Source organism: Prosopis cineraria, unplaced genomic scaffold (genome assembly GCF_029017545.1).
Source record: "Prosopis cineraria cultivar Desert tree isolate PC_DT_omini unplaced genomic scaffold, ASM2901754v1 PC4, whole genome shotgun sequence".
NCBI lineage: Eukaryota > Viridiplantae > Streptophyta > Magnoliopsida > Fabales > Fabaceae > Prosopis > Prosopis cineraria.
The window spans coordinates 33,682,855-33,754,943 of NW_026555335.1; the positions used below are offsets into that span (position 1 = coordinate 33,682,855).

Consider the following 72,089-nt stretch of genomic DNA (forward strand, 5'->3'; position numbering starts at 1 on the left):
GTATTGCGGTGACATCAAAAGGTTTTGTTTACTCATTCGGCTCCAACAGTTCTGGACAACTTGGGCATGGCACCACTGGATGGGAATGGCGCCCTCAGCCTATCAGGTTGGAGCAGTTTTGCTCCTTAGTCCTCACAGCTTGTCCTTTAAAACTAAGGAAAACTAGAGACTGAACTGTTTGATTTGAAGTTAATAGAAATCCATTGTGTTGCAGAGCTTTGCAAGGCATTCGGATTATACAAGCAGCTGCTGGGGTTGGGAGGACAATGTTGATTAGCGATTCCGGGCAGGTATATGCCTTTGGGAAAGACTCCTTTGGGGATGCTGAGTATGGAGCACCAGGAGCTAATTCCATTGCAACTCCACAGTTGGTAGAGTCTCTGAAAGGCATATTTGTGGTTCAAGCTGCAATTGGAAACTTTTTTACAGCTGTATTGTCAAGAGAAGGCAGGGTTTATACATTTTGTTGGGGTAGCGATACCAAACTTGGCCACCACACTGATCCAAATGATCAGGAACCTCATCCTTTATTAGGAGCTCTTGAACACATACCAGTGGTGCAAATTGCTGCTGGATACTGCTATCTTCTTTGCCTAGCTTGTCAACCAAGTGGAATGTGAGCTCAAATTTTTTCTCCATGTGTTGGACTGTTTCAAATTTTAAGACAACTCGTTGGTTGTTTCAATGCCTCAGAAGAACTTGAATAAATTTGAGAAGCACATTAAATCAATTGAAAAACACAAATAGAAGTAAAACGTGCTGTTAAACAGTGTTGTTTTGTCACATCAGCACAAAAATGCCTGATTAGTGGCATGACCATTTGAGTGTTCACTGATTGTTTGATCCTCTCTTGAAAACATAACAGGTCAGTATACTCTGTTGGATGCGGCCTGGGTGGAAAGCTTGGACATGGTTCAAGAACTGATGAGAAACAGCCCCGTTTGATCGAACAGTTTCGGCTTTTAAACCTTCAGCCCATGGTAGTTGCTGCTGGTGCTTGGCATGCTGCTGTAGTGGGGCAGGATGGCCGAGTATGCACATGGGGGTGGGGCCGTTATGGGTGCTTGGGTCATGGAAATGAAGAATGTGAATTAGTACCTAAAGTAGTTGAATCATTGAGCAATGTCAAAGCTGTTCACGTTGCTACTGGAGATTACACAACCTTTGTGGTGACTGATAATGGTGATGTGTATTCATTTGGCTGTGGAGATTCTGCTAGTCTTGGGCATAACCCTGGAAATGATGGACAGGTCTGCTTTGCTTCTGCCTTTCTCCTTATTTCAGGAGTTTTATTTCTCCCTCCATGAACAAGTTTTGATTTTTTTTTCCCCCAGCGCAATGAACAAAAAATTAGGCAAAGTTTTCAGGTATTTGCAGGCAGGTTCTTCTTTGAAAAACATGACAAATGAAGAACTTCTATAATTTATATATATATATATATATATATGTATATTTTTCAAGATCATCCTTACATGACTCATGACTATCTTTTAATAAAGTATTGCAACTTATGTTTGTGTAAAGAAATGTAATAGCAAACACGTTGCCAATGTTACCAAAGTTATATCCCAAAGAACTTGTGATTTTCCAATGTGAAAGTAAATTCTTCCATTTGGAGCTAAATAAGATGTCAACATTGATGCCTATTTGCCATTCAATGCAGTTTGTGCATATAACAAGATCAGGCTCCATGCATTTACATGGATCTTGAGATGAGTTGCATTATTCACGGCTTAAAACCAGAGACACTCCTAAATGATTTATGCATTGGTATCGATAATTTAGACTCAGGATCATGAATTGTTGAAGTTACTAAACAATGTCATGTCTCTGTGCAGGCCAATGGGCACGCGAATGTTTTAACTCCGGAGATTGTAATGTTGCTGAAACAGGCGAATGAGAGGGTGGTACAGATCAGTCTGACAAATTCTGTGTACTGGAATGCACACACATTTGCACTTACTGAATCTGGGAAGTTGTTTGCATTTGGGGCTGGAGACAAAGGACAGCTAGGAACACAGCTTGGGGAGGACCAGACTGAAAGGGGGGAGCCAGAAAGGGTTGATATTGATCTAAGCTGACAAATTCTTTATATCCTATTTATTATCATCATCACCATGCATAGCATTTAGTGTTTAAATGTCTCTGTTTATTCTGTAAATAGAATCAAAGAAAGCTTCATATCAAGGTCTAAGCAGGGTAATCAAGTCTCAAGGGTTGCTGTTGCTATCATATATATGGTCTTTGGATAATTTATCGTTAGGCTTTTAATTAGTCCTTCATAGTTTGATGCATTGTGAATGGTCATTTACTGCTTAGTTGCTTTGAATTGTTTTCATAGATATTATTTTCCTTTTCTTTTGCTTCTTTACATCCATGTTCACTTTCTGGTTTGGACTTTTTAGTCATGTATTTGATGAAGAAAATAACAATTAAAAAAAAAAGAAAAGAAATTCAACAGGTATATAAGGGGTAGGCAAGCATCAAAATTGCACATTTGATGCTTTGTGATTTGTTTTAGTTGGGGTTCTCCCCCATCTTTCTGGGGTGTTTATAAAATATTATCTTAGTTTGCATCATTTTAATATCTTGTTTATAAACATCAACTTCGATTTCTATTTTGAAGTTTTCTTACCAATCTTCCTTCCCAGTTTTGGTCTTTAGCTGAATCTTGCAAGCACATCATGGCATGAACCATATTATCTAGAGATGGAACGTCTTTCTTTCTTCCTTCCCATTTTCTTTTCTTTTTTGTAAGCCATATCAATGGCTTACAAAAACTTAACTTATTAAATCACTTGTGATGGCTAAAAACTAACCAAAAAATTTGCAAGCGTACGGACTGAATCAATTAGTATAAAAGTGAATTGAATATGGTTCCATGAGGAGTTGAATTTAATAGTGATTAAGCAATGATGAGGAAAATAAAAATATGAGGAAAATGTAGGTACAAGTCATGAATTAAGTTGCAAAATGATGAGGCTTCTTTAAGATAAATTCCAATGGTCAAGAGTGATCTAAAACAACTAATTCCCTTCTTACTCAATTACTTTAGCTAAATGGACATCGTTAATTGAGATAATTTATTAGTTACATTAACTATCTTCCCTTATATTTTTGAAGATAATTTAAAATTCTAAAATATAATACTCCATTCATTTTAAACTATAAGATACTTTTGAAAATTTTTTTTGTTTTAAAGTATAAGACATTTTGAGTAAATTAAGTTTTCATTAAATGTGCCAATTTTAATTTTACTCTTTTCTCTCTCTATAATTAATTTTCATCCATTCTCTTTTTAATATATTAAATTATGGGTATTTTTAAAAATTTATATTTTTATTTTGGAAAGATAAAGTTGTTAGGTATATTTAATGAGATTTATTGGTATGTAAGATTTTATCTAAAATGTCTTATAATTTGAGATGGATGGAGTATGTTTTTTAAAAAATAAGGATTTATTAATGATGATTATTCCAATTAAACTTTCATCTAATTCTCAATTAAATTAATGCATCCTAGTGCATTGGCTAAAGAATTAATTAAGTTAATTGAGATTGGGTTATAATTACATTGGGTGAAGCATTCTGTCACACAAGCTGTGGGTTGGCATAAATTTCCTAAGGGAGGCTGGAACTACTCCCTCCCATCAATATTATAAGAAGTATTTTTTAAAATATCATGTTAAAAATATAAGTCATTTTGAATTTTTTAATGTATAATTAATAAATTTTTTTGAAAAATATCATTAATTAGGGGTGTAATTATTAAGATTTTTTAATTGAGATACTATATTATATAAGGGTAAATATGTAAAAAATTTATAATTTTAAAAATAATTACCTAATTCATTGAGACTATAATTTAGTTAAAAATATCTTATAATAAATGAAGGGAATACTTCGTTTGTTTTGTTTCTTTGGCTTATTTTCATATTATCAAAAATTTAACTACACCCTCCGTCACAATTTATAATGAATTTTTTAATAAAATTATACAAATCAATGAAGTTCACTTAAATATAGTTTTTAAGACATTTTCCCCCAATTTATAGGGAATTTTCTTGGTAAAATTACACAAATCAATGATGTTTATTAAATATAGTTTACAAGGGAATATTAGTTTGTTTTGTTTCTTTGGTTTATTTCCATTCTATCAAAAAAAAAAAAATAGATCCTTCATCTTAATTTATAAGACATTTCAATAAAACTACACAAATCAATGAAATTCATTAAATATAGTATACAATTTTAATTTTTTTTTTACAAACTTTCAAAAATACATTTTATTAATAAGAGAGTGAAAAAAATTATTTGAGGAGTGAAATGATAAGATTGGATGTTTCAATCTATGTTTCTTTGCATTATTTCACTCCTTAATTGAGAGTTAGATGAAAATCTAAACCTATGTTAATGATCATAGGTCCAAATTTTCTTTTCAAAGACAAACCCGAATCCCCCAAATGCAAAGAAACAGAGATTCAAACATCCAATGTCCAAATGATTAAGTTTAATTGATGAAAACACAACCTAACCCAACAATATATATTGTTCATAGAAGTTCTATATCCAAATTAATCTAGCCTCTGAACAAATAAAGAAATCTATGGAGACAAAGAAGAGAGGAGAAAGAATTGAATAATTGGTATGTATCTTCAAAATATTGATGATGCAAATTTCCTTCTCTGTTTTTTTTTTTAAATTTACATGGTGGATTATTGACGTGTTAGATGACCTTTTTAAGCTACATTTTTCCTATTTAATTTCCTTTATCAAGCTTCATCCGTGCAATACTCAGAGTCACCTAAAATTACAAAAACGTTAATGTAATGTTTAGTAGATAGAAAAATATTTTTTAGAAAGAAAATGAGAGATGTTACAATTCTTTTTTCTTTCTAAGTACAATTTTTTATTTCCTTTTTAAAAATAATTACAATTTTTTATTTCCTTTTTAAAAATAATTTTTCTTGTATCAAGCATGCACTAAATAAACAACTAGAAACACCCTAAAAACAACCAAACACATCTAAAAACTAATATTTACAACAAGGGAAATGATTAAATAAAATCTAATACTTAATGGAAAAAATTGAAACAGAAGAGGAAAACAAATTCCATAAATCCACTATACTTAAATAGCTCTTAAACCACAAATATATCATATCAATCGCCGATTATATCAATATCAATGTAAAATATGAAAATATATTGGAAGAGGCTTTATTTACCATGTAAGAATTGTATAATTTATAACTTGTGATCTTTCATCCCTTGCATCAAAACAATTTTGAGCATGTTTTGGATGGAAATTCTCTCCTTTTTTTCTCACTTCACTTCTCATATCAATCATTAAAAATCATATTTGAACAATTTATTAGATTTAATATTTTATAAATTTATTATTAAAGTGTGAAATTATGGGAAAAAACAAATAAAGAAATTAAAAATGCTAAACTTGATCCAAACAATTTAGCATTTCAACAAAGGAAACTAAAACTAAATTATTTTGTAAAATACTAAATTTGAAGTGTTGGAATTAATTTTATGATTGAGATGAGAAATGAAAATGAATAGAGACACCTTGCAAATGATCCCCAAGAGGAACCAGTAGGGATGGGGGCAAAAGGGATGGGGGCATATTAGTCCAATTCGCAAAATGTGCGATATAAAATGTACGTCTGGTTTTGGCTTTTTGGGATCCAATTAAAGCAACATTTGCTTAGTGATTAACCAAGATTTACAATGTGGAGAAATTCTTGGACGGACCTAATGCACTATATTATCCATATTTTATTCAATGAAAATATACCATTCAGGTAGTTATAAATATAAATTGATGATGAGAAAGAAAAAAAAAGTAAAATATTAAAGAGGTATTCTATTTACAAATTAAAATCACTAAAAAATGAGGTTTTATTTGATTGAACCAGTACAATTTTATTGGATTTCTCTCACAATGTGTTTTCTAGATTGGCTGAGCACTCCCATTATGGATAGAGTCTTTCCTTTTTAAGAGCATAAACTAATGGAAGACAATATGAAACTGTGTCAATCTCCCCATCAATGATGATTATCAGAATTATCAATATACTGTTGGTAGCAGCTTGGAACTAACAGGTGTTGATTTTAGCAAAAGTGATTATAACAGCTTAAACATAAAGTCTTGGATTCAAGTTCGTTTTAATGCATAAAACTTTTTTGAGAGAGCTACCCCCAATTAGATCTAGCAATGCTCAAACCTAACTTAATTAAATAAGCATATCAAAAAATAAAAATTAAAAAAAAAGCATGAATATTCATGTGGCATACATGTCTGCAAGATACTAAGAGAACTATGAAACCACAACTAGCCCTCACTTAAAGAAGGCCCAACAAGCTTTTCAGTTTCCTACGACTGTGCATATCATAATTAAATATATGATAAACTCACTACTCACCCGTCATGAACCAACCAAGGGTATTATATATAGTAGCTAGGCATATGGATCATGGTTTAATTTCCCTTCCCCATTGTAACCTTGAACTTGATTAGCCTAGATCACTTCTCGTAGTCAAGTTGGTTTTTTTTTTTTTTGGGTTTCTTATAGGGATCCTCCTATTGTGGAAGTAACCTTGTTTGAAATACTATCGGATATTAAATATAAGCATATTTTTCAACAAGATTTAAATATTGATTCATCAAGTTGTAAGAGACTAACACATTCTATTAGACTCAACTTTATTAGTTTGGAGGTGAATTGTAAAGTGAGTTGGCATATCACAAGCCACGACACCTATTGCGCAAGGCCCATATAGGTGTAAATGATCCAGTAGGTTGATAAATCACATACATTCACACCAAGGGATGATCATGCCACGTTCATTGGGCCATGGTCCAATACGAAGATAAATTAACATGATTTCAAGAGTACTTACATGATGGCATATGAGGAATTATATGTAACATATAATAAGAAGGGCATTTACATGATATAAAACAAGAATTACCACACTTGTTACCCTTCAAAACCAAGTTAGCTATCATGGTGAGCTATTTGAATATTTCCAAAAGAATGATGTTTTAATTTGGAGTAGACCCAAAGTGAGATTAATTCAAGACTCCAAGACCATAGATATTATCTTCTCTTCCATTTTTAAATGTAGACTTGTTCTATATTAGATTCAACATGGATTTATATCCTTTCCGTATTCTCTCTCTCTCTCCATTTCAATATCTCTCTACATATTTGGTCTCATCCATCCATTTAGTTATTCATTTGATTTAACAATATAATTAAGATGGTTAATTGTGACATTAAATTGAATGAATTATTCATTTAATTACTACCACAAAGAAGTATTATGGTCTTGTTTTTAAAAGCATTTAAGTGATGATAATAAATATATCATCATTAAATTAAATGAATAATCAAATGAGTAGATAAGATTGAGTATAAAAAGATGTATTGAGAAAGGGTATATAAAATATTCAAATTCAATTTAAGATGTGTCAATACACGCAACTCTATCCACTTTTTATTAACAAGTTCAATTTATGTTTTGGCAATTATGCCTTCTGTTATTTTACAAAGAGTCAAAAATATAATTTTGTAAAAAAAAAAAATGTTATGTCAAATAAGTCCCAACAAACTTCAGACTAATCACCGAATTGTATAGAACTCTTTTGCCATTTGCTTATTTTAATGGGTTTTATTTGTCATTCCCCTTTCTTTCTATTTAAACTTAATTAAAAATTCACTTAAATGCACTCAAGAGTATCCAGATCCAGAATGTTTCATGCAAGCGCAAGGCATGGGAGGATGGTATTCATGTTCATGAACTAATTTTGTGTTAATTAAGGGTAAGTTTGAAGCATTAATCCATCATAACTCAATTTTAAAGCTTCCCTTTGTCGGATAAAAATGAATAATTAAGAAGAAGACGATGTTAATTAAAATGTGAAGCAATAAAATTACTGGAATTGGCCGTCACGTGGTCCAATCATTAACCACAAATTTGCTTTAATTTCTATCTATTTGCAAGATTTATGGGCCACCGCACACACATCATCATCTAGTTATCTATCCTAGTTCTGTAATTCACACAAGCTTCAAGCTTGCGTAAAAAGCTAAGAAACTACACAACATGGAACTGTTCAAATCAAGAACCATGGTTATAAACTACACAACATGATAACTAACCAGCATTTGTTTAATTCTCAGGAGCACCAATATTAGAAAGCTTATATGATATAAAAATTGTATAATTTTAAAAGGTTAGAAAATGACAAAATTTATATAATGCTTAAAAAATTGAAAATTGAAAGAGCGGTTCATAGCTAAAGAACATGTCTTTGTTCTTGTAGCCTCCTTTTGGAATAGAAAAATATAAAGATGAGAGAAAATTAAGAGAAAAAACATAAGAAATAGACATTTTTCCTTCTTAGCATAAAATATTTTCTTTTTCAGTTTTTCCTCCCTCTCTTAGGAAAACTTGGGAGAAAATAAATGTGTAAAATGTCTTTTTTCATTTTACTTTTTACATAATTTTCGCTCTTTCATGTTTTCTTTTCATTCTAAACAAATCCTTGTCTCTATAAAGTTATTCACTCCAACCATAGAAATCTCACTTCTCGATCCCTTTGATCTTTTTTATAAGATGCTTTGTAAAAAAATATGAAACGTTGTTCCATAAAAAATGGTCCTAATTAATTATAAAATGCGTTGTAAAAAAATATGAAACGTTGCTCCATTTTTAGTATTCTTGAAACTTGAGAAAACATAATGACTTCGCACAAATAACAAAGTATCCCTCTCCTGTTTTTTTTTGGTTATATTTTTTATAATAATATTTAGGATTAATGAGTAAATAGGATTCTGAACTCTTGCTTAAAAATTTTTTTAGACCCTGAACTCTTAAAACATGCAAAATAAACCCTGATCGTTAACTTTTTTAATACTGTTACTGTCTACACAGATACTGTTCAGGGTTTATTTTTCTAAGAATTTAACTCTGACTGTTACAGTACCTGCGTGGACAGTAATAGTGTTTAAAAAGTTAACGGTCAGGATTTATTTTGCTATAAATTTAAAAGTTTAAGATTTATTTTATATATTTTAAGAGTTCAAGGTCCATGATGATTCTCGAGTAATAATTCAGGGTCCTATTTATTCATTAACCCTGGTATTTATATCCATTTAATTAATAAGGGTATAGCTGAAAAATTGGGATGCCTTTTAACAAATAAAGCAACATACTTACTCCATTTAATTAGTATTATAAGACATGCTTAACTAATTTACAATTTTTAATAAATTAGTTAATGACATTTAAAATTACAAAAGTCATTATTAACTAAATTACATTGTCTTAAAAAATTGTTAAAATCTTACTTTTCTAAAATTTTTCACATTTTTCCTATTGTGCCCTTCACTATAATAAATATAATATTTAACTTATTTAAAATATATTTATTAATTACTCAATAAAATAAAAGTGTAATTGAAAAAAAAATATAACCCCTAACCAATGTTATATATTTTGGACAAAACATCTTTTTTAAAAAAATGACTTATATTATGATATAAAGGGAGTGGGTTATCTTAATTAAAAAACATTTTTAAGTACATCCTTGTAAAACCCAAAATATATTATATTTTTAATGTAATATTTTAGAAAAAAGTGTACTAGTATAACATTAAACCACTAGAGTAACAACTTTTCCTAATCTACACAAAAATATATCTCAAACACTTTACAAAAGCCACATAATAACATAACTATATCATGAATGTCTGATGGATATAGGCTATAGGTTGGCAGTATGACAATCAAATTTTAAAATATTAAATTAATAATAGTGAAGTCCTTAATAATTTTTTTTTGAAAAATAAGTTATAAATATCTATATAAATAATTATAAATTCAAAAATTTTAATTATAAATAAATATTTAAATATAAAAATAAATTTAAATTGTAACAAGAATTTTTATCAATAATTATTTAAATTAATATTTATAAATATTGTTAATTCAATTATTTGGGAGCCAATTGTCATTGTCCCCAATAGGTTACTGTTAATAATGTGATTACTCACAGTACTTACAAGCTTTCATAATTGCCTTTCTTTTCAAAGTTGTGCTCTCATTGAGCCATGCATTATGATTCACTTTTCATCACTATCCATATTCAGTGAGCCCATCATTACAAAAGCCATCATCTTTCTAGCAGAAAATCATTGAAAAGCCTAAAACCTCCTGAGAAAAAAAAAAACACTATTTTTAAGAGTAAAATTATAATTAATTAATGGGGGTACCCTACCATTATTTATGTTCCTGGAAAGTTTGAATCTATCAATAGAAAAAAGATTAGATACGGATGATTGCTAATAAAGAACAGACTCAAAAGAACATAAAAAATAGATTGAAAGTATAACAAAGATAGTAGCTGGACACATGGGATGTTGATGACAAGAGTCATGCCAAGTATGAATTATTCCTTATCCAATTTTTCTTTTTCTTCTTATTTTTTTATTCAAAAAGAATTTATAACAATGCAATCACATGCAGGCCTTTGACAAAAACTCTTGTGACCTACACGATCATTTCTCTCCCATTAAGGTGTTTTCATTTCACACTTGCAGTTATATATACATCTCTCTACACCACATGACTATTTCAAATCATCACAAGTGCCAATACCATCATTGTGATTATTAATTAATTTCAATTTGAGATTTTCAGAGAATGATTGATTGATTCATGTGATAAGTAGTGAAATAAGATATAAATGAGTGGTAAGCGATATTCCCTCCGAATCTGGTTCCATGCTCATCATGAATATGGACCATTTATATTTAAATTAAATAGTTTATATTTAAATTATTTTTATTTTAATGTATTCCAAATCTAAACTAAATATAATTTTTAACTATCACCTTTTAAAAAAACAAATCTATCATTTAAAAATATCAATACAGACAATCTAAATCTAATTTAAATAGTTTATATTTGATCGCAATAATTATTAAACATCAAATTTTGATCCATAATATATGTAGTATGCATAAATTTGAATTTCGTTGTTATTAAATACCTTTATAAATATTTTTTGAATCATGACTCGTGAAATATAATATTACCTAAACTTTATTTAATCAAGAAAAGAGATGATATTATTATTATAACATTTGCAGATCAGCAACAAAAGGTTGCAAGTTATTTTGTAGAAGAAATTGATAATCCTTTCTATAAGACATCTTGCCAAAGAACAAGTTTATATCATTAATTACTTTCTTTCAATTTTACCATTTTACAATTATCTATAAATAGGATAAAAGCTTATATATATGAAAGAAAAACTATTTTTAAAAAGTTAATTAAGATAGGCTGAAATTTTTTCCCAAACAAATATCAATAATTTAATCTCTTCTTGATTTCAATAAAGTGATTAGAAGTAGAACAAAAATAAATTGGCCACCTCAAGCTAGAGCTGGTGATTCTAGCAGGCTGGGTGTAACATTTAGATTTCTAAACCCAATTAATTAAGCTTAATATGGGTTATTAGTGAATTGATGAGGTGTGTGGCCAAATAAGGGTCTAATTAGTGTATTTAATTATGATTTTAGCTATAAATATGGGTCCAAAGTGAAGTCGGGCCATTTAGACATCAAAAGTGAAAGAAAAAGTAAAGAAAAGTTCTTTATGTCATATGTCACGGGAAATGGTTGATTCGTCGTAGCACACAGAGGCAAATTATCATGATTGGTGCTCTTTGTGCCACGCACCATGGCAGAAGACTACGTATGCCACAATGCACAATAAAAAAAAATCTAAAAATCAGTTTGTGTTTGCTTGTGAAATCAAAGAGAAGAAGGTGAGAAAATGAAAGACATGCATAATGCTATGCTAGGGCATGATCTTGGAGCCCATTGAGGATATTTAAAAGCTTTCCAACACCCAAGGTAAATAGTTTATGCTTTTCTCTTTCCTTATCTACCATATTTATGAGGAGTAAAGTTAGAGTTTGACTTGAGAGATTGATTTTCAATCCATAAGAGCTATGGGTTCGAACCTATTAGTTAAAATGAATATAATGAGAGTTGTTTAAAGGAATTTAAACCTAACATTAATGGTTTTGTGAGTGGTTAGTAGTTAGGAGCTATTAATATTTGAATTTTGAAATAAATGATGTTGGGAGTATTTGATGCTCATTTATGATGATTTAATAATTCACTAGTAATAATGTAAGTCAAGGGACCTTAATAAACCCATTGAGTATAATGGGTAGTGAATATAGGGTGTTGGTGGAATGAGAATGTGGAGTTAATTGTTGAGAAATTTACTCATAAGATGATATTGATCAATGACCTTGTGGAATGATTGTAGATTACTGATTTGGCACCATTCGAGCCTGGACAAAAGCTTTGAAAGTTAGTATTGTGAAAAGTAAACCTTTGATCTTTTAAAGGTTTGAGATAACGAGAGAAAATCTAATTTGGATAGTTGTATGTTAATTTGATAATTGTTGAAATTGATGATCTGAACTTGTTTGATGCTTAGAAAGTTACTGGTGAAATTTTTGGCAATATGTTCTATGATATATGAAATTACTTTAGAAAATGAAGAACTTTATATATGAGGCATATTTGTGTTTAGTGGTGATAATTGACGACGTGATATTGCGAAAATATACTATATGCGATATGCATGATGTGGAGTGGATTGGGAGTTAGTAATCGATATGAATATGATATATGATTGTGAATTTTGTCACAAGAGCATAATATGTGTCACAATTTGCATAGCATGATCATTTATAGGAGTTCATCTAGAGAGAGGAATAGTTTGGTAAATCTACGTGATATTGACAGTGACCGTTAGAATCTAGAGCTTTCCTTAGCACCGATTGTTAGAATTGAGAAGTAGCTTTTGTCCCATGATTGATTCAGGACTATCCCACTTTTTTTATATGAGACTCAAACTTAACTAGTTTGCATCAGTTCATGAGGAGACTAGATTAGGGGTACAACACCCCTAGTGATTAATATTAGGAAAAATTGTGATACACAAGTAAGTGAATTAACCCTAATCCAGTAGCTCCTTACAAGAAGAAGGCTGGGTTAATTCGTGATGAAAGTAGCTACTTAATAGCCATCAATTTCATGTTAGAGATAACATGAGGATATAAGGCTGGTATATGATCATGCATTTAGCTCTGACCATATGGCTGTTATTATTGTGGTCCAGCATGTGTTAGGGGTACTACAACCCCATGATGTGTATTATTGTAAATATGATGATGATGATGTATTTTATGCCTAGTGATATAGTTGTTATTGTTGTGAACTATGGCTATAATTGTCATATGTGCATTATTTGTGTGTTTATTACCAATTGCCTCAATTTTTAATTGATATGCAACTGTATAAATTAGGTAAAACTTGATTACTGAGTGGTTGTCCTTATCTCTCAATCTTCAATATTTTCAGGGCATAACTTATTGAATCCAGATCAGGGAAAGCATATTGAGGCTTAGGATTCTGGTGTAAATCCTATTTGTATGTCTCTTTGCTTTGTTTATATGTATTTATATTGCTGAATTGCCAACTAGGACTTATTCATCCATTTTCACGCTACTTGCATTATATTTGTGTACAATTTGTGTATTTTGTGCCCTGGGTTAGGAAGTTATAGTTGTAAATCTTGTATAGGGCTCAAACACTTGTGCAAGTAGTGTCATGTGTATTTTGAGATGTTTTGAAAAAATAATGATTGGTGCAAAGATTTCCTCCCCTTTATGTTTTATGAAATTTGAAGTTGGGTGGTGAATTTGTGTTACATGTGTATTTAGTTGAGTGTGGTGCATTGCACGAGTCCTATAGGGTTTATTAAGTGTGATTAGATGGTTGGTGTAGGCTTTTAGCACTTGTGAGTTTGGGCACCCTTGTGGTGAGTTTTGTGAAAAAGTAATGAAAATGAGTTTGATTGTCCAACTCTTTATAGAAAATGAATTTGAGTGTAAAACTTATGCTATTAGCTAGAACTTAGAGAAGGTTTTTTATACATACCGAAATTACCTCAATCGAACATCAAACGAAAATTTGAGACACATCAAAAGTTCACTCTCAATGCTATCATATGAGAGCAGAAGTTTATTATAAAAAATCATGCATTGCGCTGTAGCATATAACACAGAGGCTTATGAGCCACAATATAAAGGCACTTAGTTGCAAGGCACATGTTATTTTTTGCATAATTCACAACTTTGAGTTTTTAACCAAATGATTTGATTCTTATGTGAATTCCAGGCTTCCGCAAAGGTTTTAATGCTCTAATTTTGAACATGTTACATGCAAATGGGAGTATTTAAAAGTGGTTTCTTGAGATCCCATTGTAATTGTTTAAAATTGTTTTCTTCATTTGTAAGTTGTGAAAACTTAGTAATTCTTACTAGGATTAAACCCTTGATTACTTCAAAGTTAATAATTACGGTATTTAAATAAGCTGATTTTACATTAAGCTTATTCAGATTAGGTTTAAAATATCCCATCTTTTTTAAAAAAAAGTTTGTATAGTCAAGTACAACCCTAACGTATTTTGAGCTAGTTTAAGCTAGTCCATTGGCCTTGGCCTGAATTACCTTATTTACATACATATAGAGTTGACAATTCCTATACACAGAATTATTAGGCTTAGGCGATTAATTTGAGTCGGGCTTATTCAAATTATGCTTAAAGTATCACACATTTTTAGAAAGGGTCATATAAATTACGCTCAACCTTAACATTTTTGGGATGGGTTCAAGTTAGTCCATCTAGTTTGGCCTGAATTATCGGTTCTACCTCAACTTATATGGACATGAGGGATAAAGGGAGCATACGGGAATAAATATTTGTGTTGAAAGAAAGGCTAGATTTATCAACAAGAATCGAATCTAATAAAATGAACTAATTCCTCATAATGTAATGAACAAATTGCAAATTTTCATAGAGAAATGTGTTCACATTTAATATTTAATTATATTTTAATCATGATTGCTTCCACTAAAAGAATACATGTAAACAATGAGATAAAGGATGGCCCGATTTGCAAATGATTAGTGAGAATCTGGGGCTTGTGCCTCATCATTCTTATTCGATTCCTTCCCTTGTTATGCAAACACGCGCGCGCGCACACACACACCCCAATACTACGTCAACAGGGAAGCGTGACATTAATGTCAACGTACCATTAACGTACTCGATTAATTAATCAATTAATTGAACCCAGTTTCATGATCATCTCCTATAATTCAGTTACTAATTGATGGGAATTTATGTTCCACAACACAATATTTTACTAAAACCAGCATCATTCACGGGCAACCAATTAAAAACTCCTTAGTAACTATACAATGATGACGCTAATGATGAATTGTACGAAACGCGATCTTATGACGCTTAAATGTTAAAACAAGTGGGCATTCAATTAATATGGGCATTGTTGGCCAAAAAAAAAAACACAAGAAAAAAAAATTAATAATTTAATTCTTATAATTTTAACTTAATTATAATTTAATTTTTAAATTTTGAGTTGTTGTAAGTCAATATTTATAGTTTTAACAACACTATAATTCAGTTTTTAAATTTTACCTCTTTCAACTCAATCCTTATAATTATAACTATTTAAATAGTGATTCTATATTTTAAAAATTAAAAATTAAAAAAATTTAAAATTTTAGTAAATTTTAACACAATTTTAATTTTTATAATTTTATTTTTAAAATATAGAGACTAATATTTAAATAGTTAAAGTATTAGAGATTGAGGTGTAAGAATTAAAATTTAAAAATTAAATTATAAATAAATCAAAAATTATAAAAATTAAAAGATTAATTTTTTTAAAAAAGAATTAATACGGGCGTGGGAATAATATTCTCCGCAGAAATGATTGGCTCAAACAATACGCCAACAGGGCATTCACCCCTCGCGTTCTCTTTCTTTTGGCGACCTTAATGGTGGTGCCCATGATTGATCCCCCCCCCCCGCCCCAAAAAAAAAAACCCAAACAATTAGCCTTAGATAAGAGTAAATTTGGATTAAATTGGTTTACGGTTTTTTATCATAAAAGAAACTAACAATATGCTTCAATTATTTAGAAGTAAAATTATAAATTTTTAAAAATATTTATTATTTTCTTTTAAATTACTCCTCATAAATAGATAGTTAGAGAAAAAGTAATTATTAATTACACGGGTATTTTAGTTCAAAAATTTTAATTTTAAATATACTTATTAGGATTAATTAACTTTTTAAAAATATATATAAGCTGGTTAAAATTTACTTATATTTGAAAGCCAATGAGATTTGATTTTGGCATATATGATTTAAAGGCAGTATTTGGATATATATATATATATATATATTTCATTTTAAAAGAATTTTTAGCATACCATGTGAACGAAAATATTGTTTGGGTATTTGTTGTTTTGAAAGTATAATTGAGATCTAAACAACTTTTAATATATCAATCTAATTAAAAAAAAGCTATATCCAAATATAAACAATTTTTTGACAACTCGACTTTTGACAAATTAACTTTTAATAAACAAGTTTCTATCCAATTGAAAAAAAAACATGATCAATTAAATCACAAAAGGTATTTTCTATAATCAATTTTAGAAATCAAAATTATATTTTTGTTAAAATATATCTAAACACTTTTAGCATTGTCAACGAAAATGGATAAATTCTTAGAAGTTCTCTTTTTTAAGAACATCACATATTAAAATTTGATAATTAATTTTTTTATCTATCAAAAAATGGTACTAATTCATCAACAACAACATGGCAAGCATTATGTTACTTGATAATATAAAGGAAAAATTAATTATTTATTTTTTAGATTTTTAATTTAGTTATAATTCAATCCTTAAATTTTGACTTGTTGTAACTTACTCCTTCTGTCCTTATATATAAAATATTTTTAATCAAATCATGTAAATCAATAAAAGTTGATTATCTTCTTAAAAGCACAACAACATTACAATGTTGCCACTAATTATTGTAAATAAAAAATAAATCTCTTTTTTCAAAGTAAATTAATAAGAGTATTTATCTTTTTTTTTCCAATGGAATGAGGGTATAATGGTCCATTTATTAAAAAGTATGCTGAAAATATCTTATATTTTGAGAGAAAAAGGTTTTAGAAGACCTTTTATATATAGGGATAAAGAAAGTAGTCCTTATTTTTAACTATTTAAAATATTAGTCATTATATCTTGAAAATAAAATTCTAAAAATTAAAATTATGTTAACATTTAGGGACTAATTTAAAATTATTAAAACTTTTAATTTAATAAAGATTATTAAGATTTAATCTTTCTAATTTTATTTTTTAAAATATAGGGATTAATATTTTAAATAGTTTAAACTATAGTGACTAAGTTTCACTGAGTTAAAGTTTAAAAATTAAATTATAATTGAGTCAAAGTTTTAAAAATTGAGTTATAATGAGTTAAAGTTTAAGGATTGAATTATAAATGAGTTGAAATTATGAGAACTAAATAATTAATTTGTCCTAATACAAAAATTAGAACTTATCATTTTACTTTTTTTTTTAATAAAAGCAATGGAGACACTGTGTTAGATGACATGTTGTGTCTAGAGCTGGAAAAATGAGCAGGCTCGACCCTTATGGACCTGAGTCCTTAAATCTAATTTTTCATTATTCATCACTTTTTTGAGGCTCAACCCTTATTTGAAAGGTTTAGGGCCATGCCCGTAAGCCCTATTCTGAAAAAATTTAAAAATTTAAAATAAAATTAAGCACAATAAATTAATTAAAATATTCTAAAATTTTAAAAATAAAAATAAAAATTCTTATAATTTTTTAGAAATTAAACAATGCACATTTACAAGTTTAGTAAAAAAATTCAAATCTTGGTTAAAAAATAGTTCATTTTTGTAAATGCACAAATGTAATAATTATAGAAAAATAAAAAAAATATTAAAAATGTTATACTGTATACTAATATTTATTAAATTATATTAAATTAATTTTAAAATAAATTAAAATAAATAATAATATATTGCATGCAGGATCAAGGTTTTAGGCAAGCAAGTCCTTCACTTCAAACACGTGTTCCACTGAAAAAAAATTTATAACAATATAACAGAGTTTGAAAGGCCGCCCAAATTTGAGCGCTTTTTTATAAGGCTTATCAGGGTTAAGCTCTCAATTCTAGTTACTTTAAAAAAAATTAATTTTTAAAACCCGACCCTTTATTTAATCAGGGCCCAACTCTTATTCTTGGTTCTAGTTGAATCATGTCAGCATGCAAAAGATTTTTACATCCAAGTGGTTGAGTGTCAAAAATGTGAACATCATTAAGATTGTCGATAGAAGCCTGATGTGCCAATCAATCTGTGCATTTGTTGGTTTCTCTATGAATGTAATAGAAGGTGATCGTCCAATCTTTCATAACAAGATCTTTAATTTTATTGATAGTTGCAATTAGAGGGTGATTTGTAAAGAACTTGTTATGTATTAATGTGGGAACTTTTATAAGGTCAGAATAAACATAAACCTTATCCATTTTTTCAACCCAACAAATACTTAATCCTTTCAAGATGTCTAAAAGTTTGGCTCTCATATATGAATGATAACTAAAATATTTAAAGAAGCATTTGATTCAATTGCTATGCTCATCTCACTTATCATTTTACTTTACGTACACATAAAGGAAATAATTAACTAGATCCCACTTCATTACTTTACCCAAACAAAAAGGTAAATTCGCGACCAAACATGATCAAGAATGGGCCATGAACCATCAAAACTGGTAAATTTTTTCATTACTCTATTTAATATTTTTATACCAATAATTGTTTATCTGAATAAAAGTGAACAAAAAAGGGCACATGGGGCAGAACATGCATTTTCATGAAACTTAAAGTCGTCCACGTCGGTAAATTAGCGGATCGTACGGACATCACATGTGGAGCTTTACGAGGCGAGAGGACGGACTTTACAAAATTGTAATAATAAATTAATAATCTGTAATAAGTAATAACAAATATGCACTAATAATTAAAAATTGGAAAAGAGAATTTTTTTTTTTAAAAAAAAAGACAACATTGCGAAGTGTGAACGAAAACGGAACCAGAAAAGTCAGCGACAGCCTGCATTCCACGTCACCACATTTCAGTTACTCTCACGCAGTTGGCGGTTATCCCATGTGTTTTTCGTCAAACCATTATTTGATGCATTTTACAAATTTATTTCAAATGTTATTATATATTAATCATTAGAGGTAAACATAAAAATCAAAGTAATTTTACATAATTTTAACAATGTGACTATTTTTTTCTCGTTAAATTAGTTAAAGGTTAGTTACACTAAGAATCTGTTTAATATGTATGCATGTATACTATTAAATACTCCATTCATTAAAAAATATAAAATTTTGTTTGAGGGCTTGGGTGTTAAAAAATATAAAATATTTTTAGCTTTTCTAAATATAATTATTGTCTTTTTTCTAAAAATGTCCCTATTAAATAAATTATTTTATGGTGAAACATTTTATTAAATATGGATAACTATAAAAAGATAGGGTTAATTTGAAGACAAATAACTGCATTATTGAATGTGAGATTTAGTTAAAAATACCTTATATTTTTTAACAGATGAAGTATAAGGCATCATAATCCTTCTATCCCAAATTATAAGGTAACTTAGAGCAAAATTATGTATAGCAATAAAGCTTAATAATGACACTTTACAAATTTATATTTTTAAATAAAACTATAAACTTTCCAAAATGCTTCTACATACTTAATTATTACTCCTTCTATCATTATATATAGGGTATTTTTAGAAATTTATTTTGTCCCTAAATATAAAGGGTGTTATGATATTTTTGAGTAATTAAATATTTTTAATCTTATCTTAAAAACAGAAAGAGATATTACTTGGTCATCATGATATTAATTGATATTATTAAGAGCAAAATTAAAAATTATTGTGCTTTAATGTGATTTCAACTGAATAACAAATTTTTATGAGTATGTAGAATTTAGTTAAAAACACTTTATATATAGGGATGAAGTAAGTATGTTATAATATTATTTTAATTTTCTTTCTACTTGAAGGGTAATATTTAAAAAGCATTATTAATGAAATCTTAATTTTATCTTGAATTTTCTTATATTTTGAAAAAATAAAATATTTCTAAAGTTGTCTTATAAGGCATAGTATGAAAAGATTCTTTATTATCAAATATAAGGCATAATTTTTCCATGAAACTTTATTGATATATTTTGAATAAAAATAATCCTAAAAAAGTACTAATTCTAACTAAATATTTTCCATGAATGTGGAGTAGTAGTAGGTAAATTATTTTTTTGAAAAATATATTTTAGACACCTTCAAGCCTGTGTATTGAAAAATATAGTGGTTAATGTACTTGTTCAAATATTAATAATTAAAATCATAATTAAATTGTGATTAAAATAATTATAAAAAATATTTTATTGAACTGATTAAAATAGTAATTAGTTTAATGATTTATTAGTTCAATCGATCATATTAAACCAATTTTTAATACTAAGCTTACCACTTAAGGGAGTGCATAGGACAAGACAAATTGGGATTGCCCTCATGTCCCATCCTAAAAAGAGAATGATATTAATCTTAGTCTTGTATCTTGTCTTATTTGAGATCCAGATACAATAAGATTAGAAAATCTCAACAAAAGAGACAGGTGAAAAGAAAAGAAATGAAAAATGTAAAAATTAATCAACTAATTTCTATGATAGTATCCACATCTTCAAATTCGTAGTTTCCAAGCAGACTTTTTTCCAATAAAAACTCATTCGTTTTACTGAAAAATTAAAATATTATCTTAAATTACTAGTTAAAATACACTCGATAGACGATGGGGCATCTATTAGCAAAGGAGGAGGACCAAAAGCAACCTCGTTTGCCTAATTACCTTGCTTGGCAGTTGCTCCAACACCAAACGTACCAGTACAACGTACGGTTATTAATGGCCGTTTTCTTCAATCCCAAACAACTAATTAGAAGTTAGAATTACGACTTTGTAACATTTTGACTAAGCAATAGTCAACGCTATCTTCAAGTAAACAAATGCGTATAGTTAGTTAGTTATACACACAGCATGTGAGTTCATAATTCAACTTTTTATTATTCTATCCCATATTTCATGCTCTCCCAAAGAATTCATACAATCCTATACATACCTATTATTAATTAATTAGGCTCGAAGAATCAAGTAAGTCGAATGCGTATTCTCTAATGATAAAAGAACAATGTAATTCGAGTAATATTAGGTTTACCCAGCCTAATCATGAACCAGACTACTTTACACTAAACAAAAACAACTATTTTATTAAATAAAGAATAATTATCCACTGTCACCAACATTTTATAACCAGGCTATCTTCCTCTTATTTCCACTATATAAACCTCACATTGTCTTTCATCTCTCTTCACAAAATCTCACAATCTTTCTCTCTCTCTCTCTCTACACAGACATGGCCATTCCATTCTCATTCACATTTCTTCTTCTTCTTGTCGCTCCTTGCTCCGTTTTCTCTTCCCCACTTCAAGATCCAGAATTAGTCGTCGAACGAGTCCACAAGTATGTCTCAGAAATCACCACACAAACCTACCTTTGATTTTCTGATATTACTCATGTTCATGCCATCAATCTCTGTTTCATAACTCTGTTTTTATTGCAGGAGCATCAATGCGTCGAGAAGAAACTTGGGGTTTCTATCTTGTGGAACAGGAAACCCCATTGATGATTGTTGGAGGTGCGACTCCGACTGGGCAAAGAATAGAAAGCGTCTCGCAGATTGCGCCATCGGATTCGGCAAGAATGCCATCGGAGGCAGAGACGGCAAATTCTACGTCGTCACCGATCCCGGCGACCACCCTGTGAATCCTAAGCCAGGAACTCTCAGATACGGCGTCATACAGGACAAGCCCTTGTGGATCATCTTCAAGAAAAGCATGGTGATCAAGCTCAAACAAGAGCTTATCATGAACTCATTCAAAACCATCGATGGCAGAGGAGTGGATGTTCACATCGCAGGTGGTCCTTGCATCACAATCCAGTTCGTCACCAACGTTATAATCCACGGAATCAACATTCATGACTGTAAACCAGGAGGTAATGCTTATGTCAGAGATTCTCCGACACATTACGGGTGGAGGACGGTGTCGGACGGTGACGGAGTTTCCATTTTCGGAGGAAGCCATATCTGGGTTGACCATTGTTCTTTATGGAATTGCAAAGACGGACTCATCGACGCCATTTATGGATCCACAGCGATCACAATCTCAAACAATTACATGACTCGCCATGACAAGGTCATGCTTCTGGGTCACAGTGACAACTTCGAGCGGGACAAGAACATGCAAGTCACCATTGCCTTCAACCATTTCGGTAAAGGGTTAGTCCAGAGAATGCCAAGGTAACAACTTTTTCTCATTTTTTCGACAGAATCAAGGTTTGAATCTATTTCATGTTGGTGGATTCATTAAACCAAGTTTTGTATGTTTTGCAGATGCAGACATGGATATTTCCATGTGGTAAACAATGATTACACTCAGTGGCAGATGTATGCTATAGGTGGGAGTGCTAATCCAACTATCTATAGTCAAGGAAATAGATTTCTCGCTCCTAATGACGGAACTATCAAAGAGGTTAGAGAAAACTAAAATGACTGAAAGGATTCTGATTCTGAACATTCATTCACAATATTATCTAATGGTTTGAGAGTTTGGCTTGTTCAGGTGACTAAGAGGGAGAATTCGCCTGAGAATGTGTGGAAGAACTGGAACTGGAGGTCTTCAGGGGATTTGATGCTAAACGGTGCGTTTTTCACGCCGTCTGGGAAAGGATCGTCTTCGAGCTATGCTCGAGCTTCGAGTTTGTCTGCAAAATCTTCGTCACTCGTTAGTTCTATTACAGCAGCAGCTGGATCGCTTAAATGCAGAAGTGGCTCGCGTTGCTGAATGAAATTGAGTTTGAGTTCTCTTAATGGACTGGCCAAGACGAATGAAATCTACATGATCTGATCTCACTTTCTGTATATCCATTGTTTTTTTTTTTTTTTTTTGCCCTTTATTTTGGTTTTGTTATGTAACACTACAACCTTAGCTTGTGGCGATGGTGGGCACAAGTTGAAGAGTTGGTAATGTAAATCTTCAATTAATGCTCAATGACAAACCCAACAGAAATGGGTATTATCTTGTTTTAATTTATAAATGAAATGAAATATGTTTTTTAATGACATATCATAAGTTCTGTTGCATATCATTTCATTTCAATATATTAGTTTAGCATTCATCACCTCTCTTCCGCCTTATTTTTTTTAAATACAAATCTGTGAAAAGTGCGTGCAAAAGTAAAGGCAATTAAATTATATTAGAATACAAAAGGTTTAAGCACCCTGTAAAATCTTAATATCTAAATAATTATTAGAAGCTTTATGTGCCTACTAGTAAGCACATTATTTGCTTCTCTAAGCATGTAGTTAAAAGTGATTATCCAATCTCATAGTGAGTTCCCTAATTTTTTTTGATAGTTTCAGCAAAAGGTTGGTTCTCAAAAAAGTCATATTGAATGAGTATAACAGTTTTGAGAGTTAGAGTAAATATTAATTTTAAGCAACTTGCCATTCCAACAAAGTTTGAGATTAACCTTCAATGTTTTTTCTTATTCTAAACTATTTGTTCTAGAAGACGAAAGATAAATGGAAAAATTATTGTCATTTAGTAAGCTTGTATAGAATAAAATAAAAGTTTAAAATGAACAACAAAACATCCCTTTTAATGGGCTCGTCACTATTGAATGAATAGGTAACAATTTTACCAACATCCTTGGTTATAATTTAGATGTTAATTATTTTTAGAGAAAACATAATCATTAGTTATTTTAATTTTATCGAATTTTGCTTTTAATCCTTATAATTTTTTTTAGTATTTTCAGTTTTTATAGGGATTGAAAACATTGAAACCATAGATACCTAAATAATATATGTCACTCAATCTTGCTGAAATTATAAGAATGAAAAATGCTGAAAAAAAAAACTATAGAGACTAAAAGTAAAATTTAATCAAACTATAAGGACTGATGATTATATTTTTCCTTATCTTTAATTAATTCATACAATTCTAGTAATGAGATTAGTTAAAAGTTCAGTCGATACTATTAAAATTACTCAATCTTCTCAACAAGTGGCACATATACTACTATTGACCTATGATAGGCACAAATGTTAAACCTGCATTTTCACAAGTGTATTCTATATCTAACATATAAAGTGATGAAAAGAGCATCACGAGAACTTAACTGCTAACAACCAGTTGAATAATAATATTTTCACTTTATGTGAGGAGCACACAACTTTAGGTAATGTTTGGGTTTTTTTTTTTTTTTTTTTGGAAGATGGAATGGAATGAGATGAGATGGCTAGAAGCCTTATGCTATTGTTTGAAAGAAAATTTTAAAAAAGAATGGAATAGTTTGGGGTTGCCTTTCAAGTCATCTCTTGCCATCCTAAACTCATTTTTTTTTTTACTCCTAAAAATGGAATGATATGATATAAATACCATTTTTATAAAATTACACTTATTTTTTTCACTCTCTCTCACTCTTTCACCCCCTTACCTTAAAATTAAAAAGTATAATTATATTTTATTCAAATCTATTAATTTTATGACTATTCTTAAATAATAATTAAATAAAATTATTTATTCTTTTAATGAAACTTTCATACAATCAAATGTTCCATTCCATCCCACTCCATCCCACTCCATTATATTTCATTCCATTAATGATTGTTCCTTTCCATTTCATCATATACTCTCAAACATACCCTTAAACAAAGATAACACATAGGCTAGTTACAAGAAAACAAATCTTAAGAGATGGCTTGATTAATTATTATAAATTTCACATCTTAATAACTAGATTTTATATTGTGCAATGCATGAGAATCCTAACTCTCAGTTTAGGGGAATGAAGAGAAAAGAATATTTTAATCAGTAGGATTTATGAAAAAAATGATAAGCACAATTGAACATTTTTAATATTGATAAAATGTTAAATAAAAAGGTAAGTAACATTAATTAAAAATTTTAAACAACGTTGCTTTATATTTTTTAAAATCAAACTTATTGAAATCTTTCACTTTCCCCATTCTTGTAATCAAACATATGGTAAAATTAATAGAATAATTAAATACTGCCTTGATAATTTTTCAAAAAATAATAATTTCTATAATATATAAAATAAAATTGTATAAAAACTATAAATAAATAATTATAACAATAAAATTTTAAATAATTATATTTTTTAATTCACCAACAAAAATTGTTTTATTCCCTAACAAATTATTTAAGGCATCTCTCATTACTTTGTTGGAACTAAGGAAATGTGGTTATTAACCTTGTCTAAAAACATAATAAACCATTAATTTTATCCCTATTTAAATAAAAAAATTCACATTTACATTATACTCCCTCTCATGGCCAATAAATTGAAGTAAGAGTAATATTTGAAAAATATAATTAATACTTTATCAATTGCCTTATATTAAAGACCAAAGAGACCTTCTATAAGGTATTCTAAAATACAAACAGGAGGGAGTGCTTGACATCTTCAATGGGATTTATCATTGTTTGAGCTATTGTCTCAAGCAATCAAATTAATAACCTGTTAGTAATAATGATTGCAATATCCCAGGAATTTTGAAAAAAATTAATTAATATTTATGATAAGGTATTTTGTGTGTATTTTTATAAGTTTTGGAATATATATAACAAAAAGATTAGTGGTCTAGTAGAAACTTTATTTGTGACCTTTCATAAGATTTGGAGTTTGAATATTTCAAATCCTTCAATCCATTACCTCCTTTGCTCCTTGGTGAGTTCAAGCTTCATCATCTCTCTCTTGCATCTTTTGTGTGAGTTTTGCGACTTGGATTATTGCCTGGTTGATGTTTGAAAAAAATAGATGTGGATTTGAATTTTTCTTGGACTTAAATTGTTTCTTGATAAATTTTAAATATTGATGTTTGGAGATTGTTGGGCAAGGAATTTTAAGCTTGAGAACTTTGACTGAATGGTTTAGTAAGTAACACATATAAGATGTTTGTTAAAACATGTAGAAGAGGAATTTTATTGGAATGGGGCAATCAAATATGTTGGTTGTATTAAGGACTAAAATTGGAATGCAGTTTGTTCAATTTTTATATTGAGACTCAAAAAGATATAGGTATTACTTGAATATACATATGAATTTATATACACACATATCGTGTGGTGAAAAGCTTTGGTTGGTTACTCAAAAGAATCTTTCATGCTTGATGGATTGTTATTTAGTATATATGCATTATTATTGATTACATGATGTTGCTGTGGCTTCTAATTCCCTAAACAAATGAACTTTATTAAGGTTGAATAAATGATCCATCTGATTTTTTTACTTGTCTATTTTATTAAAAAAATTAATTACTAAAAAGATTTCACAGTAGAATGGAAAGTGTAGATAACTTGCACGTACAACAAATATTTATAAAGATATACTAACTGAAGGCTAAAGAGAGGAAAAAAAACAAAAAATATCCAAAATTTTTCATTTTTTGAAAGCTAATGAGTAGCAGAACCATATTCTCTAATAGTGATTCAACAGTTAATATTTTGGCAAATACTCCTCTACTTCATGTTTAGATAGCTTTTAGTAGTACTTGTAGGAAAGTAATCTTTTGAAAGTGGGTTTGCCAAATATGAAGAGAATGACCAACATGAGAAGAAATTTGATTTTTAAGGTTTATGATTGTCAATAAGATCTTATGTGTTCCCTGCTATTTTTTCAGAATATGCTTGATTTATTTTTCTTGTTTGAAAGTTAGCATTTGAGTCACTAGAAGTCTAAAAGTGTCTCATAGTTTAGTGGAGAAACACTGGACACCATGTTGATAGTTATATGTCTTAGCTTGGACCCAAATTTAAAGCTTTCAAGGTTGTTAATTATTGATTTGGTTGAACTACTATTTTAGTCCTCAAATTTCACTTGATTATGATATTGGTCTCATACAAAGTTTGTAATTTAGTTTCTGTAATGTCAGGAAAGCCTTGATTTTATTTTAAATTAAGTGTTATTTAATCTCCATTCTAAAGACGGCCTCATTGTGCTAAAAGAGCTTTTAGCAAGTATTTGTATACAAATTTAAAAGCAAGATTTAGCAAGTATTTGATGCATAATTGACATTGAGATTTTGGCAAGTACTTTTATAGTGATGAGAATCTTTTTATTACTGAAAGAAATTTTTATAAGCATAGATGAGCCTATAGAAGAAAGTTTGAAAAATGGTTTATGAATGCTATTTATATTCTTTTAAAATAAAAAGGTTCATATGTTGAAAAGTTTATTTCTATGAATATTTGTAGGGGCACCAAAGCACACATGTTTGTTGTGAACGATCACGCATGTTTTCGTGGCTTCAAGCTACACCAGATATATTATTTTATCCTCACAGATTATGTGTCTATGCTTAATATTCATGACTTTAAATTGTATCAGATTTGTTGCATATTCTTGTGAACTATATGCTCACATTTGTTATTCATAACATTCAAGCCGTGCTTGTTATTCATGGCACGCTCCGCTTACTTGGTGATTTTCCTATATGGACAATGTGCCCATGAATATGATAGATGTCTCGTGCTATGTTGGCTCACCTGAAGAAATTGGTTTTCTAGAGAAATGCTTTCATTAAACTCTTATTATTGAATTAAAAAAATTTTAAAATCTTAGTTTTGATTTCTATTTTCAATACTACAAATATGTATCTACATCGATTTACATGTACTATGAGTGTTTTAAAGGTTTCAAATTATCAAGGTGTGGCTCTCATTTTGAGGAAGTTAAACAAGATTTAGTATTTATTTGTTTATATTTTACATATTTTAACAATGAACCTTGTTATTATGCACTTACTAAATTATTTATATACTTTAGATAATAGAAATGTACCTCCTCTTTCATCTGCATTAAAAAGAGGATCCCTTGTTAGATAGATGTAATAATTATTGTAGTAAATCTGTATTCATGATAATTTATTTTATGATCTTGTTGAAAAAAAATTATAAAATTGTAAGCAAGATGTCCATTGCGTTGATTTTTATTATTTAAAGATTGAGAGAAGAACTCTTATATTTCGTTCCAACTAAAGTTTATTGACTGCTCTAGGCCTTTTCATATTAAAAATAGCAATAATCCAACTCTTGAAGGAGTTAATCTTGAATTTTATACAAACATTCACAAATGAACATTACAATATCAATTATCACTATACTAATGAAGTATTTTTTTCCCCAAGTGTGATTAGGGACATTAATAATTGACTGGACTTATGAATTGAGATTTACCTTGTATTTCGTGTCAATCACGCTTGTTTCGGTGGGTCATGACAATGATGATGCTAATGATTGTTTGTGTGAAACATGATCTTAACCCACAATTTAAATGAAAAAAAAAGTGGGCATTGAATTAATATATAATAATTGCATGTTAGTATCATCCATTAATAATGACTTAAACAATGCTCCATCAATTGGCATTAAGTCCCCACGTTCCCCTTTTAGCTAGCCAGCTTTTATGAAAACTGATATTAGATCAATATATAAGACCATTGGCGCACATTATATTATTTGAAAATGCAACAATTAGGTTAGCAATAACATAAAACAATTAGAATAGCTTAGTTTAAACCTGCAAACTAGTCACTCATGAATATATAAATAAAGGAGGGAATAACCTTGAAAGAAATCGGTAAAGAACAAGTCTATCCAACTGTCATAAATAGATCAAAACCAATAAAATTAGTGGCTCAATCAGCTGAATGTATTATATATCATCAGTTTTTAATTAAGAAGATCTAAATTAAAAAAAATACTCTTAAAATAAAAGATAAAAAAATGGTTAAAATATCAATTTATTTATTTACTTATTATTTAAGAATATTTCATAATAATATTGTCTATTTGAAAAATATGAGTGTGAACAAAAAAAAAAGGACACATGGGAGAGAACATGCATTTTCAATTCAACTATAAAATCCTCCACGTTGGCACTCAGCGGATAGCTCGGACCTCCCATGTGGAGCTTAATGTTAGATTTAAAATTTAATAAATTTTACTAAATAGCAATTTCTTTTAAAAAATTAAAGGATAAAAAAAGAGGTCAACATTGTCTGAACGAAAATGGAACCAGAAAAGTCAGCAACATTCCACGTCATCACACTTCCGTTCCTCTCACGCGGTTGGCGATTACCCCACGTGTTTTTCGCCAGACCTTTTATTTTTTATTTTTTCAGACCTGGATATTAAATTATATATATATATATATATATATATATATATATTTGCATGGAGTATTCATATCTTGGACCTCTCCTGCATCAAGGGAAAATAATTTAATGGCAACTCAAACTATTCTAAATTAAGCTAATACAAGATATTTTGAGGTAAAAACTTTATTATATTTTCATTGCTCAAACTTAACTGCTACAATCATATGTTTTTATTTTCCTATTTTATAAGGTAGAAAGTGAATTAATGCTACATGTTTTATACAAAAAGAGAACGAAATCATGCACCTGATTTTGCCGCTTTATTGATATCCGAATTCTTTTTTGGCCAACTTGATATCCGAATTCAAGTATCATCAAACTGAACAAATATATATATTTCTTTTAATATGATTTTTTTATAGTAATATAATTTTAAATTCTTAAATTTTCAATCATTTATTAATTTAACTCTTGAATTTAACAACCCAAAACAATTAATTTAACTTTTATAATTTTTGAGTTATACCATTACAAGGACTAATATTTTCTCCCTCCCTCCCTCCCTCCCTCTCTAATTCATTCCACTTGAACAGAATCGAGTTTAATTTCCTCCATTTTATCAAAAACCATCATTGATAAACATAATGTCTAAAATCCCATTGATATGTATGTATGTATGGATGTATGGAGAGAGAGAGAGAAGGGGGGGCTTTAGCTTGCTTGCTATTTGCTCCAACACAATACAACGTTGTTTTCGGCATTCTAAAAGATGACAAATTAACATGAGAATATGCATGCTACATTACAACTACACGGCTCTCAAATATTTTGACTAAGCAATAGTCAACGCCGTCCTTAATTATATTAAATATATATTTAGTTATACACATGCACTCACCATTTGAGTCTAATTAACCTAAGTTATTCTTAATTTATTCCACGTATTCAAAATGATCTCTCAAGAATATAATTCACTAATAATATACTTTGACATTCAAAGAATCAAGCAAGCTAAGTAAGATTAAGAGTATTCTTTAAGGATAATACATCTCCAGTAATGTTAGGGTTACAAAGCCTAATTAATCATGCACAAAACTACGTTACACAAAACCCAAAAAACAAATAATAATAATAATAATAATAATAATAATAATAATAATAATAATAATAATAATAATAATAATAATAATAAAGGGATAACATAAATTTTACTCCTTAAACTTTCCTTCAATTATTATTAATTTAGTTCCTAAATCAAGAGAAACTATAAAAAATTTAAAGGAAAATATAGGAACCTAGAAAAAAAAAATGCAGTAACCTATAATAAAATTTGAGCAAAGTGTAACTTAAAATTATGTTTTTCCAAAATTTAATTGTTTTGAGTTAAAAAACTATAAAGATTAAATTATACCTACTTCATCAAAAAATTATGAGGATTGAGCTTTTCCGAGATAGAAGGGATAGTTGAGAAGTTTAAGCATAAAAATTTATATTTAAAAAAAATAAACAATCAATAAATAATTTAATAAATAAATAAAGGTTATCCATTACAACCAACATTTTATTATCAGTCTAGCTTCCCCTGCTCTTCACTATATAATCCTCACATTGCCTTCACCGTTCTTCACAAAAACATCACAAGCACTCTCTGTCTCTCTCTCTCTGTGTGTGTGTGTGTGAGAATCATAACCACTAGCTTCTGCACTCAGATATGGCAACCCCATTTTCATTCACATTCCTCCTCCTACTTCTCGCTCCTTCTTTCATTCTCTCTTCCCCACTTCAAGATCCAGAATTTGTCGTCGAACAAGTGCACAAGTATGTCTCACAATCACCACTCTCTCTCTTTCCATTCTAATTTTCTCATTTTGCTCATATTGATCATAACATAAATCTCTGTTTCATAACTCTGTTTTCCATAGCAGAAGCATCAATGCGTCAAGGAGAAACTTGGGTTTTCTATCCTGTGGAACAGGAAACCCCATTGATGATTGTTGGAGGTGTGATCCCAACTGGGAAAAGAACAGAAAGCGTCTCGCAGATTGCTCCATCGGATTCGGCAAGAATGCCATCGGAGGCAGAGACGGCAGATTCTACGTCGTTACCGATTCCGGCGACCACCCTGTGAATCCCAAGCCAGGTACACTTAGATACGGTGTGATACAGGATGAGCCATTGTGGATCATCTTCAAGAACAACATGGTGATCAAGCTCAAACAAGAACTTATGATGAACTCCTTCAAGACAATCGACGGACGAGGAACGAATGTTCACATCGCAGGTGGTCCTTGCATCACAATGCAGTTCGTGACCAACATTATAATCCATGGAATCAACATTCATGACTGTAAACGAGGAGGGAATGCCTACGTCAGAGATTCTCCGACACATTACGGGTGGAGAACCGTGTCGGACGGCGACGGAGTTTCCATTTTCGGAGGAAGCCATATCTGGGTTGATCACTGTTCTTTATGGAATTGCCAAGACGGACTTATCGACGCCATTCACGGATCCACAGCGATAACAATCTCAAACAATTACATGAGTCGCCATAACAAGGTCATGCTTCTCGGTCACAGTGACAGTTACAAACGGGACAAGAACATGCAAGTCACCATTGCCTTCAACCATTTCGGTGAACGGCTAGTCCAGAGAATGCCAAGGTCACAACTTTTCTCATTTTTCGACAGAATCAAGGTTTGAATCCATTAGAACTGCATAATGAACCCAAGTTTTATGTTTGTGTTGTTGGCATTTACAGATGCAGACATGGGTACTTCCATGTGGTGAACAATGATTACACTCAGTGGCAGATGTATGCTATAGGTGGTAGTGCCAATCCAACTATCAACAGCCAAGGCAATAGATTTCTCGCTCCAAATGATGGAACTTTCAAAGAGGTTACACAAAATTCAATTAACTGAGAATATTCTGATTCTGATCATTCATTCAAGTCTGCATTGAAATCACAGATCTAATGGTTTTTGAGTTTGACTTGTTCAGGTGATGAAGAGAGAGAATTCACCTGAGAGTGTGTGGAAGAACTGGAACTGGAGGTCTTCAGGGGATCTGATGCTAAACGGTGCGTTTTTTACGCTGTCTGGGAAAGGATCGTCTTCAAGCTATGCTCGAGCTTCGAGTTTGTCTGCAAAATCTTCATCACTGGTTAGTTCTATAACAGCAGCAGCTGGAACACTTGATTGCAGAAAAGGCTCTCGTTGCTGAATATATATAATTAATATGAGTTGAAGCCTACATGATCTGATGACCTCACTTTCTGTATATTGAATATTGGTTTTTGACTTTTTAAGTAACGATTTGCATTGTATTGTAACACTGTAACCTTAGCTTGTGTGGCTATGGAAGGCGCTGGTGTAAGAATTGATAAGGTACAGCTTCAATGTTCTACAACAAACCCAGAAAAAGGGGGTACTTTTTATTTTATTTAATTAAAGAAAATATAATTATTGATTCCTGTATTTTTAATGTGCTTTGATACAAGTCCATGTATTTTTTCCCCTGCTAAGTGCTTTTAAATTTTATCAGTTTACAATGGCAGTTTTTATATTTTTAAATATGACCCTTAAAACTTAATGGTGGCTAATGTGTGTACATAAATTCCATTACTTATTGTGCCAACTTGTTAAAATTATGGTAAATTGTGCAAAAAATGAATAGAAAAAAAAAAGCAAGACATTAAATTGAAATCCTTAAAGCACAATAGATAAGAAACTTCATAAAAGAAGAAAAAAAAAAAAAAAGACAGACCGATATGGAAGATAAGCAGACATGTTAATAACAATTTTACTAATACAATGTCTAACTTATCGTATTCATACCAATTCAACAATAAATTAACAGAGTCATGTATACAGAACCAAATTTAACTTTATTAGTGATGATAAATGCTAACATCTGCAGATAAAGAACATTTAAAAGACTTGGAGTACGCCAAAAAAAAAAAATACAAGAATTAACACCAAAACAAGCTAATAAAAATATAGAACCAAGAATTATATTTTTTTTAATTGTTGAAAATGTGATATGAAATTTAATGAATTATTGAAACAGGGAAGCACATGGATGAATGAATAAGATCATGGAAGCATTATTCGAGGGAGACAGGGTCTGGTGTGAGCATTGAAAAAGTTGAAACAATAATTCAAGGCATACAATGCAAAGTGACAATATTTGAAGTTTGTGTCTACTGACAAGATACGATTTCTATTAATGTCACCGCCAAATTCAATCTTCATGACGTTACCAAATGCCCTGTTCTTTAAGCTATTCATTCAATATTGGATATGGGTCCATCCATTTTTATACTTCATTTCACTTTAGGAGCTTACCAATAATAAAATAAGATTTTTTTCAATAAGTCCTTGATTCAACTCGCAATAGAGTTGTGCCAGTTTAATCAAATGTGTTACAGTTTGAATTTAAGTTCTAAAACTTACAATCCGGATTGCTCTGAATCAAAAATCCTAAGTTTATGGTTTGTGCTAGAGTTTTACATTAATCATAAACTAGTACTTATTATTTATATTAGATTAGCTTAAGTTATTTTGGAAGGAGTCATAGGACACACTTATATAGTCATGATTAATTTTCTAATCACTCTATGTAAGATTATCATATTCACTACTTTGGAGATGCAAATCTTAAACTAGAGGGTGGCTAATGGAAACAGTGACAGCTTGGGGATGTTAAAGTCCATTGTTATTATTAAATCAAGCTCTTTCAGGGCCAAAAATGAATAAATAAATAAATAAATAAAGCTCGTCTTGCTTTGTTTCGTGGTCTTTCTCCTCTTTGATGATAATTTTGATTCATCGGTTTCCTATTCAAATTTCTGTTGATTTTACTAATTAAGATTTGCTGTGTCTCCAAACTGTCATGCAATTTGATGGTAATGTTGTGAGTAAAAGCTTATGCATTCAACTTTATATGAAATTAATGGACAGAGCAATGGACTTCATAAATGTGCTCTTATAATAATAATCCTTTCTCTAATTATAAGATATTTTTAACTACTTTCCTAAAATTTAAAAAGAACAATTGACTCATTAAATATATATTAAATGATCAAAAGACCCCACCTTGATTATGCCTGAGTGACCTTCAATTAAGTGAGTCAAATTTTGTTTAGTTGATGGAGAGACTTTTTCCCATCCTAAAACTTTTCTAATTAAAAAATCTATCTCATCAATAATGTAACGCCTCGGCACAAAACTAATGATATCAGTGATATATCAACATTTTTAATACTATTTGTACTATGTTAATGTCCTTTTAAAAATAAAAAGACTAACATTACTGACAAAAAAAATATAGACTTAAAACAATGGATAAAAAGTATAGGGATTTATACTAAGATTTGTGCAAATCATGGAAACCAAAAATTATATTTTTTCTAAATAATCATTCATGTGTCTTATATTAATTGACAATTGAAAATTGAATTTTTTTTTTTAAAGATGTCTTATAATAGAACACAGAACAGTGCAGAATAATGAACGAGAGACAGAAAGAAGAATAGGGCTGATAAGCAATACACCATTCACTCATTTATTATAATAAGACATATGATGGTGTCTATGATTAACCGTTAGTATTTCCTTCGGTCTCTTGGACAATGGAAAAAACAAAACAAAATGATATTTTGGTCTCTCATTAATTTCATATAAGTTTTCATTTTAATCTATTAGTTGTATAAAACATAATAAAAAATATGAACATTGAACTTTTCAATATTAATAACAAAACATTATCTTAAAAATAACAATATGATTGGCATAAAAATTGTCATTTGAAATTAACAATAACAATGTTTGGGTTGAAGCATTCAAAAGATATTGTATAAAATTAAAAGACTAAATTGAATTCTTATATAAAGTTATAGGACTAAAAATTTATTTCTTATAAAAAAAATTACCTCATAATTTTAAAAAATTGTTCAAAGTATTTATACTTCATAATTACTCTTCTCGTTAAAAAATATAATATATTTTTAATCAAATTTTACCCCCAATAAGGTAATTACTTGTCTTTACCTCTATTTAATAGGATGTTTTATGCTAAAATAAATATATAATAATTTATTCAATAGGAGTACTTTTGAAAAAAAAATAATAATTACACCTTAAAAGACTAAAAATACTTTATATTTTTAAATATTTAACTCCTCAAAAAATACTTTATATTTTTTTTAATAGAGAGAATATGTTTTAAAATGATTTTTTTTAATCCATGCAAGCATGCAACATATAGGCAAAGCTTTAAAAATCAAACTGGTCATCGAATTGGTCAAAGTAATGATTTATGGTTTAAGGGTCGAACTATGGTCAAATTGTTTATGATTAAATTATTATGTTAAAATTTTTATATATTAAATATTATATTATAATTAATATCTTAAAATATTTTTTTAAGATTAAATTTATAAAATGGGATTTTATGAATGTTTACTCTTTTATTGAAATACAATTTTATTAGTGTATAATATTGATAATCAATATTTAAAAAAATTACTATCTATTGATAATGATTAAAAAATTATTGTAAGATAAATGAAGTTGAAAGCTAAGAGGGCAAACTTATTCAATGTTGATTAATAAATATCAATTACATAAAAAATTGACAAACTATAAGGTATTTTTAGGAGACTTATTAAAACTAAATTTAAATATAAACTACATATACAAATATAGATAAATAATTAGAAGCATAAAAATTAAATAATTTTGTTTACATTATAAAATTAGTTTAAGGATTAAGTAAAATGAATTAATCAATATTAATGAGAATAAAGAGGGAAAAAAAACAGCATTTGCTTTGCTTCATACGCTTATTACTATACCTATGTCCCACATTGAAGAAAGAATGACTTGGAGGTACATAGCATTGTTATATAAGAGTCATGGGGTGCTAGCTGAAAACATATGAGCTGAGTTGTATGTTGGCAAAATTTACAACTCAGGCCCAATTGTGTAGTAAAAAGGAAATTTGTTTTGTTTTATCTTCAATTCTGTTTTTTTAACCGATTTGGTTTGTTTTTGACCGGTTCAAAAAAGGCCATTTTTTGAAGTAATTCAAATTAGACTAGTGATCAATTTCTAGTTAAGCTGCCTGGTCCAATTCGATTTTTAAAACTATGTATATGAGGAGCCTGCCATGCGATTCATGAGGTACCAAAAAAATCTGTAGCTTTATTTCCCTCAGGAGAGATCAAGGACAAAGAACGAGTAGCATAAGATCTCAATAAAATGAAACATTTCTGCAGAATATTACTACACCTCCAATCACACCTAACATCATTCAACTCCTGAAATCTCCCCACAGCCTTCAATCCTTTAATCACTGCTAAACATTCAGCCATAAAAGTTGATATGACATTAAGCATCCTCTATATTAATCTTCATGGTTTCTGCACTTGGTTTCAACCATTTCATTTTACGTTCATGATGTGCATGAGCTACATATCCTTTCTTCCTTTCAGATCAACACCGCTAGAACTCAGTAGCCAAACGAACAGTCCTAGAAAGACAAGAAACTACATCAGTGTCAGCATTCTCAAAAATGAAATCATATCTGAATCTCCAAATGGCCTAGCAAATACTTGCAAATAATGCTATCCCATTCAACCCACTTGGTCATCTAAACCAACACAATTGAGCCCATTGAAACAAAAACAAAGCACGCTTAGCTGTTTCCACCTCAGTCTTACTTCTTAATAAATATTGCAGAAATTTAGGAGGCATTACCATTCCACAATTTCTTTGAGACAACATAAGAACAGGATATTCTCCTCTACACTCACCACTTTATGGCCCATCTCTACTCTCCAGCCAAATCCACATCAAGACTTATGTTCCCAACACATCAAACATCTCCCTCTTCACCCCTCACGTGTGTTTTTGGAAAAAAATACACAAGATTTATCGAAATTCACCAACTGACCCGAAGCCATACAATAATCATCAAGACTACTCATCAAAACTCTTACAATTCTTCTTATTAGCATCTTAAAGAAGAAAGAATCATCTGCAGACGGACAATGTGTCAACACAGGGCACTTACTTGCTGGCTAGCTTAATTCCACTCAGTTTGCCTCTCTCAACATTCCATTGGACCATAGCCGAGAGGATCCTCTTGACGAATTCGCCTTTTCACTTTCGAATCAGCATTACCAAGCTCATATTAACATATTTAAGGGACTCCATTCTCCAATGTACCCATCTTGCACTAAACTCCATACACCTCATGTCATCCTCAATAAAATCTCATTCAAGCCTATCATATGTTTTATTCATGTCAACCTTAACATCCATTTCAAAGTTTCCTACCTTTCTTCTTATTTTTTTAGGTAGTGAAAAGCTTCATGAACTATTAAAATGTTATCTTGTATCAGTATATCAGGCACAAGAGCTCTCTGATTGCTAGAAATAACTTGGGTTAAGATGCCTCCCGTTTTGTTAACTAGTAACTTCTGTAATAATCTTATATGCAAAATTACGTAGACCAGTAGGTCTAAATTGTTTCACATTCACAGCACAATCAATTAGTATTATACCATCAATAACTTCATATAGTAAAATTTGTAATTAGATTCCTAATTAACTTGATAGTATTGGATCTACACACCTCTACAATTTGCAACTGGTATTGAATTACTCCTAGAGATTTGTAACTACTAATATATTATTTACGACTTTATATAATAAAATTTGCAAATAGATTTTCAGCTATTTTTAAATGGAAAGCAGAAATTTAAATAATATGGTTTCCAATAAATATTATATTGTATTATATTTTAGAGAGCATATATATATATATATATATATATATTGTCGCCCCACACATACCTCCAAGGGCTGTCTCTCACAGATTTTGTTGGTATTTTGGCTTGTGAATTGGGAATATTAAATTTGACCATAATTTTATTTCTTGGCTAGTCAAATATATCCAAGCTGTGACCCTTTACCGTCCTGTGTCAAATAATATCAATTTTTGAATAATTAAGTAAGACATAGACGGCTACAATTCTACATCAAGAGTTGTAATTAATTCCACAGAAATTAAAAATTTAGCCAAGAAAAAAACACCAAGTTTACTTTCCAACACCTCTTGACGCATCACGAAGGGTATTACCAATAACATTGCAAAGCATATTGCATTCATGAAAGCAACAGTAGTGACGATCACAAATCACATTTCAAAATTTGCATCAAAATTTGTATATTCAAGTGACATCAAATTAAATGAAAGGCTGTAAATTCAATCATCATTAATTAATCTTTAAATAACCAACAAAACCTACCTTATAACTGTCTCTATATTATATATATTAATATATATATATATATATATATATATGATACTTGCATGCGGAACAATGAGTGCCACCACCTTCAATTGGGTTCAACTTTTATACATGCATAAGAAAAAGTTTAAGTGAGTTGAGTTTTGAGACTTATCAAGATTAAGATATACATTTAGTAGTCTTAAAAAGCACTTTACATCATCAATATGGGTTGGGTTTAGTGGAAGAGATTATTTTCTTATAATGTGGTGAACCAAAATTTGAATTCTCATTGGGAGATGTACCTAAATTTAGTGTCTGACGATGCCTCAAACAAAATTACTCTTATTTATACATGTGAGTTAAAAAAAAAAAACGCTTCAGATTGATAGCATGATAATTTGAATGTATGACTTTAAAGATAATAGACTAGACACCAAATCCTTATAAACTGTAACAACCTTTATTGATTTCATATTGTATCAACCTTTAATGATTTCATGGATTCAACTTTGGATCAACTATGAATTGTTTGTTAATTAAAGTATGTGTTCACATTTTTATAAAAAATTTGGGTTGCTTGAATTAATTAATTAGGAAGAATGAAAATTAAGTCCTGAAAGAATAAATTAACGAAAAATAGGTTCCCCAATAAAATCTCTTGAAAATTAAGTTACAAATAAAACATTTAAATTTTGAACATACCTTTCAGTTTGCAACTGTCTATATAGAAATTTATAACTCATTTATCATGAAATTTTATCAAAAAGTTAACTGCCATTAATTTAATCTTTTGAGAACTTCACCGTGATTCTCCCAATAAATTAAGAAATTGTGAGGGGGAGTGTAGGCTAGATCCCTTTAGCTAAAAAACAAAATGAGGTTTTTGTTTAATTTATTAATTAATGAAGTTAGATCCTCACTTAAACTGAATCCTTATATAAAGGTCATCATCCTCGCTTGCATTTTCATCAGTCTGCTAGTAATTGATAATAATTCTCGTCTGGTATATCTGTTTCTTTTTCCTCTAAAAGAAGAAACTTTCTATAAATGGCATTTTTACTGTTCCTTATATTGCAGTTCTTGCTTCTTCTTTGCCCTGCTTTCATTTCTTCTTCCCCACTTCAAGATCCTGAGCTTGTAGTTAAACAAGTTGAAATGTATGTTATCTTCTTCATATCTGATCTCTCTCTCTCTCTCTCTCTCTCTCTCTCTCTCTCTCTATATATATATATATATATATTATATTGCCAAAAAAAAGACGCTTTTATAATATCTAGTATACATATTTAGTACATGGAAAAGGAATGTGAGTTCAAAGAGAAGGGCGAGGGAGAGTATTTTATAGTTGTAGTTAGTAAATGAAAAAAACGGTTTTTTTTTTTCTGGAAAAAATCTTCCTATATTAACGGGAGAAAGATCTCACATGTTCATTTTGTATATGGAATAGAATGAGCCATTTTCTGTTCGTTTTTTTTTTGTCTTTTTTTCTTTTGCTTGGATTAATTTCCTCCACTAAAATAAGGTTTGTACCAATGCAACAATTTGTTTGTGCTGCTTCCGAAATGTGTGTGTTATAGATTATATCCGAACTAGTCTTTTTTTAAGTGCTTCTATCTGATATTATGTGATAAATAATATGTGAATATAATTTAATAAAAATGCATGTATACTATATACTATAGCTATATAATATTTAAAAAACCGCTTAACATTTTATCTCATTCCATTTTTTTTTATTCAAAGCTCAACGCAAATATATAATAGTCTGCATCCAACAATAATCACAAACTTCAGTTTGATGCTTTGTTTGATGCGTTAAAGAGAAAACTGGAGAATGAGTTTTTTTCCCCCAAAAAATATTATTATTTAATATTTGTTATACTTAAAATTTTTTAATTCAATTACATTAATCTTTTTTATAGTTTATTTGGAATTAAAAATATGAGTATCGTTTCCAAAATTCAAATTGCATATAATTGATCTCGCAGAAGCGCCAATGCCTCGAGGAGAAATCTAGGGTTCGTTTCTTGTGGAACTGGCAACCCCATTGATGATTGCTGGAGATGTGATCCCAATTGGCATCACAATCGCCGGCGTTTGGCCGATTGTGCTATCGGCTTCGGCAGACACACTGTCGGAGGTAGGGATGGCCAAACATACGTTGTCACCGACCCGGGCGACCACCCCATGAACCCTAAACCCGGAACTTTAAGATACGGCGTCATCCAAGAAGAACCTTTATGGATCATCTTCAAAACAGACATGAACATCAGGCTCGAGATGGACCTCCTCGTTAATTCCCACAAAACAATCGACGGCCGAGGAGCCACCATCCACATTGCTGGAGGACCTTGTATCAAAATACAACGCAAGACCAACATCATCATTCATGGCTTGCATATTCATGACTGTGTACGAGGAAATTCTGGGTTTGTGAGAGTATCTCCCCGCCAGTATCGGTTTAGTTCAAGGTCGGACGGCGACGGGATCTCGATCTTCGGCGGGACCCATGTCTGGGTGGACCATTGTTACTTGTCTAGGTGCTACGATGGGTTGATTGACGTGGTTCATGGATCGACAGCGATCACCATTTCGAACAATTACATGACCCACCATGAAAAAGTTATGCTTTTGGGACACAGCGATTCGTATGAGAAGGACCGGAATATGCAGGTCACCGTCGCGTACAATCATTTCGGAGAAGGGCTTGGAGGAAGAATGCCTAGGTAATATATATATATATATATATATTTAATGTTGTTGAGTTATTCGATCGATGTTAAGAAAATCAGAAGACAAGGCTAATTTGTTGTATTGCTTGGTTCTGAAAGTGGAATGGAAAATAAATTGCAGATGCAGGTACGGATACTTTCATGTGGTGAACAATGATTACAGCCATTGGAAACATTATGCAATAGGAGGGAGCTCCAATCCCACCATTTTCAGCCAAGGCAATAGATTTCTTGCTCCAGATGATGGAGAACACAAAGAGGTGGGGGACACAGCTTAACGTTGTTTTGATTTTAGTTTGTATAGTTTTATTTTGTTCTCCGCAATTCCTTTAATTTTATCCATCTCCAATGTTAGTTTCTATAGTTTTAAAAATACACATAATAAGAATCATGACCTAGCGCGAATGGATTTAATTTTATTGACATATAATTGATTCTATTAACTCATTTGCTGACGTGTATTTAATCACGTTTTCATTTCTCATATTCTATTTAAACCAAATATAAAAGAAAGCTACTGTTCCTCCCCTCACAGCTTACTTTTAATCATACCTAGTCAGTTTATTTCCATGTGAATATATATTTTTGCCATGTTAGCAAGGAATTTAATAGTGTTATAGCAAAATTAACTGTCAGTGCCAATTTATGGTATTTTTGTGTATTTTAAATACAATAGGAACTAAGATCTCAGACGAATCAAACTAAAGAGAGTGAGAACAATAAAATAAAATCACAAGGACTATAAACAAAGCACAATCAATGTATAGGACTTACTGTTGTCTTTTTGCTTGTGTGCGTAAATTTGTGATTGATTGTGTGTTTTTGTCTGGTTTTGGATTGAGAATGTGATGATGAGTAAGGGGAATTATTAAACTTCAGGTGACAAAACACTTTAGGGCATCAGATAGTGAATGGAAGAGATGGAATTGGAAGTCAGAAGGAGATCTGATGCTGAATGGCGCATTCTTCAGATCATCTGGAGAAGAAGGAGCTTCTTCTGTTTACAGTAAGACTGTGAGTTTGGCCGCCAGACCTTCACAGTTTGTGAGTTCTATTACCTCAGCAGCTGGCCCTCTCGCTTGCTCACATGGTTCTTTCTGCTAACAAGGACTAGCTACTTAGGTTAGGTTGCTTCATCACTGTGTATCTTATGTAATGTACTAATGTAAGCCAATTAACCTTAGCTTAGCTAGTTTTCGGCTTTGTCCAAACTCCAAATGTTCATTCCCTCAACTGGAAAGCCATGTTATGCATGGTGGGTTGTTCATGTTGCTATATATATATATATATATATATATATATTTATATGACAATTGATATCTGATGAGTTGACACTGGACATGCAAAAAGTGTATTGTAATTAGGTAACTAGATGCGAGTCAAATATGAAATAGTAAGCTGTATCATTTATAACTTATGAGAGTGTGCATGTGTGTGTTGGCTGATCTAGAGCAATGACTTAAGTTGTATTATATATCAAACTTAACGACTTAAATATCAAGGTAATGGAAGTGAAGTTCGATAATATTGTTTCTAACTTCAACAACAGATTATCTGATTCAACTCTTCATTGAATGTACAAGTTCAAATAGTTGATATAGATCAAGATTCTCATACTATTATGATTATACTTTACCATTAGATTATTTATCAGTTGCAGAATTACTCATTAAATCTTCATTTTCCTAACCCCCCAAATGAATCAAATTTATCAAAATTTGTGAGTACAAAATTTCCAAGCATATTTGATTATATTGTTTGATTTAGAGTCCGTTAAATTGTATTCCTCGAATGAGTCTTGAATTACACGTAATTGCCGCAGCGTCAGACATTAAAATCCTAATCTTGGCACTAGTGTGATTTGGACTCAGTTTAAACAATTTTCCTTGAACTGGTCTATTTTTCCAAGGACCCAACCCAATTATATAATTTGAACATTTTAAAAGTCTCAAGTATGTTAACACTCAACAATATGACTAGTGAAACACACCTCTACCATGAAACAAAATCTAAACCCAACATATTACTCGGAATCTGAACGTGGGAAACTAGTTTAAACCTGATGATTAATAATCAGATGGCAAAATAACATCAATTTTCAATATCATCTTAACAACTTGAGTCGCAAGCAAGATCTGCTGCTGCTTTCCGATTAAGGTTTCGTATACATTTTGTTCACACATGTCATTAGTCCCATTGCCATTGCAATCAATGCCCAGGTGAGGATTAGTCTCCTGCAAATTAAAGGCAGAATTAAGCATAGTTCTAGGCTCACTCCAGATAAGTCTGAGCGACAACAACGGCCATGCTGATGAGCATTCGCTGTAACAACGTTTTAAAAATCCAACGAGATCAGATGATCAGACTGTTGACTATGGCTCAATTTATATCAAAAAACTGTTTTCTTAGTTGAGTCGAAACCCAAAACAAATTTCAAAAAACCGAACAGAAGATGTTGACAGCTATTATGCAAATGCAAATACTTTTGAAACAATCAAGGTTCACCTTTGGTTAGCAGCAAAGAATAGACTACGCACAGCGGAGCTGAGGGTAGCAAGAGGACCGCCACAAGAAGATCCCTGTCATCGGGGATGCTTGCAAAAGGAGACAGTTATGAGCTGTGGAGCAGTTTCAAACTCCTGAATGGTGAGAGCTGGATCTCGCGGAACCTGAAACAACAAGCGAGTAAGGAATTCAAGAAGCAAGATGGTGACTTTGCATTAAAAGATCTCCAGCTCACTCCAACATTCTTGCCTTCAGGCAAAACATTTTTACAGTTGTAAAATTGTTGCCTAGGATATGAATAGGGGATAATTTCTAAGCTATTCCAATTTATTTTTTTTAAATAAGTAATAGGAAATAACTGTAACCTACATAACACCCTCCATCCTAAATTATAAGATACTTTTAGACAAAATTTCACATATCAATAAATCTCATTAAATACACTTAACAACATTTTCTTTTCAAAATAAAAATATAAAATTTCAAAAATAGCCATCATTTAACATATTGAAAAGAAAAGAAACGAAAATTAATTACAAAAAGAGGAAGGGTAATATTAGAATTGGTGCATTTAATAAAACTTTAATCTACTCAAAGTGTCTTATATTTTGAGATGAAAAAACTCTTTCAAAAGTATCATATAATTTAAAACGGAGGTAGTATATAGTTTAGGCTACATTTCTGACATGTTGCACTAATTTCCCCACCCCGACTTGATGCCATTTTTATTTTATTTATTTGACCTTGGCGCTATTTTTTTAAGCTTTTTAAGTTATTTTATTAGTTTATTAATTTTAAAATAATCTTTTAGGATTGAAATGAAACTGAAACTTTTTACTTTGTGAAGGGGTAAAAAAGCGGAATTTTATCTCGAAAACAAAAAGCTTCCCATTGAGAGTCATGATAAGATAGTAAAGTATGTGTATACGGGTGAAATAAATTAAATAATGAAAGTCTCTGTGCTGCCAAATAAATCGATTGGTGTTTAACTGATTAAAATGATTGAGACTAAACCTAAATGATAAGTGACTGAGTTTGGCTCTTCATGGATCAAACTCAAACGTCGTTGGATAATATGACAAAGTTTTAAGAAACTGCTATGTGAAACTTCAAGTTAAGCAATGGCAGCACCATACTCAGTCTTCACATTATATATATGTGTGTGTGTTCATGAGATTCCTTAATTATTTTATGGCTTAATTCATGGAAGGCTTCTTGGGTCCAGTTTTAAAAATGATGCTGCAAACACACTTGAAGTATGATTTCTATAATGATTTGATGCCTGTTGTGTTAACTTTTATGTCAACAAAACATTCACATTCACATGTTATTAAAGCCAACACATTCTTCATAAGTACATGTTATTAAAGCCATCTGTTGTTGCAGTGTAGAAGACAATCACATTAAAAAAACAAGTATATTAAAAAACTTCATGTGTACCAAACAGAATCATGGAAGCATCAGGTATACAACTTGAAAATTAAAAAAAAAAAAAAAAGTTACTATAATTACCTTCAGCAATATCATGCACTAGTGCTGGTTTAGCATACCTGCACAACAGAAACAGAGGATAACATCAGAAAATATAGGGAAATTCATCTTAGACATCATATGTATCAAACTATGATGAATTTTAAGCAACTTAGTGCGGATGACCTGTTGCCATTAATCAAATGTTATCCTCAGTTCCCTCATTCGCTCGCACTTGGCTCCCTCATCAGCGTTTCTCCTCAGCCTCCAGCTCGCCGTGGCCCCACTCTTCTTCCATCACCTTCCTCGATATATTTACAAGCTTTTTGCATCTCCAGAGGAGAGGTCAAAAAACATTTATTAATCGACCAAAAAATCAGAGGAAAAAATTCGTAAAGAGATAGTAAAGAAAAAGAATAACTTTAACAACCCTGCTGTAATTAATGAAAATAGAGTTATTCAAAAAAATTAATAAAGCAAATTTAAGTATAATAGGTGATTGTGCATTTTTTTTTTATTCAATCGAAATGACTCTTCCATAGAAGGGCGTATTTTAATAAATGTTGTTATATTCTTTTTTATAGAAAAAATGAAGAGGTTTTTATAAATTAAAATCTATCAATAATTAAAGATACAATTGAGCTTTCTAAAATTTAAAATGCATAAGAAATTTCATTTTGAGATTAAAAAATAAGTGCTATAATATTGTTCAATAGTGGTTATTATTGTATAGCTTTTATTACTAATTATTAGGCTTTACTCTTTTATCTTTTTCCTTCATCCATATAGATAGAGAATTGTATCCAAGTATTTATATGTGAGAAATATGGTTTTTCTTCCAAAACTATCGCATGGCATCTGATAAGTAATTGTAATTTGGAAAGAACAAAGAGGGGGAAAGAGAAGAGAGAAACAGAGGAGGAGAGAGACAAGGTAGAAAAATAGGAAGGCATATCGCTATAGTCAATGCAACTTGGAGATAAAATCTTTTGTGAAACTGCCGTCAAAGTAATTTTTGTTGATGGGTGCTCCATTATCTTGGAGATAAAATCAAATTTTAAGGTTTATTACTCCTCCTTATACAAAAGTTATAGAAAGAATTCAAAAGTTTGGTTTAAACATATAAAATTTGGTTTAAAGAAACTGTTCAGATTAATACGACTATGTGCATACATATCATGTATTATTTATATATTCTTTCTATTTTTCTTATTCTTTTTTTAGTGAATTTTTCAAATCATTGAAAAAATTGTATCCTAATTTTTTTCATAGTATTTGGGTGAACGGCTCACTAATAATGGATGGTGAATGAAAATTATATGATCTAAACTATTTTGACATAATATTCAATATCTAATTTTTTTTATTTCAATTGACTCTTTCTTTTAAATTAACGTTTCTGTTTCTTTTTTTAAAGGAATCCAACAGTATCGAAATGATATAAAAATCTTACACAAGATGATTCTACATATACTAAGAAGATCTCCAAGAGTATTTGATAACCCGAAAGAGATCTCCTTATATATCTAAAATCATCTCATGCAAAATTTTTATATCATTCCGACAACCCTTCGTTTTCTTTTAAAAAAAGAACAAAAAAATTAACTTAAAAGAAACAAAGCCAATTGAAATAAAAAAAAAATTAGACGTTGAATGTTATATACTAAGAAATTTCATCTTATATAATTTTTCTTCACAACCTGCTATTGTTATGCAGTCTCCCTAATTACCACAAGAAAAATTAGGACAGAATTTTTCCTAATAACTTGAAAAATCCACTACAAACCAAAAAAAAAATCATGAAAATCGAAAAAATATATAAATAACAAATGACATATTTACAAATAACTGTACTAACCTGAGCAATTTTTTCAAACCAAATTTAATATGTTCAAACCAACCTTTTGAATCTCCTCCATAGCTTTTAAATAAGGAGAAGTACCAAACTATAAAATTTAATTTTACTTCTTCTAAAATGACGAAAGACTCAACTACAAAAATTACTTTGACTGTAGCTTCACTAAAAGCATCTGATATATATTGCTGTTATTTAGTAGTATCACTGTACGATGTTTCTAAAATAATTCATTTGATTTTGTGTTTTACAAATTAAATTTTTAAAAATATTACCCTCATTATATATCCTATAGTCACCTCATATTGGACTTTTTTTCACAAATTCAATGTTCAAAATTACATTCTTTTTCAAAAGAAAAAAAAAAGAAAATATGCAAGAGAAAAAAATTCCATTAAATATGGAATTCAAGGTTGAGAAATAATTTTTTTAAAAAAAAAACATATACAATGAAAGTCAACTTGAATGCTACCAAACTTAGAATTCAGAATCTCAGACTATGTGATTCAATAGTAAAATAAAAATTTGATAAATTAAGATGTCTGTGTAATGTAAAACGACTGAAACTCCCCACTAAAAAGTAATCTTAAATTTAAAAATCAAAACACCAAAAGATATTTAGAATTCAAATATAATCTTTTCACCAAATTAATTATTTTGCACATAATGTATTGCATAATAATCACAAGGGAAGAGAGAGAAAGGAAGAATAGAAAGGCACAGAGAGGAAGAAACAAGAGATGCTATGTGATATTTTTTAAAGAGAAATATTTCTCGGATATGAATAATTGGCTACAACTGTCTATCTATGTAGATCAAGAGAGAAGACAAAAGAGTAAGGTCCAATAAAGCTTAATAACTACTAATAAATACTATTCAATCATAACAACTATTTACACAATATTAATGCACTTATTTCTTACCTCAAAATGAAAATTTTCATATGCATCTTAAACTTTAGGAAGCTCACCTGTATCCTTAATTACTGACAGACTTCCATTCTGAGAAACCTTCATTTTTTTTCTATTAAAAAAATATAACAATTGCTAAAGTATGCCCTTCTATAGAAAAGTCATTTAAATTGAATATCAAAAAATGCAAAACGCTTAAATTTACTTCATCCATTTTCTAGATAACCTTATTTTCATCAGTTGCAACACGATTGTTAAAATTCTTGTTTTCCTTACCCTTTTTTTCTTTCCCATCTCTTTACGATGTTTCTCCAATTCTTGAATCAATTAATAAACGCTTTCTAACCCTCTAATCTAGATATGCAAAATGTTTGTAAATATACAAAGGAAAAATATTATATTCAAGCTGAAAAATAAATGCTTGCATTTAGTTGAGGATTTCGTAGAAGATACTGTGATTTTGCTGCAATAAAAAATCCTCTATTAATGATGACGACATGACAATGCTGTATGCAGGAGCTCTCTTGATAAAGTACCACGATGGAGATGTATTGTGTGGGGCTTGGAATGGAACATGATAACGAGCAGTATAAGGCTTGAATGGTCTGGTTTCACCCTGCATAGGCAAATAATAAGATTATTGCATCTAACAGAGCAACTATCCAATCAAAGCAACACACAAACCGAAGATCAAACTTTGAGGGAATGAGTTAATAACACATTAAACAAAATTAATCAAGATGGTGACTATGTATGAGATGTCTAAATCCCACGTTGAATAGTTGTCAATGGATGCTGAGAAGTTAAGCTTTTAATTATCCTTTTAGAAAACCATTGCTGATCAGTTGTTCATTTGTGGGTGCGAAAAAGATATTCCGCATAGTGTACACCTAGACACAAACAATGCCATCAATGTGAGAGGATTTGAAAGTTGAAACATTGAATTAAACGTAACAAGCTGATAGAAAAAGCACATACATTGAATTCAGATGTAAACGTCAAAGCTGGCTATATACTTCAATCATTCTGAACTGCCATTAAAGTCTGATCGAAAAAAAAAAAAAAAAGCAAGGCAAAAGAAAAAAGGGATGTAGCAATGAACCTCTCAGCTATGTAGCAACTACAGAAATTGGTTAGAGATGGCCAAGGTAAGGAAATAAAAACCGTGATATAGATGCAACTAGGGGATTGATTTGTCCTTTTAGTTTCCTGTTCCTCCCAGCAAAGCTGAACCACCTTTTCAGTTTCAAAAATTCTCATTTTAAAAGAGCCCCTGTCTTATGGGATATGCCTTTCTCAATTCCCATCATAATAACGAAACCTAAGCTTCATCTACATCTCAGAAAAGGTTCTCGGTCCACATTTAACATTTCTCAGCCAAACTAAACTTCAGTACTCTATTATACATGAGTAGAGACTAAAGTGGATGCTGCTACAGACATTTCATCAGTTGCAAAATATGTTAAAAGTTCAAATACAGATGACCCATTAACTGATGAGAAACCAATCTTACCATCATGGAAAACAGATAGCCAATGTAATGTTGGTATCTTAATGACAAAGGCCAAAAGATCACCAATGATTGTGTTGAGAAACTTGTAAGTCATCTGCCTCCAAGGAAGATGAGCAACAGGTTTAAGCTCCTAGTTGCTGAACTGAGGGCACATCCTGATAAAACCTGCAGCAATTTTCCATCATAAAATGAAGATATTACAAATTTTGTGAACCAAGAAACTTATTGACCACAAGAATGAGAAAGAGAGCTTTATGTTTTCCTTAGTACTCTGTTGAGTAGCAAACAAGATTTTACTATGGAAGGGTACACTACAATAGAATAAGCTAAATATGACGGCTTATATTTGACGGTTATAAGTGAAAAATGACAAATAAAAAAGGCGCTAATTTAGTATATATTTGACGGTTATATTGGCATAACCGTCATATATATATATGCATCCCAGATTTGATTTTTTTATAAATATATTTGACGCTTGTTTTACAATAACCGTCAAGTATATTTCGGAAGACTTGACAGTTATTTGTAAAAAAGCGTCAAATATATGGTTCAAAAGGAAAAATAAAAAAAGTTAATTACTTGATGCTTGTTTACTAATAACCGTCAAGTATGTCTGAGTTTTATTTGACGGTTATTTAATAACAAGCATTAAGTAATGAATACTTGACGGTTATTATATTGCCTTTTAAATTTACGCTCCAGAACCTTTCATTTTCATATTTCTGCAACTCGAACGTTTTTAAAAATACACCCAAAGTGCTCAGAAATCATTTTCCGTCACTAAAACTGCCCAAAAACATAGATTTAGACTCGATTCTTCTTGAGTTTTGCTTGTAGGTTCCATTTTTTAGGGTTTGTGGGTTGTTCGTTCATCCAAGTCTTCATTTCGAGCGTTTTGGGTTCGTTCTCCATCTTTCATATGTGAGTTTAATTTCTTCTTCATCTGTTTAATTCATTTTTAGGTTTAGTGTTTCGGGTAAATCTGACTTCAAATTCCCCTACTTGCTTCTCAACAGTGCAAAACGCGAGTTGTCTTCTTTCCTCCTTCCCCTGCTCTTCTTCTTCGTCCTCGTGCTCTGCCTCTCTTAAGTAAGTTGGCCTATCCTTCTTCCTTGTGATATTGTTGTCAATTGATTGTAATTAGAAAGTTGATTGGAATTAGCAATTGGAATATGAATTTTTTGTTCATTAGAACTACGATTTGTGATTGAATGTATATAGGCTTTTGTTTTCAGTTCTTTGTTAGTTTTGAAATTAAATTTAAGATTATATGAAAATTAATTTACTGTTGGGCATTTTATGAATTTGTTGAAAATTTGCTTCCCTTGTTGTGATGATGGTGATTAATTTTGTTGTTGGATAACTTGATTAGATATGATTAAGTTATATTGAATTTATAGGACAAAATAGATTGTTGGGATAAAATTTTTATATCAATTATTGTTGGGTAACTTGATTGAGTATAATTAAGTTATATGAGAACTTGAATGATAAAACTTTTTGTTTAGGTTGATTAATTGTGTTCTTTTTATTTAAGTTAATTAATATTTGAATTAATTGTGTGCATTTTGTTTAAGTTGATTAATTGTGTTCTTTTTATTTAAGTTGATTAATGTTTGAATTAATTATGTGAATTTTGTTTAAGTTATTTAATGTTTGATTTAATTGTCTTCCTTTACAGATAAATGGCTTCTGATAGCGAGTCTGTTGATACCCCTCCATCAATTCTAGTTACAAATTTGACTGAGGTTCCGAGTACACAGAAAAAGCTAGAGTAGGAGTACAATAACATTCAACGAGGCCTAACGATAATGGAAGAGGTGACAAAAACAAGAGCTGCAGGAAAAAAAATTGATGTGCAATGGAACAAGAAAGGGCAAGCAATTAAATCCTCAAAATTCATAAGTTATATTGGGGTGGTGGCAAAGACTACTATGCTTATCACAGTAAAATCATGGCGCAAAGTAGATGAGGCCACGAAGGCTCTTATTTGGGATACTGTAGCAGTAAGTTACATTTTACTAAGTATATTTTGGTATAAACTATTTTTAAAATTAATGCATTTGATATGTTATTTATTTTATTTTGTAGTCAGGATTTGATATTGATAAGAGTAGGCAAGATTTTGTCCTACAAAAGGCTGGGAGGGCACTACGGTCTTTCAGATATTTTATCACACAGAAATATTTGAAAGATCCTGATGCTGAATTTGTAGCTCGAGTTCCTCCCTTATTACAGCCTTTGGTAAAACAAGAGGATTGGGATACTTTTGTTGCCTCACAGCATGACAAGGAATTCAAGGTATTAATGTTTCTTAAATTTCAAGTTTGGTATTATTTATTGATTATATGTGTATGTACTAACAAAAATTTTTGTTATTAACTCGTCAAGGAATTAAGTACACATAATAAGAAGAGAGTAGTGAAGAACGAATATCCTTATAGAGCAGAGAGGTTGGGGCATGCAGGCATTGAGCAAAAACAATTAAAGGAGGAGGGATCAGAGGTTACCATATCCCGCCATAAGCTCTGGGCATTGGCCCGCACTAATAAAGAAGGAATTATTAACAACCCCCGCGTGAAGGAGGTTACTGAAAAGATTGTAAGTATTATATTTATCTACTACTTAATAATTAATTATGAATATCCAAACTAAACATATTTACTCTACACAGGATTCCATCTCTCAAGAAGTCTCACAGGGCAACCTTCCTGAGGATGAGGATATCTTGGCTAGGGCATTGGGAATTGCTGACCACCTTGGTTGTGTCAGGGGTGTTGGCTTCGGAGTCACGAAGAAGCAATATTTTGGCAAGATAAAAAAGTGAACATCAGCTTCTTCGTCCAAGGTCCAAGAGTTGAGAGAAGAGCAAGCCGTTATGAAGCAGCAACTACTAGCCCAGGCAGCATTAATTGACATGTTGTTGAAAGGGCAAGTCCTTGGGAGGACTTTGGGTGAGATTAGCCGTAGTCAGAAAGATAGCTGCACAGTCCCCTCAGAAAAACTACTTGAGGTAATATGTTTTACCTTATGAATTTGTCTAATTATTTTTATTTTAGAAACTGATTGTCATTGTTTGTTTAATTAGGGCGAGAACGATTGCAATTGTTTGGCAGACACTCCTGAACGTAAAGTGGTTGCAACAGGGCGTGTGTACAACATTCTCAGGGACACAATCCATAATCATCCCCTCACCCAACTATGTTAGAGTTTCTCTACTTGTTGCCATCGACCCCAACTATCCATTGCCTGTTCCTACTGATGAGGCACAGATGGTAGGGGAAGCAGTAGGGAGCTTCGTTGCATGGCCTAGCCACCTTGTAATAGTGGTAACACCAAACCTGGCAAAGGACCCATTGCCTCCAAAGAAAAAGGTACGGTTTAAATAATTATTTATAATTTTATAATATAATTATAAATATCTAACTTTTTTGTTGTGCAGCTGAAAGGAAAGAGCAAGCTAAAAGGTAAGTCAGGCCATACCAAAGAGTCAGCCATAGTTTCGCAATATCCAGCAGCACCGGTGCCAACTGTAGAATACAAATATCGTGCCTCTCTTAAGACATATGCGATGGCTACGAGGATAGCTCGTCAAGTTGCGATTGGAGATATCATTAGTTTTGATGATGGGCTGTATGGAAGACCGGGCTTGTTTGAAGTTGTTCGGGATGAAATTTTGAATGAAATTCTCAAGCACGAAATGGCCAGTACTAGTCTGATGAGCTTCTACATGAGGTATTTCTTCGATAATGCTCAGTTAATTACTTAAATTATATATATGTATGTGTGCACGTGTGTGTATTAACCTGGTTTTTTTTTACTTAAGCCACCTTTATACCTCATTTGTGATTCTTGGCGGCCTTGAGTCGAGATTCAAGCTGATTAATCCCCACGATGCCTCTGCCTATAATGGAATTACAAAAGAAGCTCTTGAAGATCAGGCAAGGCAGCTTTCAAATCAATTTAAGGATAGGGGAGCAAGCAATGATACTTTATATCTTGCTCCTTACTGTCAAGGGTAAGCCACTTTCTAGCTACTTTTGGTAAAAGTAAATATTTTTTATATTTACTTATTTGATAACACTTGTTATTTCTTATTAGGGGGCACTGGATGCTTATTGTGGTTAACCCTGTTGCTTCAAAAATTTGGTATCTTGATCCTCTTAATGGAGAACCAAGCATTAGGCCAGATATGGTAGAGCTTTTTAATAAGTAAGTTGAATTTTTATTAATTGTTATTTTAATATCCATATATATTGAATTTCTAACATTTATTCTTTATTTCCTTCTTAGAACTGTGGTCTTGTATCGAACTGCGACCAACAAGACCTTGTCCCCTAGCTTAAGGGTATTGGACTCTTGTGAGATATGGGTCATAGTTAAGGTAAACCTAATGGAATGAGTTTTTAATTAACAAACCGTGGCCTTTTAACTATTATTTTATTGATATGTAATTTTTTTTGCACAGTGTCCACTCCAGCCAGATCAGAGTAATGACTGTGGCTATTGCTTGATGAGATTCTTGAAGGACATTATCACCCATACCCTTACCACATTACCCAACGAGGTATATATTAAATATAATGATACTTAAATTATAAATTTTAACAACTTTTATTAGATAGCTATTAACTTGAATTTGTTGTAACTCTTTGCATACAGTACTTCGAGGATGCCTACTGTATTCAGTATGCAGCTGCACATATAGAGGAAACCCTTGAAGAGGTAGCTCAGGCTGTGTTTAACATGTGGATAACAGCAATGGTTAGGCCTAATTAGTTTTGGTATACACATTTATTTTTTTGGTTAATTTTATGTCTGAGGCCAATTAATTTTGAAATTTAAACTTGTAAAGTAGGTAAAGTTATAGATTTTTTTATGGCATCGGGTTTAGAGTATAGGTAGATATAAGATAAATTAAAGATATTTAGATTATAATTTCAATATAAATAATGATTCAATTATTTTTTATTGTTGGCTGGCTGGTATATATATTTGATTGCTTTGTATTTGTAAGCAGCCCCCAGCTTTTAAAAAAACACATCATAAATACTTGACGGTTATTTAGAAAGAAATGTCAAGTATAAGTTTACTTGACGGTTACTTCAAAATAACCGTCAAGTATGTACGAATACTTGACGGTTATTATGAAATAACCGTCAAGTATTTGGCACACAGAATTTGCAAAAGCATATTTGACGCTTGTTATAAAATAACCGTCAAATATTACTAAATACTTGACGGTTATTTAAAATAACTGTCAAGTATATTGCTGCAATATATGCAAATGTTTAAGTGATCATTTGACGGTTATTTTGAAATAACCGTCAAGTAATATCTAAAATATTTAACCGTCAAATAAATATATGGTGCCTCATTACTTGACGGTTAAAAACCGTTAAATAATTTCTAAAATAACCGTCAAGTAAGGGGGCATTTTGTAGTAGTGGTATCGACTATTGACCCACTATTTATTTTATTTTGGTCCAAACATAAAGAAAAGGATGCAACAACAAATTTTAAACAGATTTATTCTAACATATTTCTCCAACAAGGAGAAAAAATACAGCCTAAACTAAAGTAGGATTCATTTAGCCTTCATAACTGAAGAACTTGCACGTTTAAAAGAAATGTTAAAAAAAAAAAAAACCTTGACCAAATAAATTGAAGACCATGCGCATTTAACTCCAGAGAAGAAAAGCAAAGTAAAAGAAATGTTTAGAAAACCCTGACCAAGTAAATGTCACTCTAATTCATTTACTACATTCTGCTATGTGAGACACAATTATAATCAATCTTTGGGAACCCATGATAGAAAAAATGGTCCATAACAACAAATGAATTCATCATTAAAAAAATAAAAGATCACAAGCTCCCTTGGCAAAATGCTTCATCCCATATTTAGGACATTCTAATTAGGATAGCATGAGATTAAAGCAGAATCCATTGAGTCATTAAAGAGACAAAAAAAAATTATGTTTAACTTCATCATTAACCGAATTTATTTAGTTACTCTTGCATCTTGCTTGTATTTTAACTCAAATAATGGAATGATTAACTTGATAGGAGACACCCAACCATATGGGTAGGTTAAGCTTTTTTTAATAATAATAATAATAATAATAATAATAATAATAATAATAACAACAACAACAACACATATTCATCAAGTTAATGATCCATGGCCAACCTGCTCAGCTGCAAGTTGCAAGCAACTTATAACTTCCTGTGTTGCCATTTTCCACTCGTAAATGAAAGATCAACACAGATGAAAGACTAGTCACCAAACATGTATACACAACTTGTAAGTGAAGACAGAATCCATGAATACCAGCTCTTGTGGCGTTCGTACTTCAATGAGTAAACAAAGAACCATGCAGCGAGGAATAATATAACATAGGACAAATACTTCATTGCAATATCATCATATTCCTATGTTTTTTTTTTTGTACATATGATTCTCAATCTCGGAACTTTAACATAGGGATCCTCCCCGTTCTATCAAGCTGGTGAGAAAACAACACACACACATTGCTGATTGCAGACATCCAGTATGGAAAAAAAATAGATATTGGGCATTGAAAAATGCAGGTCAAGCTAGAAAGTAATTTCAAAACATAGCCCTAAAAGCAAGAGCAAACAGAGGTTGTTCCAAAAAGATACCCTAAAAGCAATAGGAATCAGAGGTTGTTCCAGAAAAATAATGTGAAAACATCAGAATGTCACCAACAATATCAAACAATGGTCAGTGAGAGACTGTGCAGTTGCCATGAACCACGTGTCATTTCAATATTCTCTGTATCAATACACACTGATCAATTATGCTCACATATAGAAAACACAATGTGAAGACTATAGGAGACACCTCAATATGCATGGGTTTCCCAATTTTCCAGGACTCAATTATGCAGCCAATGCCAGAACTTGCAAGTATCATCGACGAAGTGTCATTGTCAAGGAGATAAAGGAATACAATAAGCTGGGAAATAAAGCTAAGGACAATAGATTTTGCCTTCCAAAGACTTTTTTTTTTTGGTTCCAAAATTGGATGTCTGTTGAAGAAGGTAATGGAGTTGTTAAAATAGGCTAAGTCACCAGGGTTTCCTCATTGGCGTTGCTATCATTAAAATGCTTAGTCAATAACTTGTCATACAAAATAACTTACCACTCTTGAAAGCCAAAATGCCAAAAACTGAATGAAGTGAAGAAACAACCATGGTAACCGCCAGGAGGTAAGGATTTCCTTCCAAGAATACCCTTTGATTAAAAAAACAAGTAATTAATGACATAAACTCGTCAATTCACAGAAGACAGTTGCACAACCAACAGAGAAGTTTCTTTTATGCCACTAGAAAATCCATATAAAAACCATTATCTGTTGCAAAAATAATTATTCATGGCATGAGTGCAGAGATGCTAATGGACCAAGCAAGGTAAAGCCAAAAAGAGACAATGATGAAATCAAAACCTTGAGCCAGGAGGACAATATTCTGACATGTAGATGTAGCTACAATAGAAGGGCAAGGGGAAAATGCCTTTGATGGTTTTAGGAATATCGCAAACTGAGATGCAGATTCCATAATACAGAATAATGATGAAATCAAAGCCACAAGATAGTCAGGGATCAAGGAAAATCTTAAATGGTAGAATTCATCAAGATTCAATAAAGGTACGGCTGAAAAAAAGTTAATATAGAAGACAACAATGAATAAGATTTAAATGGCAGCTTATAAAGCATTTAAGTCATTGCAATAATAAACCTCGTGTGGGAATATCAATCCAAAAGATTGAGCCCTTACTATCTGGCACAAAATTTTAATTAAAATAACATTTTCATATGTCACCTAAAATCTGAAACCTCTCGTGAGACTACTTTAATAAAATTCCTCGAGTAAATTTTTTGGCAACAGACCTAGCTCTAGGCATATGTTGGCCAATGATCTACAGAACATATGAGTAACGCTTACCCCCTGCAAAAACAAAAAAAACAAAACAAAACAAAACAAAACAAAAACAACGGATACTTTGGGAATGATCTTTCAATAAAAGAAGACTTACCCCCACATCATCTCTCAGCTCTCCACCTCTCTTTGAGATAGGAGACGAAGAAGAAAAGGACAAAATTTAATATTTTCATGAAATAGGCTTCTTGGACTCTTTTTGAACTGCTCCATAGGAAAACGTCCATGTCAACATAATTCTTCTTCTTTTTTTTTTTGGTGCAAGAATGTGGGATCAGGTAAAAAAAAAGTCAAATGGGCTTATCAAACTCTCTTTATCCAGCCAATTAGGTAGATCAGGTAAGCCATGTTATTTGTGATCTCTCCAATAAAAACATTATGACATCAATGATAATGGAGAAAGAAAAGGTATTAAATTAAACATACATTCTATTATAAGAATAAAATCAATTAAAATAATGACATGTAAAATTTTATTTAAATGACTTGAAATATTCTAATAAGATAAACCACAAATGACATAGTGTATCCAATCTACCTAAAAATTTCTTACTATTAGATATAAATGTTTAAAAATGTCTTTCATTGTACAGGTGGCTATGAGAAGAGAACAAAATAAGAAAAAGGCAAAAAAAAAAATGTAGCCAAAGGGATCCTTAGCAAATTGTTATTAGAGATATATTGATTGATAAAAGAAATATAAAATTGAAAAATGGATCGCAGAGAAAATCAGCAAGGCTGTGAGCCTTTATGCAAATGGCAAGCCCTGCAACCCCATAACCACAAGCTTTCATATTAATATTAATTAGCTTTTACTACCAGTGCCATGCATGGGAAAATAATAATTAGCAGCTTAGTAAATTAGGAAAAAATTAATTTTTTTTGAAGTTATATAAAAGGAAGATTTAAAAGATATTGAGATAAAAAAATAAAATTATCTGCATAAAACAACAAAATTTTTAGGAGGCATGAGCATAGCAATGACCATATACATACTAACCCATGGGCCATGATATTACTGGCAGATACAATTAAGACTTTTAAAATAAATATGCTCAACCAACTTGAGGGTTAACACCCTCCCAAAAAAATTCAAACACTTATATTCTCATAATAACTTAGAACCTTAGCTATCATCAATTTAACTCATAGACGGATTAGACAACTATATTAGTTGAAAGGATCCTTTGCACAAAAATTTATAATTAGATTCTATGTTTATTATCAAGCTTTTTCAATAAAAACTTGCTATTGTTTTCTTAATTATCATTTACTCCTCATGTGTTGTCCTAGAAGAATAGACTTAAATGATATTAAAATATCTTGTTTTGATGTCAATTAAAATGACGATTTACAATCACTATAACTATGAAGGGAATCAATAGTCCCATAATGAATTAAAAAGGAGTCCTCTTAGAAAAAAAAAAATTAAACTACCACACATTTATTTCTATATTAAAGATTAAGTAGGGTTTTAAAATGTTGCCTAATAAGTAATACAATAATTATGCAGAGATTATATTATGGTTGGAGATCACAAAAATTAAAATATTGTCTACGTGTACTTTATCTAGAAGAAGAAATATGAACAACTAGCACTGCAAATTATATCAAAGCATGAGATGGTTAAAAAGGATTTATGCAGATAATTCTATACCCTGGAATCTGCTTTCAATGAAACATAATGTGAAAAGCAAAGCAAAGATATAACTTATATATACACTAGTGCATTTATGCAAAGCAAAGATTTTTATGACATGCTGTACTGCTTTGGATATTTCTCTAGACTTGAAAATTATTAAGTTTAAAGCATGTTTAGAAGATATGATGGTATCCTTGTATTTGATGTTCAAGAAGAATAGACCGCAAAAGAAATGAAGCGTAGAAGGAAAGCTGAAAATGAATGATAGAGCTTCATATAGATATAAGGAAGAGATTGCTTTTTCAGCATAGCAATCTAATGTACTTTGATTAACCTTTCTACATACTGTATACTAAAAGTTTACTTCGTTCCCTGTAAGGGGAAAAACCATATGGAGGCCAAAAAGATTGATGTAAGGTGCATAATCCATCATTGTCATAGAACAAATCAACTACACAGACTTGCCATTTTTAGTATAAATGAAGAGGAACGAACCATCTGATATTCCCCTAAGAAAAAAGAAATGGATCTATCTAGTACCTATAATGCCTAGAGTGGATTTAATTTTTATTCTTTCTGGAATAAATCATAATATTCCTTATAAACCTATATGCATACTGCCAATCTAAGATCAATTTAACTCACAATATACACATAAATATATGTATATGTATGTATATTTGAAATAGCATGAAAAGTTTAGGAACTTGATAAACAATACAATTTAATCATCCAACTTCAAGGACTTCTTTTGCTTGAATTTTTTCATCTGATAACTGAGTGAATTCCTACATTATCACAATGAGAGAGAAGGTTCAAGATTTAGCATAGCATTGAGTTAATATACACTCCAAGGAACAGGTGCGAGAACTGGAAGATTATGTGTGAACTGGAAGAACTTGTGTACATCAAGGAGTTACATTTAACATACCAGTTGCGTTACCACAAAAATAAGCATTACAGCTTGACTAATGACTATAAATAGCAAAAGACCAAATTAAGCAAAAACTGACAGAAATTCACAAGTTATTTATATAATTAAAGAACTATGGTTCCTCAAAATAAAAATGAAAATGAAAACTGACTTAAAAAAATCTTGATACACCACCAACATTTAATGAATTGAAGCAGAGAAAGTATCAAGAAAAACCAAATCAAATAAAATCCAAACCTTCTAGTAATAAGCCTTGCAAATCTACTCCTCAACTTAAAAGTAATAAGCCTTGTCATTCTCTTCTTAATGAAGAAACTTCACATCCCATTCTTCTTCCCTATCAAATTTACTCCATCATCTTCCTTTCTTTCCTGTAGTCGAAAAAAACACCAAAGAATCTTAGGTCTGCTTCATTAATGTTTAGGAGTGTTTCTCCTCTTAATGAAGAAACTTCACATCCCTTTCTTCGTCCCTATCAAAGTTACTCCATCATCTTCCTTTTGTTCCTATGACTGAAAGAAAAACACCAAAACCTTAGGTATGCTTTATCAATGTTTAGGAGTGAAAAAATGAAGTCATTTTCAGTTGGTGAGAGTACTTTCCAAGCATTCTATTTTAGTTTTTGCTATTAAACAAATATACTTCTGCATTCATAGATTGATTCTCCTCCAAAATGGTTAGGGTGAGGTGACACAGAGAGTTTGTGCGTAATCTATTTATATAAACTGAAGAAATGCACAACAGAAACATTGCTACAACAATTTAATAAAAACCAACACTCCATATGCAGATAGTAATATAATTTAACAATAGATAATGAAAATGATAGCATCTTTATCATATGACAACATCAGGCTAATGATAATTTATGCCACTATTTTTTCTTGAAACAACCATAATAACAAACAACTTAAAGAACTGAACTAACAATAAACTCAGATTCTTATATCCTTCCCCCTTCATGCTAATCCTTTTACTTCTTATCAGTAGCTACTCATAAGTTTTAGGAAGGTGAAGTACTAGTTTTTCTGATAATTAGGTTCATTAATTGTTCCTAAAGTGAACATCATGTTAATATATAAGCAACCCAGATTAAAAAAACAACGTAGTAATAGTTACTTCCAAAATAAGACAACCAAAATAACAGCTCCCTCATTAAGATGCTTATATCATTCCCTATTCATGATAATCTTTCAACTTCTCATCAATAGTTACTTCCAAAAGAGGCTTTCGAGATAAAAATTAAAAAAATGCAGCTTTGCAAAACACACTATCATGAAAAATGTGCTGAATTATCAATTATCATAATCATTTAACTTGGATCATTAATTCATATAAATACATATACAAATATAATACATAAATCTGTATTTCCTGAATCAAAGAATCAAATAATATATATAATATCTCAGGTAAGTTCCATGCTGATCATTTGCACGTACACTATTTATTTCCAAGTGCCTTCTTAGTTGGAAAGTGTAACACCCTCAAATTTACAGACCGATTTTTCACAAGTTATTAATTCAACAAATCCTTTTTTTTATTTTTTATTTTTTTCATTGAACCCTTATCATGGTAGAAAAATTTCTACCACGATACATCCAAGACAATATACCACAGGTCTTAAAATATCTCAAAAAAAATAATTAGAACCATGAGGGACAGACATGATCCTCATAGCATGTTATTCAAATCAGATCATAAATCAAGAGCGACAGACATAATCCTCTTGGTCATATAAATACTTTTAATAAAAAGGATTAGAGTTTACATGCTTCACAAAGAAGATATGTCCTAAGTTGGCACAAGATACATTGTATAATCTAAAATAAGAGGCAACGTAAAAGATGGTGTCTCATACACCACAGTTACACCTCTGGTGCTTTCTCGGCCGGACTCGCTCCTGTAAAAATATTAACCACGAGGAATGAGACTTAAAAGTCTCAGTAACCAAAAATTAATATGTAATGATGCATGCGGATGTAACTAATCATGCGATTGCTAAGTGGGCACACAAAACATTTAACCGAACAATACTTTCAAACAAACCGAACAAGTATTTAATTTGCATGACTGCACCTTATATCCTCCTTTCGCCATGCTCGGACGCCAAATCACCCGGCCAAAGGTGAGTTGGACCAAGCGACACGCCACTCATTGGGTCCAATGAGGGCTTACCACGTGGTAATAATTAACCGAACAGAAATTCCCATTAACACCATACATTAAAATACCCTGACAAGTCATGCATCATTCAAATATCCAAACAGGAATATATCCGAACAATAATATCTCATCATGATAAACAAAAATAAATTTTTAACCCACTTGGCAATAATTTCAAACAAGTATATACAGTATTTATTTTCAATAATTCATAATTTTTCTAAATAACAAAACAACACATAACCATTCACAAACACACTCATCACAACACATTAATAATGGTTACCTTGTATCTTGAATAACAAGTTCCCCTTCACAACTCCTTTTTCACCACTATCTTTGTCAATATAATCTACATAATTATTTCACAATACTATATATTAATTTTACATTAAAATAAATAATTCTAATTTAAATAGTTAGAAAGTCTTAGATCTATAATCCATATTAACACTAATTTAAGATTTATGCCTCATTTAACTTCCCAAATTCTTTTCTAAAATTCTCGTACCCTAATAAACTATTTTTTTATCCTCAAATCACTTCTAGTATCACAATTTCATCCTTCTATATTCTAAAAATTCGTCCAAAAATAAATTAAATTTTTAAAATTATCCTGAAGCCTCAAATCACCTTTCTATAACCTCAAAAATACCTATTCATACTTAAATAAATATTTAATAATCATAGGTTTATCCCTACATCTCAGATTCCACATAAATTCAACCATATAAATCTAGATTTTAACTCAAAAATTCTTAAACATGAGTTTCAACCTCAAGAAAATATTCTATAATATTTATTATATCCTTAAGAGTTTTAACCTATATTTTTAATCTATCATATCATCAGATTTACTATCCTATAGAAAAAATCCTAATCAAAATATTTACTCTATCCTACAAAATAATCATATCACTAGAAAGCTAATATTATTTAAAAAATAACTATAAAATTAATTTTGTAATTAAATAAATTTTTAAATGCTAATCTAAACAGGAAAGTTAGAACATACCTGAAGAAAAAAGAAAATAATCCCCCCTTGCGAGAAAACGCCGAGCAACGTGAGAGGAAGAGAGAAAAATAATATAAAAATGGGATTGTGAGTCCCAAAATTATATAAAAAAAAACTATAGGTTTGAATTTAATTATTCAAACCTTTGGGCCCAAAGTTGCAATTTTCTCTAAATTGTATCTTAGCCTCTCATGCTTCCTAATGCACACACCCCCTCCTTTTTATACATGAAGGCACATCTTCTCTTCCCTCATCTAACCAATGTGGGACTTAGAAACAACAACCTTCCACCCCCCTTTTTTTTTGTTCCTTCTACCTTCTCTTTTTTTTTAACACACATATAAAAAAAATTATTTATGTATTATATCTTAACTAAATATTGCTTATGTGGTTTTAAATTTAAATTTTTAAATTCATAATTAAATACCTAATCATAATATTATTTCTAAATAACCTCAAATAATATAAATTCCTATTATTATCATTTTTTTTCTCAAAACCTAAATTCCATAATTTCTTTATTATATAAAAATCAGGATGTTACAGAAAGTCAACCAATTTTGCCTGTAGCTGCATCATTTCTCCATTTCAAATTAGCATGGAACAATAATTTGGGCAACTTAACTGCAAATCCAGAAAAATTACATTATTTTCTTTCGCAGAACAGAAATATGGCGTTGTCAAAATGGAAAGAGATAAAAATAACACTTCAACCCATACAAGTTTGGGGAAAACATGAGAATAAAATGTTAAATTCGATGGTAGTCTAAAAGCCAAACCAATGAGCCCAATAACAAAGAACACCTAATGGATAATCTAAATGTAAATGTGAGGCTAGGCCAAAAGGTTAGCATTTTGATGATGTCAGAGTGAAAGAGAACAAAACACTACACAGCGTTCCATGTTTAAGTTCTATGGAATGACAAGTCACAAACTCACAATTTGGTTAAAATAAAGCCCTACCATATTTAACCAAAAAAGAAATAGTCCTTCCATTGAATAGATAACAAATTTGTAGCTCTAAAACATATAATTAGCCAGTCCTTACAGTAAACGAGCGTACGAAAGAAATGTAACAAATGTTCTGCACCATACACAAGGCCTTCTTCTATTAACCCTACGCATTCCATCAAAACCTTGTCTTCTTCCTTCATCCATAGTTCCTTCTTGTACTCACTCCCTTCTCCTCCTCTCATCGTTTTGATTTCTGAAACTCACAGAGAAGGAAAAAAAAAAATCAATTTTCCATGAATAAAAGCACCTCCCTTGAAACCAAAAAGAAAAAATTCAAACAAAGCTACAAGAAAGGGAGAATTGGCGAGCGTCTTCCGAAGGAGGGAGCAGCGTGAGCAAATGACTAGAAAAATAAAAAGATGAGAGAAGTTAGAAGATGAAAAAAAAATATTTTACGATTGAGACAGAGGAACGTCACCTGGTTCGACTCCATTAGTCTTATGAATGAGAGTAAGAAAGAAAATGAAATGCAGAGCATTGCACATCTGGTAAACATATAATGCAAAAGGAAAAGCTTCTCTCCTTAACAGGATGCTCCCTCTACTCGCGTTTAAAAGGCACTAGATTGGATCTCATTTATAAATTATTTTATAATTTTTTGAGTAATATTTAAAATTTATTTTTAAAATTAATTGTTATAAAAAAATTAATATAATATTACTTTTTAAATTTTTTATTTAAATATATATTTAAAATTTTACACATTTTTTATTTTTTATTTTTTTATATTAATATTAATGAGATTGATAAAAATAATTTATAAAAATAATTATATTTACAGTAAAAAATTTTAAATATAATTATTCAATGAAGATTTAAAAAAATCCACGGAGACGTAGAGAGACAACATGCAGAGGTTAAAGGCGACAAAAGGAGGGAGGAAAAAATCAAACCTTGCAGAGGACGTAAGGAGGACAGAGGTAGAGGTCGAACTTGGACGGAGAAGCATTGGAGGAAGGAGATCGATGTTGGAGGAAGAAGATCGAGGATGAAGGAGGAGGACAAGAAAGGTTTTGGGACTTACAGAAGCACAAAAGGCCGTTCACGTCAGACTCCGGTAAAGGAGAAGCTCTAAAGGCCGCCGCTCACGGGACGCTATTCGCAATCTGGAGTTCTGAGGGAAGAAGACGCTCAAGTTTGGCTGAAGGAGACACTGAAGCTTTGAGGAGTGGAAAATAAAAAATGCGTTCGATTCAGATGACCTACATTTTTTCTTGGCTTGCATTTGATAGGACAAGGCACCCAAAAAAGGATAGATGATAAGCGTGCTTTATGGGAAGATCAGAATGGCCATTAACTTTTTATTGAAAGAAAGCCTGGTATCTAGAATGACCTAGTTTAATGGACCAAGTTTTCCAGGCCAGCTCTTGAGAGGACAAATCGCAATGCAGGGAGTGCTTGAAGGGAAGCACAGAAAAGGCTTTACCTTTTAGGTGCAAGATTGCCTGTACAGAAAAATTTTTCCCTCCGAATGGGCTCGTTGGACCCTCCTTGACCCGCTTCAACCTACCACTCACGCACGATGTTGAACTACGGCTGCACAAAAAATTGAATGGGAGTAAAATTTGATCTAATCTGAAATTTAATCTCTTTTATGAAAAATATAGAGTTAGGTAACTCGTAGTTCGATCTGATCTAATGATAATTCAAAAATTAACAAGACAGGATTTGGTCCATAGGGCTGGGAGACTGGTCCTATTAATCCAATACTTACTTAATTTTTTTTCTTTTTTTCTATATGAGAGGCAATAATTTATTTCAATATAATAAACTTAATTAAAATAATAAAAACACTTATAATCATAATAAATTTATAATAATTTATAACAATAAGAAAAAATATTTCAATTACAATCCAAGTAGTTCAAATTATTAAATTATTAGTTTGAGCATGCGACCGTACCAGGAACCAAACTTATTAAATTATTAATAGTATAAATAATTAGTAAATTAATTATAATCATATTAAATAAATTTAATAAGACCAAATTGGACCAAGTGATTCAGATGCCTAGTCCCTTGTCTAGTTCAATATGAAGAAATAGTTTGATCTTTTTACTCTTTTCAATCTTGAAGGACCAATTTTTAACAAGATTGGCTAAAACCAAACCTTCTCAAGTCAGATTAGGTGAAATAGGATTGAAAGACTTCTATACAGCTCTATGTTGAACCATTTTTATTTGAATTGAAATAATAATTAAAAATTGCGAGAATAAGATTGTACAGGCGGCATGTAATTTGGGATGAGGGTGACAGAAGAAAAAGATAAACAAGTTCCTATAAATATATTGATATTAACATTTTTTATGAATATTAAATATTAATATTATAACATAATAATTATTAAATGTATTATAGTTGAAAAGATATTATTATTGTTATGATTACTTCTATATCATCATCATTCATAAATCTGTAGAGTGCTTCTCTTTCAGGCCATGGGGGTGCTTAGTCTTTCATTTTTAGATATTTGTTTATAAAAACATTTATCTGTAAAAAAAAATCTGTTCGAATAAAATATAATAAAAAGTACTTTTTAAAGGTATAACTAACAAAAAGGATATAAGGTTATGATGTGTAATTTATAAAAATGTAATTTATTAAAAACATATATAAATAATATAAAATTTGATATAGTAAATAACATATAATAAAATAAAGTATGAATAATATAAAATTTTTTTATGTCAAATAATATATAATTAAAAAACGTATAGATAATATAAATATTTGAAATATTGGAAAATGTAAAGAGACAACTCCCTTATTTTAATGAAAAAATATATAGGGCCGTTTCATTGAAAATATCACTTTTTTTCCAAAAAAAACTTTTAAACAAATTTATCACATTCGTAAAACTTTTAATAATAATCAGAATCTTAAAAATTATTTTTAATTAGAGAAAATATATATGTGCTATTCATTATAGTTTCCTAATTTTGAATTAAGTCCCTCTTTATTTTGTTTTAATCAAGTCCTTATAATTTAATTCATTGAATTTTTTAATATTTTAATTTTTTCTTTAAAAAATAAAATTAACAACCTTTATTTTTTATTAAAATATTATATAAATTTAGAATTAATTACATAATTTTTATAATTTAGAATCTACATAATTAGTTTTCCTTTTAAATATTTTTATACATATAAAATTGTATAAAAAGCTTAATAAAAATGTAAACATTGCTTTAAATTAAATTTTCTTTTTTCATATTTGACCAAAAGTTTTAAAGAAAATTTTCTATAAATTCTAAAAGAGTTTTTTTAAGTTAATAATTCATTGTTAATCTTAACCTTTAAGAATTATTATATCTAATAACTTAAATTATAAATGCTTCATAAAATAAAGGATTTTAGTTTGATTTTGTTCTTATACTTTTTTTGTTAGCGTTAAGGTGCAATTTTGTTCTTGAACTATTTTTGGAAGAGCAATGTTGCCTTTAAACTAATCAAATCAGAGCAATGTTATCCCCGTTATTAAAATGTCCATTATTATAGTTAGTAGGGCTCACTTTTCATGGGTTAAAATATAATTTTGCCCCTAAACTATTATCAGAGGAATAATGTTGTCCTCACAATTTAAAAATCATAAAATTAAAAAGGATTAATGTGAAATTTTACCCTTAAATTATTGTTAGAGGAGCAATGTTGCCCCTAAATTATTCACTATAGTAATGTTGCTCCTAAACTAATCAAATCAGAGCAATGTTACCCCTGCCATTAAAATGTCCATTATTGTCTCTAATAAGACCCACTTTTCATGAGTTAAAATATAATTTTACCTCTAAACTATTCTTAAAAGAGTAATGTTGCCCTCATCATTTAAAAATCATAAAATTAAATAAAAAAATTATAATAATATTAAATGTATATATAAATATAAAATTATAATAATATTAAATAAAAATAATATTAAATGTATATATAAAATAAATTAAGAAAAAAATTTATCGTATGTTAACAAAATATCAATAAATTAAGAATATTATAAATTATAATTTTATAACTTGTTAAGTATAAGTGAATCTTGATTAAATTAGTTATAAGCAGAGTCAAATATATCTGTATTTACACCTATAATTATCAATTGGAGCCACTATTAATAACTCAATTTGGACTAAAAAGCCATTTTCATGATTGAGTTATATTGGACAAGAGTTACGTCGCTATTAAGCCACAAACTGAAGTTGAATTCGAAACCAGAGTGGTTTTTAAAAAATTAGACAGTTTTTAGATATAATATTAAAAAAGCTTGAAAATTTTAAAAAATAAAAAATTCAAAAATTAGGTCTTACTAAAAGCAAATTTTATTTTTGAACAATTCACATGTATAAAATATGATTTGAGAATATTTTTTTATAAAAATGTTGATAATTATAGATGTAAATGTAGATACTTTTGAGTCTATTCATATCTAATTTAACCAAGATTTACTTATATTTGACTAGTTTTAAAATTGTAGTTTATATTTTTTCTTATATTTATTATATATATATATTTAATATTTTTTTATTTAAAATTTTTATAATTTTATTTTTATATACACATTTAATATTATTTAATTTAATATAATTATAATTTTGTTTTTATTTAATTTTATGATTTTTAAATAGTGAGGGCAACATTACTCCTTTGAAAATAGTTTAGGGATACAATTGTACCTTAACTCATGGAAAATAGATCCCACTAGCTACAGTAACAGACATTTTAACCGTAGGGGCGACTTTGCTCCAATTTGATTAGTGTAGGGGCAACATTGCTCCTCCGAAAATAATTTAAAAACAAAATTGCACCTTAACCCAATTAAAAAAATAAAATTATAACATGGATGGTAAGGGGGTCGAGAGGGTGGTGGGGAGTGTCGGTTTCATGGCGGTGACGGCACGTGGGAGAAGGAGGCCTCTTCAGGAAGGTGAGGAGTTTGGGGCGGGAGAAGCAGTGTTCGAAGGAGAGGTTGCAGTCGAGAAGTTTGGTGGTAGTAGAGAGAGGTGGGAAGTGAACTTCACAAATTGCAGTAAGTTCTAGCGATAGCAAATTATTAGATAATAGGAGAATAAACAGTCAATTAATATAAGAGAATTTTTGTTTCCTTAAAAAATAATTTATAAAGGAATTTATCCTACTTAAAAGAATATAAAACCCAAAACTTAAAAAAAAATATAGGGACAAAATTAAATTTCAACTTTAAAACAAAATAAACAATAGAAACTTAATTTAAAAATAAGGGAAACGGTAAGGACTTGTTTAAGTTTTTAATAAAAAAGTACTTATTTTTTCAGAAAAAATCTATTTTGTAAAATTTTATTATATTTGTTTGAACTTTTAAAAATTATCAAAATCTCAAAATAATATGATGTGATAAATGTGAGAGAATGTTATAAAAATAAAAAGAAAAATAAAAATTTTATAAAAAATTAAAATAAATAAATAATAAAATATTTTCAACACAAATAAATAAGTTATAAGAAATAGTTCCTCCAACACTAGAGATTATCTCCCTCAGTTATTGAATTCTGATGGTAAATAATTGACATCTCCCAATTAAGTTGATACTCCCACCGGTCCAAATTGTAATTAGTTTTTACAAAAAATTTGCATACAAATAGAATCATCATTCTCATGAAAATATATAAGGTTTTTCATCCCCACTACCAATACACTTCATGATGAGTGAAAAACAAATTTACACAAAAATTTAGATTAATAAATACAAAGGTTAAAATGGGAAAAAAAAATTTTACATGTAACAGGTTGTTTATATTTGAACTAAAATTAGCGAAGGGATAGTGTTTATATTTTGGACCAAAGGGAATACATATAAGGGTTGGTATTTGAACTCTTAGTCATTTATTTAAATGAAGAAACCTCCTACCATTCATACCAATTTTAGTTGGTAAACATTTTTTTCATCAAAAGATTAGATTGAAAAGATTATTTAGGAGAATATAAATAAAAGTGAAAGATTAGAATACAGCGAAAAAATATTTCAACTTTCTTTAATCAATTATGTATATATATGGCACAAATCTGACCATTACAATCAAAGGTAAGACGAACAAAACTTTGGCCATGATAAATTATATTAGTTAATCTCTTTGATTAGACCAATACATAAAGATAATCTTAGTTTAGATGTAAGTTAAGTAGCTACATCACATGTCAGCCATTTACCACACATTAACAGGATAGCAATCAGAGGCGGGTCCACAAAATTAAGGCCTTGTGAGCAAGAACTAGATGAACAGCTTGAGTAGGATGAAAGGCATCCCAAAACTCAAATTGGTCTCTGAGCAAGGAATTGACACAAGCAGACATGTTATTTGTCCTTGATTCCTTCCTACTCCACAACATGCTCTATCAACTACACTAAACTCTGTCCAAACAAGTCTCATGTTTTGGCTCACTTTGGTTACAAGAACAAAAAGGAATACAATAAAAATTAATAAAAAAAATTAATTATTCAATCCCTATAATTTTGACTTAGTTAAAATTTAATCCTGAATTTTGATGTAGTGCATCTTAGTCCTTGTAATCTTGAGTTTTTGACTTGGTTAAAATTTAATTCCTAATATTTGACTTTTGCAACTTAATCCCTATAGTTTTATCTACTTAAAATATTGGTCCCTATAATTATAAAGAACAAAGTTATTATTAAAGCTTAAATACCAATATTTTAAATGGCAAAAGTTATAAAGATTGAGTTATAACTAAGTCAAACTATAGAGATTTAAGTATACTGAGTTCAAGTTTAGGTACTTGAGTCAAAGGTATAGGGATCAAATAATTATTTTTTTTCAAATTAATGCAAAATGTTTGGTAGCTTAAAAAGTATTTTTTAGAAATGAAATAAGAAATGCACCTATCCCATATTTTTTGCTTCTAAGTACATCTCCTATTCATTTGGCAGAAGCACTTTGCTGTGTACTAAACATAATTTTGTTATAAAACCATTCATGATTCTTGTTTTGGAGTGTTTGGAAAACGTAAGCATGAGAAATGTACTTGTCATGAAGCCTACTGTAGATTTGATTGAGAATATCTTAAATTTTCATAGGCAAACAATTGAAGGTGTAGGATACTAAACTTTTAATTTAAAAAATAATTACTAATTAATTATAAATTAATAAATTAGTAAATTAATTAAGTTAATAGTGATTTAGATGATAAATTGACATTTTAAGTTGTTGGGTGATTGTATGAACAAGATCAAGTGAAAGAATTCATTATTGCAAAATATACATTTTACGTCTCTCAATTTATATCACTTTTTGTAAAAGTAACATAAAAAATAGAGACAGTGATAATTTTATAAATAAGTGTTAAATATGTAAGATTATCAATGTTACTTTTTTAAAAAAGCAACATGGATAATTTATCCACATTGCTTTTTAAGAAAACGACATTGATAGTCTTACATATTTAGCATATCATTTTTTAAAAAAGCAATGTGAATTGTAAAAAATAAATTATTAATTTTTGAACACTTTTCACTTCGCTTTTTAAAAAAGCAATATGGATTTCAATCAGCTTTATATCAACATAACTTATAATTCAATTTGTCAAGCTCAGCCTAAGATAGATGTATACTATAAGCATTGCATTCAATTCAAAAATAATTTCACAATAAACTTCCCAATATGCCGGAATTTCACACAATACCACCATGAGTTAAAATTTAGACATGCTAGGAGCCAATAGAGGGTTATCGCTCTGCTAA

General features: G+C 30.3%; 5 protein-coding genes and 2 long non-coding RNA genes across 8 annotated transcripts in view; 5 read left to right on the forward strand and 2 right to left on the reverse strand.

Moving 5' to 3' along the window:
• The window catches only part of LOC129309910 (ultraviolet-B receptor UVR8-like), a 4,201-nt gene extending 1,818 nt beyond the window's left edge, over positions 1–2,383 (forward strand). The window contains exons 4-7 of the mRNA XM_054951666.1: positions 1–106; positions 215–616; positions 866–1,250; positions 1,839–2,383. The exon at positions 1–106 is cut by the window's left edge and continues 244 nt beyond it. Coding sequence (XP_054807641.1) covers positions 1–106; positions 215–616; positions 866–1,250; positions 1,839–2,081 — 1,136 coding nt within the window. The 3' untranslated portion in view covers positions 2,082–2,383. The remainder of the gene's footprint in view (positions 107–214; positions 617–865; positions 1,251–1,838) is intronic.
• Positions 2,384–21,490: 19,107 nt separating this feature from the next.
• On the forward strand, positions 21,491–23,283 carry LOC129309311 (probable pectate lyase 5). Its single transcript, XM_054950842.1, has 4 exons — positions 21,491–21,621; positions 21,722–22,459; positions 22,553–22,691; positions 22,782–23,283. The coding sequence occupies exons 1-4, from the start codon at positions 21,515–21,517 to the stop codon at positions 23,001–23,003; spliced, it is 1,206 nt and encodes a 401-aa protein (XP_054806817.1). The 5' UTR covers positions 21,491–21,514; the 3' UTR covers positions 23,004–23,283.
• A 7,731-nt stretch (positions 23,284–31,014) lies between these two features.
• Positions 31,015–33,528, forward strand: LOC129309567 (probable pectate lyase 5). Of its 2 annotated transcripts, XM_054951180.1 has the most exons (5): positions 31,015–31,165; positions 31,270–32,010; positions 32,109–32,247; positions 32,351–32,512; positions 33,419–33,528. In XM_054951180.1, the coding sequence occupies exons 1-5, from the start codon at positions 31,059–31,061 to the stop codon at positions 33,440–33,442; spliced, it is 1,173 nt and encodes a 390-aa protein (XP_054807155.1). In that variant the 5' UTR covers positions 31,015–31,058; the 3' UTR covers positions 33,443–33,528. The 2 variants fall into 2 exon arrangements, with proteins under 2 accessions (XP_054807155.1, XP_054807154.1); XM_054951179.1 differs by lacking the exon at positions 33,419–33,528 and having other exon boundaries at positions 31,273–32,010; positions 32,351–32,791.
• Positions 33,529–39,525: 5,997 nt separating this feature from the next.
• On the forward strand, positions 39,526–42,608 carry LOC129308972 (probable pectate lyase 5). The gene is made up of 5 exons (XM_054950327.1): positions 39,526–39,630; positions 39,729–39,808; positions 40,640–41,377; positions 41,505–41,643; positions 42,263–42,608. Exons 1-5 carry the CDS (start codon positions 39,526–39,528, stop codon positions 42,485–42,487), a joined length of 1,287 nt encoding a protein of 428 aa, XP_054806302.1. The 3' UTR covers positions 42,488–42,608.
• A 785-nt stretch (positions 42,609–43,393) lies between these two features.
• LOC129309604 (uncharacterized) lies at positions 43,394–45,797 on the reverse strand. Its single transcript, XR_008592933.1, has 4 exons — positions 45,545–45,797; positions 45,401–45,438; positions 43,889–44,052; positions 43,394–43,617 (listed from the first exon to the last, which is right to left on the reverse strand). It is a non-coding gene; the product is annotated as an uncharacterized LOC129309604 (long non-coding RNA).
• Positions 45,798–48,537: 2,740 nt separating this feature from the next.
• Positions 48,538–49,631, reverse strand: LOC129308026 (uncharacterized). Its single transcript, XR_008592527.1, has 3 exons — positions 49,289–49,631; positions 49,103–49,168; positions 48,538–49,014 (listed from the first exon to the last, which is right to left on the reverse strand). It is a non-coding gene; the product is annotated as an uncharacterized LOC129308026 (long non-coding RNA).
• A 2,887-nt stretch (positions 49,632–52,518) lies between these two features.
• Positions 52,519–54,419, forward strand: LOC129308973 (uncharacterized). The gene is made up of 7 exons (XM_054950328.1): positions 52,519–52,653; positions 52,787–53,014; positions 53,083–53,375; positions 53,467–53,658; positions 53,934–54,024; positions 54,109–54,207; positions 54,303–54,419. The coding sequence occupies exons 1-7, from the start codon at positions 52,519–52,521 to the stop codon at positions 54,417–54,419; spliced, it is 1,155 nt and encodes a 384-aa protein (XP_054806303.1).
• The last annotated feature ends 17,670 nt before the right edge of the window (positions 54,420–72,089 follow it).

What these genes read in the sequence shown, in the direction of transcription:
- LOC129309311 (XM_054950842.1), top strand. Translation starts at nt 21,515, where the DNA reads ATGGCCATTCCATTCTCATTCACATTTCTTCTTCTTCTTGTCGCTCCT. An exon ending in GTCGTCGAACGAGTCCACAA is followed by an intron (nt 21,622 to 21,721) that starts GTATGTCTCAGA and finishes TTTTTATTGCAG; the next exon opens with GAGCATCAATGCGTCGAGAA. An exon ending in TTAGTCCAGAGAATGCCAAG is followed by an intron (nt 22,460 to 22,552) that starts GTAACAACTTTT and finishes TATGTTTTGCAG; the next exon opens with ATGCAGACATGGATATTTCC.
- LOC129309567 (XM_054951179.1), top strand. Translation starts at nt 31,059, where the DNA reads ATGGCAACCCCATTTTCATTCACATTCCTCCTCCTACTTCTCGCTCCT. An exon ending in GTCGTCGAACAAGTGCACAA is followed by an intron (nt 31,166 to 31,272) that starts GTATGTCTCACA and finishes TTTCCATAGCAG; the next exon opens with AAGCATCAATGCGTCAAGGA. An exon ending in CTAGTCCAGAGAATGCCAAG is followed by an intron (nt 32,011 to 32,108) that starts GTCACAACTTTT and finishes TGGCATTTACAG; the next exon opens with ATGCAGACATGGGTACTTCC.
- LOC129308972 (XM_054950327.1), top strand. Translation starts at nt 39,526, where the DNA reads ATGAGGTTTTTGTTTAATTTATTAATTAATGAAGTTAGATCCTCACTT. An exon ending in GCATTTTCATCAGTCTGCTA is followed by an intron (nt 39,631 to 39,728) that starts GTAATTGATAAT and finishes CTTATATTGCAG; the next exon opens with TTCTTGCTTCTTCTTTGCCC. An exon ending in ATGATGGAGAACACAAAGAG is followed by an intron (nt 41,644 to 42,262) that starts GTGGGGGACACA and finishes ATTAAACTTCAG; the next exon opens with GTGACAAAACACTTTAGGGC.
- LOC129308973 (XM_054950328.1), top strand. Translation starts at nt 52,519, where the DNA reads ATGAAGCAGCAACTACTAGCCCAGGCAGCATTAATTGACATGTTGTTG. An exon ending in CATTGCCTCCAAAGAAAAAG is followed by an intron (nt 53,015 to 53,082) that starts GTACGGTTTAAA and finishes TTTGTTGTGCAG; the next exon opens with CTGAAAGGAAAGAGCAAGCT. An exon ending in CTGATGAGCTTCTACATGAG is followed by an intron (nt 53,376 to 53,466) that starts GTATTTCTTCGA and finishes TTTTTACTTAAG; the next exon opens with CCACCTTTATACCTCATTTG.